At 51.5% G+C, this 70788-nt stretch overlaps 1 long non-coding RNA gene across 1 annotated transcript; it reads left to right on the top strand.

The window, feature by feature from the left end:
• Positions 1 to 13829: 13829 nt before the first annotated feature.
• On the top strand, positions 13830 to 41715 carry LOC133760912 (uncharacterized). The gene is made up of 4 exons (XR_009866019.1): positions 13830 to 14123; positions 14749 to 14825; positions 40459 to 40585; positions 41437 to 41715. It is a non-coding gene; the product is annotated as an uncharacterized LOC133760912 (long non-coding RNA).
• The last annotated feature ends 29073 nt before the right edge of the window (positions 41716 to 70788 follow it).

Below are 70788 nucleotides of genomic sequence, written 5' to 3'. Positions count from 1 at the left end.
CTCTTGTTCTGATCCCAACAATTGGTGCTTCTTTGGTTGTTAATTTATTTAGCTCGAGCTCAGCTAGCTTTTGTCTCACTGCCAAATCCTGCAAGCTCAGAGACTTAGAGCAGCAAACATTTATTTCACATTTATGGCTTTGTGGGTTGGCTCTGGCAGCTCGGCTCTAGCCTGTGGGTCACATTCAAGTGTGATTGTGTCTCTTTCTCTGGGACTCCGCTGATGGAGAAGCTGGTACCTGTAGCATTTGCTTCACATGGCCGGGGGGGGCTGTGCAAACAGAAACTCGCCGTGTCTCTTGCAGCCTCCTTCTGGAATTGATTCTGCTGTTACTTCAGTGTACATTTCGCTGGTGACTGCAAGTCCCAGAGCTGGGCCCACAGCTGGTAGGGACAGGGAAGCAAACCCTACCCGCAGTGAACCCCGGCAGCACTGGAAGGGAAAGGGAATTCTGAGCTGAGGCTACGATCTACCACAAGCAATGCCACCCATCCGAGGAAAGAGCGCGCGGTTGTTCTCTGTGTAAAATGCTCCTTAGGTGCCGAATGAAGCAGGCTAGTGATAAAAATGATCCTTGGCATTTCACCGATGGGTTTGATGACAGCGATTTCCGTGAGCAGCGGTGGCTGGAGCAGGACTGAAGCAGGAAGAGGGATGACAGGGGAGTGGAGGAGAGCAAACAAGGAGTGAGGTCTGCATTTTCCAGCGGCTTACAAAGGGAAGGAGAAAGATGCTGTATGGCTGGGGGGCAGTGTAGGGCCTGAACGTGTGTGTATGTGTGCGCACACGCGTGTGTGTGTGTGTCTGCATGTGTGTGTGTGTGTGTGTGTTTAGTAATGATTCCATGTGTTCACAGGCTGAATGAGAGAAGTTGGCAAAGAAAGGGAAAAAGAAGATAGCAATTATATTATTTGTCAATTTATCGCCCCTTATCTCCAAATGTGCTATGCACCGCTTGCTCTGTGTGGTGGAGTTGAACCCTGTAAACATTTCTTTGACAGTCAGCACCCTGTTCACCTATGTCAGTAGGGGGAACTGAAGAGGGTCTTCTTCCTATTTCCAGCGTGCTCCTCTTAGACTCCTATGGCTGAGCACCAATGAGGCCAGTCCAAGCTGGTGACCAGCCACACGCAGAGTGACCAGCAGCGCCTGGCCCTCCCCGTGGGCAGCTTCTTCCACCTCCCCAGAGCGTGGCTCCCTAATGCACAACCTTACAGGCAAGAGACACCCCCTCAGGATGTGCCCTGCCCCTGAGAGGTTCCTGGGCAGTGTTTGGTGGCCTCAGCAAGTTCTGTGGCCCAGAAATCCACAGGTATGGCTCCTCCCGGTGCCCAGAGGGTGGTTTCGTGGCGAGCTCTGTTGGGGCAACATCTCAGTGTAGCTGTGTGTCAGAGCTGTGCCCTTTCCAGTACAGAGCACAGGGGGTGGGACAGCACCTAGGTTTATTTCTTCCTTGGGTGTTCTATCTCAGTCCTCCTCAACTATTGGGTGTTTGTGTATTTTACATAGTTTCTTTCCTCCCCCCCCTTCCTCCCTCCCTAAGATTTAGTTATTTATTTGAAAGAGTTACTTTATTTGACAGATAGAGTTAGATAGTGAGAGAGAGAGACAGAGAGAAAGGTTTTCCTTCTGTTGGTTCACCCTCCCAAATGGCCGCTATGGCCGGAGTTACACCAATCTGAAGCCAGGAGCCAGGTGCCTCCTCCTGGTCTCCCATGCAGGTGCAGAGGCCCAAGCACTTGGGCTGTTCTCCACTGCCCTCCTGGGCCACAGCAGAGAGCTGGACTGGAAGAGGAACAACCGGGACTAGAACCCGGCACCCATATGGGATGCCGGTGCTGCAGGCGGAGGATTAACCAAGTGAGCCATGGCACCGGCCCCTTGGCTTTGCTTTTCATAGTGGAGGGGGAGGGCAGTCTATTTGCTGAGGGCTTGGGGAGGATGAGGGGCAGGCTTCTCCGACGTGTGCCAGAGTTTCCAGTCTTTTCAGCAGCACTCAAAAGTCCAGGCTTAGGAGCAGGGCAGGAGCTGTAGAACTGACTGGGACCAGGGCTTTCCACGAGTTGCAAGTGAGAGAAAAAGGGAGCATGGACATTGAAGGGACTAGGAGGGAGCCATTCAGGTTACTGACCGGGGGCTTGGTGTGAAAGACTAAGATTGGCTGAAGGGGGAGGGGAGAGAAAGTGAGAGGCCAGGAGGGGTTGGAGCCTGGGAACGCAGGGAGGTCAGGAGATGAAGTGGGAGGAGGGGGCCAGGGTGGGGGCAGTGTGCTGGTAACAGTCCAGTGGTGGCCTTAGGGCTGAAAGGAGGGCAGAGGTGATTGGGAGTGGCTGGACAGCTGGGAGGAGGTCAGGGTCTCAGCTGGATGGGCTCCCGCAATCTGCCTCTGGGTCACCGTGGGAGTGAATGTGCGGAGGCGTGGGGAGAGCGTCCTCAGGGGTCAGGGGCAGGGTCAGGGTCAACGACAGCGGGAAGGAGAGACAGAGGGCAATGACTCATCAGGATGAGGAGGGCTTTAAACCATGCTGAAGAAGTGAGAGGGGGGAACTGCCGTGGGAGGGGAGAAGCGGGGAGACTGCTGCCCCCAAGGCACCCTTCTGGGCTGGAAAACAGAAGTCATGTGGGAGCAAGAGCAGCCTCCCCCTGCAGGGGGCTGGACCTGATGTGGGGTAGCCAGGATGTCCTCACAGGCAACGGCTTTACTTGCTAAGCCGCAGTACCTAAGGCGGAGGTAGGCTGAGGGGAGCTGGTCTCCGTGGGCTGAGGCCGGGATTCTGTCATGGAGAGGAGGAGGACACAGGGGAGGTTCCTGGAGGGTGTTTTAGTAGAATGAGGTTTCCAAGGGCACAGGGGAAAATACTCAGAGGGAAAACTGACAGAAAGGTGGAGAGAGGGCCAGCAATATGGTGCAGCAGGTTAACGCCCTGGCCTGAAGCACTGGCATCCCATATGGGCACCGGTTCGAGACCCGGCTTCTCCACTTCTAATCCAGCTCTCTGCTATGGCCTGGGAAAGCAATAGAATATGGCCCAAGTCCTTGGGCCTCTGCACCCACGTAGGTGACCCGGAAGAAGCTCCTGGCTCCTGGCTTCGGATCAGTGCAGCTCTGGCCATTGTGGCCAATTGGAGAGTGAACCAGTGGATGGAAAACCTCTCTCTCTCTCTCTCTCTCTCCCTCTGTGTGTAACTCTGACTTTCAAATGAATAAATAAATCTTAAAAAAAAAAAGAAAAGAAAGGTGGAGAGAGATCTAGTGAAAGGACTTCAAGTTCAAAGACTGAATTTCATCCATGTATCAGTAGCAGGCCCATAGTAGGTGCTCACTTAATGTATCTGAATGAACAACTGGCTAAAGTCTGTTCCCTGTGGCTGCTCCCTTTGACTCTTTGGGACTTCATTTCTCCCTGCTTAGCGAGAAGGCTGGTGCTTTATCCCCCTGGTTCTGAAATGTCTAGCAACTTCCTCTCCAAAGCCCCAATTCTTTCCGCCTAGTGGAGTGGGACTCTTATTCTTCTATTGCCTTTCACCCAAGGAAGGCAGAGAAAGCTAGGCCTGAACCTCCTCCTGGTTACAACGTGGGAGAAGCTGAAGTTCATGCCAGGCGTGCACGCAATATTGTAGATTAAGATTTATGGCGAGACTGGGAAAGACACGCTGTTCCCAATTCCGATTTGAGGCCGCCAGGCTGTCCTGTGGCGCAGTGGGGTGGCCTGGGGTCTCCTGGAGAAGCCTTGGGGGCAGGCGAGGGATGGCCAGGCTGTGTGCAAGGCGGCCTCCAGCAGGTGGGGGTGTGGAGTTGCAGAAGGCTGGCAATCTTGAACTGAGCTGGAAGCCTGGGACGCTGTGCCACTGTCACTCTCTGATTCAGGTGGCCTTGTCTCTGCCGTAGTCAGAGCCAGCTTGGGAGATGGACTTCGGCTACCCCTCATCCCTCAGCCATCACTCGGGTGCCCTGGCGCCTGTGGCAGGGACAGGAAGCAACAGGAGATGGGTGACCCTTGCCTCTTTCCCCTCTTTGCCCTTGGGCCCCGAGACCTAAGGTCTTCCTGATGGCAAATGCCACCCATGCAGATGCCAGGGCCTTGGGGGCTCTGGGTCCCAGAGCGCCGCGTGGTAGCCGGCGTACATGGGCGCTGGCCGGGCCTCTGAGACCGCCCGTGGTGCCTGCTCCGCCACTTCCTCAAGCTTTGGTTCTGAAATACACGTGAAGGCCCTGGTGGAGTGGAGACTCTAAAAGTGTAAAGGCTTTATTATTAATGATTAATCGGTAGTTAAGAGCGAAAATATGTTCCTTAATCTCTCCCGGAGGAGGGAAGATGAACTCCAGGCGAGTGTGGGTGAAGATTTCCTGTCTGCAGAAGACCCGGCCCCTCTGACTACAGATTTTGTGAAAATGGTGACAGGGGGGTGGGGGGGTAAAAATGCCAGTTTCCCATGGAACCTTCCAGGCAGGCTGTTAGAGCCCAGGAAACAGAGGCCGTACACATAATGGTGCTACGCTACTCTCCTCCCAAGCACATCTCACACGTTACTTAGTGGAAGCCACCCCACTGCCCACTAGCACGGGTGCAATTACGACTCGAACTGGAAGTGGAAGCCCAGGAGCTGAGAGGTGAGCAAGAGCCGAGGGCTGTGCAGACCGGGAGGTGTGACGGCGGGGTTGGAGCCCAGAGTCCAGGTCCTCCCACTACAGCGCGTAACCTCCACGTTTCCTGACTCTTCTTTCCAGGGGCTGTCTTCAGGGTTCCTGTCTCGGACTCTCTTCCCGCTCCATCTGGCCCTGCGCTACATTGCTTGTTTCGCAGAGTTGTGGCAGTCACACTGCTGTTCCTTGGACACTTTATGCACTGTGCCGATCCTTCAACTCACGGACAGGTAGCATTCGTTTTGTCATTTCAGGGATCCCCAGGCTTCCCGGAGTGTTCTGTACTCCACAGGGCCTTTTTGATCCAAGAATACGCCTTCATCTCCCCTGATCTTCCGGGGTTGCAGGCGCCATCTTTGGATGGTTCACTGCTGGGGAGAGGCCTCCACCTGGGGTGCACCCAGCCCCGGGGCGGGAACAGCAGGCAGCAGATGGATCCCTGGCGTTTTAGTCACCTAATCCGCCAGCAAGTATTTAATGAGCACTCGGCGCCAGGCACTGGACCAGGTGTTGGGGATGGAGCAATGCATGACCAGAGACGTCCCCATTCTCATGGGGTTTCAGAAAAGTGGACAGAGAAGGCCTGCCTGCGGAGGTGGCACTGGGCAGAGACCTAAGCAAACCCTTAGAGGGAACTCAGAATTCCTGGGGAAAAGCATTCTAGGCAGACGGAACAGCAAGTGCAATGACTCCAAGCAGAGTCTTGGAACATTTTGAGGAAGTGCAAGAAGGCAAGTGTCCCTGGAGCCGAGGTGGGCGAGGCGGCACTGGTTGGATCATAACCTTCTGAACCATTGTGAGAACTGTGGGGTCTGTTCCAGGTAAGCTGACGCCATCGGAGGTGTGGGGGACGTGGCCCCGGGTAGGCTTCAGCAGGATCCCCATGGGTGCTAGGTTGAGGACAGACTCTGGGGGTGGGGAGTCAGATGGGAGCAGAGGTCAAACCTTGGCCATCCCTGGTTCCCCACCATTCGCAGCACAATGATTTTCAATAGTTGCTAAGTGATGGTGGTGGTGGAGGTGATAGCCATGGAAACACTGGACCCCTTAGTGGTGCTGGACATGAGACCAGCAAGCCCAAATGGCCCCATTATACAAGAAATGAAGCATTTTGATTTTAGCATCAAGGTGGCTCATTTACTACTGATTTTTTTTAAAAAAATATTTATTTATTTATTTATTTTAAAGAGTTATACAGAGAGAGAGAGACAGAGAGACAGAGAGAGGTCTTCCATCTGCTGGTTCACTCCCCAATTGGCTACAATGCCTGGATCGGTGCCGATCTGAAGCCAGGAGCCAGGAGCTTCTTCCAGGTCTCCCATGTGGGTGTGAGAGCCCAAGGACTTGGGCCATCTTCCACTGCTTTCCCAGGCCATAGCAGAGAGCTGGGTCAGAAGTGGAGCAGCCGGGACTCGAACTGGTGCCCAAATGGGATGCTGGCACTGCAGTCAGCAATGCCACAGCACTGGCCCCCTGTTTTTTTTTTTTTTTAATAAGGAAACTCTGACACTTGCCACAATGTGGATGAGCCGATGAGCCTTTTTAAAAACATTTATTTTATTTATTTAAAAGGCAGCGTTAGAGAGAGAGAGAAAGAGAGTGAGAGAGATCTTCCATATGCTTGTTCAATCCTTAAATGGCCACAACAGCCAGAGCTGAGTCTATCTGAAGCCAGGAGCCAGAAGCTTCCTCCAGGTCTCCCACGTGGGTGCAGGGACCCAAGGAATTGGACCATCCTCTGCCGCCTTCCCAGGGAGCAGGATTAGAAGTGGAGCAGCCAGGACTTAAACTGGCACCCAAATTGGATGCTGGTGCCACAGGCAGCAGGTTTATCTGCTGTACCACAGCACTGGCCCCTGATTTTTTTTTTTAAAGATTTATTTACTTGTTTGAAAGTAAGAGTAACACAGAAAGGGAGGTAGAAAGTGGGGGGGGGGGAGGGAGAGAGAGACAGACAGACGGAGAGAGAGAGAGGTCTTCTTTCTGCTGGTTTACTCCTGAAATGGCTGCGACGGCTGGGGCTGGGCCAGGCCAAAGCCAGGAGCCAGGAGCGTCTTCCGGGTCTCTCACACGGGTGCAGGGGCCCAAGCACTTGGACCATCCTCCGCTGCCTTCCCAGGGCACAGCAGGGAGCTGGATCAGAAGTGGAGCAGCTGGGTCTTGAGCCGGCGCTCATAGGGGATGTTGGCATCTCAGGCAGTTTTTGCCTGCTATACCACAACACAGGCTCCGTTTACTCATTGATTCATTTGCTCATTCTTTCAACTCTTTGAGCACACACCATGTACCAAGCACTGCGTGAACTACTAAGATACTAGAATTTTTTGAAAAGATCCCTAAGACATGGACTCTGCCCTAAACAAATTAGTAGCATTTATGAATCAGTTTTGGTGGGCCAGACACTGATTTAAGTGCTTCTTATGTATTGCTATACTTAATCCTTGCAGTTAGCTTGATCGGGTTGGCCCTACTCTACCATTTGAATGATGAGGAAATCGAGGCACACAGAGGTGAGGGCATCTGCTCAGGTTCACCTGAGCCCAGATACTCTAGCTGTAGGTTCTAGATGATTCTGCTCCTTGGACTCAAGGGGGGATGGAGCTAAATGCGTAATTACAATGCAATGTGATGGGCACTCGCAAGAGCTGCTGGGTCGAGACTCAGGGCTGTTCCCAGTTTCCAGTCCTCTGAATGCCACTGTAGTATGTAACTTCTCCCCCCCAAAATGCCGTAAAGTACAACAGAGATTTTTAGGTGATGCTTTCAGAGTCTTAATAAAAGATTAAAGTAATTTACAGGAGCCGGCGCTGTGGCTCACTAGGCTAATCCTCCGCCTGCGGTGCCAGTATCCCGTATGGGTGCTGGGTTCTAGTCCCGGTTGCTCCTCTTCCAGTCCAGCTCTCTGCTGTGGCCCGGGAAGGCAGTGGAGGATGGCCCAAGTGCTTGGGCCCCTGCACCCGCATGGGAGACCAGGAAGAAGCACCTGGCTCCTGGCTTCGGATCAGTGCAGCGCTGGCTGTAGAGGCTATTTGGGGAGTGAAGCAACAGAAGGAAGACCTTTCTCTGTCTCTTTCTCTCTCTCTCTCTGTCTATAACTCCACCTGTCAAATAAATTTTTTTTAAAAAGTGATTTATAAGGCTCCTTTCCGGCCGAGGGCACTGCCTTCCTTGGACGGCTTCACTCGCTCATCGCTTCCAACACCAGCTCAGAGCTCCCTTGTGGGCAGCCCGTTGCTCAGAAAAGAAAAGTAGCCGCTGGACCTGGTAGAGGACAACTGAGGGCGGGCGAGGACTGAGCTCACTCCCCGTCTTGGCCACCCCTGCTCGGCCGGGCCCTCGGAGCTGGCTGCAATCACATTGTGCCTGCGACAGATGACAAATCAGCACAAGTTGAGGGACTGCAGGGTCTCTGGGGGAGCAGTTGGAACCAGAAATCATATCGCAGAACGCCGAGGGTATGTACAACCGGATGCCAGGTGTTAGCACAAAACTGACTCAACCTGCAGTGGACAAGCAAAGGTCCAGAGAGCGGGCCAAGACTGAGCCGGCTTGAAAGAGTTAGGTGAGGGCGGGGGCAATTCCTGTCAGGAGTCTGGGGCGGGGGCAGCCCCTTGGCCTTCTGGGATCATCCCATCGCCAAACACGGAATCCTGGGCTTGAGGGGCTCTGAGCTGCAGCCCCTGTCACACCTCCTCCCAGGTGTTGGATAGCTTCACTCCTCGGTTCTCAGTCTCTCTTTTCTGTCTGTTGCATCAGTTTTATTGAGGTGTAATTGACATGCGATGAACTGCACATAATGTAAAGTTCATAATTTTGCAACTTTCGAGCACACTGCCAAACCATCATCAAACTCAGGAACATAGCCCTCACCCCCTGGGGTTTCCCGCTGCCCCCTTTCTTTCCAAATCGATCCTGCTCTTCTCTGTTCCTCCCCACAAGACTCAGGAACCACGGATGTGGATTTTGTCACTACAGATTCGTTTGCGTTTCCTAACATGAAATCGTACAGTAGGCACTAATTTTTGTCAAGCTTCGTTCACTCAGCGTAATGATTTTGAGATTCATCTATGTTGTTGTACTGATCGTTCACTCCTTTCTATTGCTCAGTAATAGTCCATTGTATGAGTTGTTTCTCCATGTTTTTTTTTTTTTTTTGCTGATGGGCATATGGGTTGTTTCTAGTTTTTGGTGTTGTGGTGCAGCAGGTTAAGCTGTGCTTGGACCCCCACGTTCTATTTTGCAGTGCCAGGGAGGGAGGCCCGCCTCGGCCTCTGTTTCCTAATGCACAGGGGAGGCAGCAGATGATGCTTCAAGTATCGAGTTCCTATCACCCGTAAGGGGGATCCGAATGGAGCTCCTGGCTCCTGGCTTTGGCTTGGCCCAGCCCTGGCTGATGTGGGCATTTGGCAAGTGAACCAGCATATAGGAGATCTCTCTTTGTCTGTCTGTGTGTCTTTCTCTCTCTGCTGCTTTGCCTTTCAAATAATTAAAAAATAAATAAACGTTAAAAACAAATGAAATTTCTACAAGTATTGTCATACGAGGCTTTTTTGGGCTTAGGTTACCTTTCCTTGCGGGTAACTATCTTGGAGTATGGTAGAAACATATTGAACTTTTGGAGAAGGTGCCGTGCTGTTTTTCCAGGTGGTTGTACAAGTCCTGGTCATTCCACACCCTTGCAGTCACTTCTACCGCCAAGCTTTGTGATTTTCAGCCATTTACAGGGGTCTGTTTTTGTATACGGATATCCAATTATTTCAGTGTGATTTATGAAAAATTCTATCTTCACTGAGTTGCCCTCACATTTTTGTCAAAAACCATTTGTCCCTATGCACTTGGATCGTTAATTCTTTTTTAAAAAGAAGATGTGTGACCATGCCATAATCATAGCCTAGTGAACCGTATCAGTGACGCACAAGGATTTGAACCTTCCGAGCCCTGGGTGCGTTCTGGGGATTTGTGGCTGGGTCCAATTCACAACGTGGACCCCGCACTGCCTGAGGGTGGGGATGGAGTCATCCCAGAATACCAGGGGCTGGTCTTCTTCTGGATTGTTCTCTAGATCCTGATGTCACAGAAGGACCGGCTAGACTCTGCTCTCTGACTGACAGATCTGTCCTAGCCACGCTCACTGCCATGTCTGGCTTTTCACTGGGTTCTGTCTAGTCTCCTTCTCTGTCCTAAGCTGAAGCCTTAACAACTTTGGTCAGTCTAGCCGGGTCTGAAATACGAGCCTCTTCCACCAAGCAGGGTGGACCTGGGAGCACACCAGTCAAAGGTCGCATGAGAAGCCACCTTAATTGAAGTGGCCTGGTCTCCTCAGAGAAACATAAAGTATTCAACTCATTGGCTTAAAAATGTTTTATTGAGATGTAATTCACATGCCATAAAATTTACCCTTTAAGGGTACACGTTTCAGTGGCTTTTACTGTATTCAGAAAGTTGCGAAACCATCACCATTATCTAATTCCAGAACATTTTCATCACCTTAAAAAAAAAATAAAAAGTCCCCACACCCATTAGGCAGTCACTGCCCATTTCTCCTACCTCCTGCCCCTGGCGACCACTAATCCACTTTCTGTCTCTATGGATTTGACTCTTCTGGACATTTGAATAAGCGAGCCACACAGCAGCCTCTGGGCCTGGCTTCTCCACATAGCATACTGTTTTCAAGATCCATCTGTGTTGTAGCTGTGGAAACCCTTCACTCCTGTTGATGGCTGAATAATATTCAGTGTGTAGATACACCACATTTGGTTTATCCATTCATCAACTGATGGTCATTTGTGTGGTTTTTTTCAACTTTTTTTTCTACTGTAATGTTTTTATGAGCATTTGTGTATGATTTTTAAAAGATGTATTTATTTCAGAGATAGAGTAACTGAGAGAGACAGAGACAGAGAGTGAGAGATCTTCCATCTGCTGGTTCAATCCTCAAATGCCTCCAACAGCTAGGACTGGGCCAGGCAGAAGACAGGAGCTGGGAACTCCATCTGGGTCTCCCACGTGATCTGCAGGGACTCAAGTGCTTGAGCCATCTTCTGCTGCTCCCCAGGTGCACGAGCAGAGAGGCTGGATTGGAAGTGGAGCAGCTGGGACTTGAACCAGCACTTTGATAAAGTCTGGGGGCGTGCCAAGAGGCAGCTTCCCCCGCTGCGCCACAGCACCCGCCACTGTGTATGAGCTTTTATTTGGACACATTTTCAGTTCTTTTATACACCTAGGAGTGTAACTGATGGGTCATGGTAACTCTATATTGAACTTTCTGATACACCGCCAGACTATTTCCCAAAGTGTCTGCGCTGTTTCCAACCTTACCAGCACTGTGTGTGAGTACCAGTTTTTCCACATTCTCTCCAACACCTCTTAGTTTCTTTTTCTCAGTAGCCTTCCTGGTGGGGGTGAAGCAGTATGTCATTGTGGCATTGATCTGTCTTTCCCTAATGACTCCGGATGTTGAACATCTTTTCATGTAAATATTGCCACTTGCATATTTTCTCTGAAAAAAATGTCTGTTCAAATTCATTGCCCAGTTTTTAATTAGGGTGTCCTACTGTTGTTCAGTTGTAAGAGTTTGCATATTATGGATACTAGTCTCATCAGAGGGGCTGGCGCTGTGGCGCAGCAGGTTGGTGCCCTGGCCTGAAGTGCCGGCATCCCATATGGACGCCAATTCGAGTCCCGGCTGCTCCACTTCTGATCCAGCTCTTTGCTATGACCTGGGAAAGCAGTGGAAGATGGCCCAAGTCCTTGGGTCCCTGCACCTGTGTGGGAGACCCGGAGGAAGCTCCTGGCTCCTGGCTTCGGATCGGCGCAGTTCTGGCTGTTGCGGCCAATTGGGGAGTGAACCATCAGATGGAAGACCTCTCTCTCTCTCTGCCTCTCCTCTCTCTCTCTCTCTGTAACTCTGACTTTCAAATAAATAAATAAATAAATCTTAAAAAAATAGTCTCATCAGAAATATGGTTTACAGGGCCCGGTTCTGTGGCATAGTGGGTAAAGCCGCTTCCTGCAGTGCTGGCATCCCGTATGGGCGCTAGTTTGAGTCCTGGCTGCTCCACTTCCGATCCAGCTCTCTGCTGTGGCCTGGAAAAGCAGCAGAAGATGGCCCAAGTTCTTGGGCCCCTGCACCCATGTGGGAGACCTGGAAGAAGCTCCTGCCTCCTAGTTTCAGTTTGGCACAGCTCTGGCCATTGTGGCCAACAGGGGAGTGAACCAGCAGATGGAAGATTCTCTCTCTGCCTCTCCTTCTCTCTCTGTGTAACTCTTTCAAATAAATAAATAAATCTTTAAAAACAAGAAATCTTAAAAAAAAGGTTTACAAATCTTTCTCATCCCATAGGTTCTTTTCACTTTCTTCATAATGTCTTTTGAAGCACAGAAGTTTTTTATTTTAATGAAGTCCAAATTATATACTTTTTTGTTATAATCATCTGCTTTCTATATTATACACAAAGATCATAAAGCTTTCCTATCAAGCACAATAAATAATAAGCTGCACATCTCAATTCCATGTTATGGCAATTAGAAAGTTTTTTAAAAGATTTTAATTTTTTGTTTTCACTACATTTGAAAGACAGTGATACATATTCAGCCTGTGTGTGTGTGTATGTGTGTGTGTGAGAGAGAGAGAGAGAGAAAGAGAGAGATCTTCCATCTGCTGGTTCACTCTCCAAATGACCACAAAAGCCAGGGCTGAGCCAAGCTGCAGCAGGAGCCTCAGTCTCCATCTGGGTCTCCTATGTGGGTGGCAGGGACCCAGGGACTTGAACCATCATCTGCTGCCTCCAAGGGTGCGCATCAACAGGAAGCTGGATTGGAAGCAGAGGGGCTGGGACTCAAACCGGGCATTCCAATATGGGATGCAGGCATCCCAAGAGGCACCTTAAGCGCTGTGCCAAACGCTTGCCTCCGTGTTGTGAAATTTGAGGGGTGGAATTGATACGGGGGACCAGGAGAAGGTAGGGGAGGCTCTCTGCTTGGATTTTAGAGTTCAAAATAAGGTTGAATATTAGCCACAGCCTCTGAGCACTAAGCACCCAGTTTTCAAGGAGAGCTAGCTCTTTGGGAACTGCTCGAACCTTGAAACGCACAGTGGTTTTGCATGGGGTAAAGCCACAGCTCCTAGTAGGGAGTTCAATCCCTGGATTGCCCTCCAGGACGAGTGAGGAGGGGGAGGCAGTGTCCGAAGGAAGGGATGAGACTGCTGGGGGTGAGCCCGAGGGAGGGGTGCAAGGAGAGTGACTCTGGAGGGAGGAGGAGGAGGAAGCAGGTGGGCCCGGAGGAGCGCTCAGACGGGCGGTGGAGCGCCTGCACGTCAACAGGCAGCTAGGGGCAAACGCTGCTGGCTAGGGGACTCCATGTGAGTGGCAAAGGGCGAGGCTCGCTCAGCCCTGTCTGGGAACTGTCCCCAAGAAGACCAAGAAGACCAGGGCTCAAAGCCTGGGGAGGGGGGGAGCTGAAGGAACTCCCTGCGGGGGCAGCTAAATCTAACCCTGGGCAGCGAGGCAGCAGGTGCTTTGGAGAAGGGGCGTGGTCTCCGCTCTGGGCGTGGTCTCTGCCTCTGTCGGGCACCAGGATTGCAGGCTCGAGTTCCAGCGACGCGCGGCCTTAGGCAACCGCGCTGCCTGGTTTCCTCCTGGGTGATGCCGAGAAAATGTCCCCTTGGCGGGCTGTGGGAGGCTTGGGGAAGAAGCGGCTGAGCAGAGTGCGGGGCGCAGCACAGGAATCCGGCGAGGGTGCGCGCTTCCCTCTCCCCCAGATGGAAATCAGCCAGGGGAACATTCTGTTCCGCTAGCCGGTCCCGCCCTGCTCGGTGTAGACTTCATTTCCTGTGGTCTTCCAGGAGGCCCCATGGCTGTCGCCTTAGCCTCTGGCTGTGCTGCCCCTGTGTCCCAGGGACTGCGAAGGCCCCTGGCTTGTCCTTCTCCCGACTTTCTCGACCTAGGGGACTCCAAGACCTCCCCGGCTGCTGGCCTTCCCAGAGGGGTACTGCTGGTCAGTGTTAGGATGGGGAGGGGAGGGAGGCTTCCTGGAATGTTCCAGAAGTAAGCAAATTGCACCATCTCCTCCAGCTGCCTGGGAGTGCATTCCACGGAGGATTCCTGTAAGCAGCAGCGTCGTGTTCCTCTTTCTAAGTGCCTCATTAAAAGCCCGGAGACAGACTCCCCCTGCTTCCCTCAGCCTGGCGGGAGAGACTGCGCCTACCCGGGAGGGGCCAGGAGGTGCCCTGGGCCAGCCATTACCCCCCACCGGGTGCCCTGACCACGGCGGGCGACACTGGTCTCCAAGGCCCAGTGACTTCCCACAGGCATGTAATTTGGCCCGATTTACCGGGAAGTCGCATAAACACGAGCCACTTGCATTTCTTCCAGTAGCTGCCCTGGGCTCCACGGGGGGCCCCCTCTCTCTTTCCTGCTGGGGAGCAACGGTTTGGTCTGGCTCTGGAATTTTCGATGACTACCACAGCCTCATTCCGGTAATTAAGACTCAGCCTTTTACATTTTTAAAACTTTCATCTCAAACCCGATTCGATGCTCTTCTCTCGTTCCTGCAGCACGCGCTAGAGCTGGGCGCTGGCCGCGTGGCGCGCCGAGCGCGACCCCAGTCTCCCAGGCTTTAGCGTCTCTCTTAGGGCAGAGCGGGGAGGGGCGAAGACGAATAAGAGCCCCCTTTCTATGACTGTAGGGGACAAAGAGGCATCCCCTGCCCCTCCCTGGCTCCGTCTGGCTCTGACGCTGCAGATTCCCTCCATCACTGAGGTCACCTGTTCCCCCCTCTTAATTCGGCAGCCACCTGGGCAAGTCGTTGGCTCCTGGCCTTCAGCCGGCTCTGTGCATCTCCACGTGGAGCCAAGACCGGCTGGACGCCTCTCGCACTAGTTTTGGAGAGCCACGCGGCCCTGGGATGGGAGAGGCCTGCGTCTCTTTCCCAGTCACGCTGCCGCAGGCTCTGTTTCCCATTGCTGGACGCGCTAGGACAGGGCCCTCGTTCTTCACGACCTCCAGGCTGGAAGTGGTACCCTGGCTACTTTCAAGAGCAATGCCAGGCCTTGGATGGCCTCAGAGGGTGTGCGCGAACCACATTGCCTTTCTTTCCTGCAGTGAGGGGACACGAAGCGGGCTGGGCTGTGGTTGCAGGCCCCCAGGACGGCGAGGACCCCTGCCTCCGAGGCGCTGTGGTGAGTCTGGACTCCTCTGTCCTACCTGGGGAGGAGAGCTTTTCCGCTTCCCTTCGGCTCTCGGTCCTGTTTCCATCCTGACTGCTGGGGGGCTGGGTGCCGGTCCATTGGGAGGTGCTGGTGTGGAGGTGACTGGCGCCACCTGCTGGCCGATTGCTGGTAACACGCTGGGGTTGCTTGACTCCTCTGGGCTGCAGTTAGGCGTCCCGCAGTGTACAAGGACTCCCATCTCTTCATTTTCCAACGGTGTTGAGGCTGCTCTTCCTCCTGGAAGGATTCCTAGGTTGTCTCAGAAAGCTGAAATTCTCTTTGACTGTGTTCCTCAGCACTCGGGCCCTCGTTGGCAGTAAGTCCATGTGTATCCGAATGACCCTCTTCATGTGTGTTCGGGTAGCGTTTGTAATGTTTATGGCTTCTTGCCGCATGCCACCCACTTCTGTCCTATTCGTGTCACATATTCGTCTCATTCAGGCCTCACCACCACAACCCCATGAGCCGGGGACCAGTTCTATCCCACTTTACAGATGGGAACACTAAACTGAGACACGCAAGTCCCATAGCTGCCCAAGGCCTGGAGCCAGGAAGTGGTATGAATAGGTGGTCAGAGCTCACAGCCCGTACACTCAGCCGCTGTCCTGTCTTGCCTACTTGGTTTTCTTCTGTGGTCCCTCTGCCCCTCGTCTCTTTCCCTCCCTCCCCTCCAAGGCCCTGAATAAGCTCTTATTTGTAGATCAGGACATAGTGCTTACCATAGTAACTTTTTGTTTGCACTAACACAGTCTGCCCAGCTGGGGCTTGTGCAAGATCTGAGCAAGCCCTGGGGAGACTGTGGTCAAGTTGCAAGTGGGCCAGCCTGGGGTGATGCTGACGTCATTGGCATAGACCCCTTTGCATAGAAGGCCAGGCTTTCTCATCAAATCCTTTCTCAAACATTTTAGTTGAATTTCTCCCGGGGAGGCCCGGAGGCCCACCACACACTCTGGGTGAGTCTACCTGAGCACCTCTGTTCCCCCCAGAGCTGAGCATCTCCACTGTGTGTCTAGCACATCCCCTCCCGTGGTCTCCAGGCCACTGCTCTGAGCACCAATGCTGTTCCCATGTACATGAAATGGGTGAGGAGGCCCGAGGTTAGCCAGCTGCCCGAGCTCACACAGCTTGCACCAGGTCTTCAATGGCCAATCAGTATTAATAAAAAAAATAGGTGTTTCAAAAATTCTTTGCAGCAATGTAAATATATTTTCTAATTCCACTTTTCTATGAACTTTTTGAAGTGCCTTCACGTTGGCTGATGTGGGAACCTGGGACCGGAACTTCTCTCTCCGCCTCCTTGTGTGGCAGGTGCAGCCTTAGCTGCCTCCCCTGAGCCCCAGGCTGCCCCCCCCCCACCTTACGTGCTCTCCATCCGCCAGTGGGCATCTCCCTTCCTTGCCTCCAGCCCCGCCAAGCCCCCGTCTTCGCCCCTCTAGCCTCCTCCCACCGGCTTCACCTGCACTTTCCCCATTTCTCCCAAGGCCTGGAAGCCCCTCTGGGAGTAGGGGGCCCAGGCCACGAAGACCCCTGACGGAAGTCCACGGAGGCGCCGTTCATTGCCTTTACTGGCCCGAGTCATGGTGATGTTATTTATTGTCAGATAAATGTATTTCCAGATAAAACAGAAACGAACAAATAAATGCAGTGACAGAGCTGTAAAAAACCCTGCCGGCTCGCTCACTTGAAGAAAGCCTGCACAACTAATTAACCCGGGCAGGCCTCCGTGCTGTTTGGAAACAAGCTTAGAATTAATATAGCCCTTCTCAGCTGCCGGAGCCTGCCTCTAAATCTTTATTGGGCAGGAGCAAGAGAGACACACACAAAGAGTTATAGAGACAGGGGGAGGCCGGGCTGAACGAGGCTGAGAGACAGAGGGAGATAAATACAGCTTTCCATCTGCCTCCACGCCCGCACGGCTCATCCCAGCTAGACAGAGACACGGGCAGACAGACAGACAGGCAGGCGGGCGGACAGACAGACGGTGTTTCTTCCTAACTGAGAACTAAGAGGAGCCTTTGTCCAGCTCAGGGAACAGTTCACTTCCATACCACTGAGCTCAGCGAACCAGGGAGGCTGCCGGCCTGCGAGGGGCTTGTGAACAGAGGTCATTTAATTTAGTGGCTTTTAATTTATTTTTAGCAGCAAAACGTCTTCTTGAAATGAAATCACACGCAGCAGTGCCCTATCTAAAGCAGACAAAGGCAGAGAGAGCTGCCCCACCCGGAGCTTGTCGCTGCTTGAGGCCCCCACTTCTCTGTAGCCAGGGCAGGCACCCCTGCCTCTGCGGGGACCTTGGGGCCCAGGGGAGCACCCGTGGGCAAGCTGGAGCTGCCTGGCTCTGCATGGCGAGGCTGGGGGACATCCCTGCTCCTTCAGGCTCCGCCTCATTCGGGAGTCGCCTGCAAGGGGGAGCGTGGTAGAGAGGCTGTGCCACTGGCTGAGTGAGGTGGCCTTCTCCAGGGTTCGTCCCCTCTCTTGCCGTGAACTTGAGGCTGGGAACCATTCGTGGAGTGGCACCATGGGGCTTTGTGTGGCCCCCTCTGGGGAGGGGGCTCCCTTGCTTTTAAAGGAGGCTGTGCACTGGGCATTGAAAGCCTGGCTCCGAGGTGGAGTTGGAGATGGATGGAGGTGCCAAGGCCAGCCACCGTGTTTGGAGTCTCCCCGTCTCTGTTTAACCCCAGGTGTCCTTGGCTTGGGCTTGGACAACAAGGGGGCACAGCAAAGAGGAGAAAACACGAATCAAGAAGTAATGCCTTTTTTTTTTTTTGGAAGGAGAAATTATAAATTGCAATTTAATCACATAATCACTTTGACACTCTCAAGCAAGCTAATTTCTTCCCTTGCTTCATTTCATCCACTCGGTGAGATGAATCTTAATGAATAATGTCCTATGAATATTTAATTTTTGATCAATTTGAATTTTCTCTGGCATACCTGCTGGAGATATAAATCAGTTCCCTTTCTACCCTGCCGAGTGGATTTGGATGGCAGCCTGGAGACATCTCTGCCCATGGCCACAGAAGCGGCTGGCCTGAGAGCGCGGGGGTTTAGATTTGCTACCGTCTCAGCATTGCAATTTGAATCTCTCTAGTTGCCATTCGTCGCCTGTGTTTTCTAACAGCTGTCTGCCCTACCAGTGGATGCTGCAAGCCAGTGGTTGTCTGGGTGGGTGAGCTGCATCTGAAAACACTTCCACAGGTGCCCCCTCCTGCTCCACCATTTTTCTTCAGTGACTCGAAGAAGCCTCCCTTGTGACACTAACTTTGTCTTTCCTGGCTCCTAGTGACAAGCGCTGTCTTGTATCTACAGAGGAGCATTGCCGTTCTCAGCTTCTCTTGTGATAATACTTGCCTTTGCTACAAGGCATTATGGCTTGCGAACTGACTTCACGTATATTTCTTCTTTTTATGCCTTATCACATCCCCGTGTCCCATCTCTTCTTCCTGACCGTGAGGTGAGGCAATGGGGCTGCAGAGTTCTTACCCTGGGCCAAGAAGTTTCAGTACTGGAACTCACACTCCACCAACTGCTGAGTTCAAAACCAGGGGAATGGGTCCAATCTGAGCTGTCTACACAGACGGGAGACAGACTGTCCGGGACTGCAGCCTGGAGAACAGGGACACAGCCCCCGTGGACAAGTTGGAAGTGGTCTCAGTGACGATATTGGTACCTGTTGAAAAAATAGCTTCAGTTACTTAAAGGGGCTCCACACATGTGTGGATGTGTTTGTTCTCCACCAGTGAAAGCAGGGGGTTTCAGTGCTTCAGGAAGGCAGGGACCACCTTGAACAAAGAGGTCATTGCTTAGTCTTAAATCTCAAAGCCAGCTTCTTGGTGTTGAGCTCACCAGGTTAGAAGTCCTGGAGCAGGGGACTTTGCAACTGGAGAAAAAAGAACCAGAACTGCGGTCCGTGGATGTGGGTGCTGGCGCCATCCTCGAAAGTTAGGAGCAGCTGGGGAAAGTGTAGGAACCAGACTAGACAGGTGCAGGCAGAGGACAGTGTGGACCAGTGATCGGGTATCCTGTCTCGTTATGAAGTCAGGTAAGGTCCACCCAACACCCAACTACCATTCAGGAAGAGCCGTGGTGGCCGTGTCCAAGGAGAAATTGAGGCCTAGGCTGAGCCATCCAAAGATACTTTTATGCCAGTTTCCAAGATTCACTTCTGCGTCCACCCACGATTCTAGAATCCGGGACTCGAGACAAAGATGACCTGCTAGAGCTTTACTGAATGTGTCGTCCCAGGGCAGCAAGAAAAAGAAAATAAGAAAAGCGAGAACGGGGAGGGGAGGGGGAGAAGTGAGCCTAAGCCTCATAAGAAAGCCGCTTTCATTATTCTGACATACAGGATTTCTTCCAAATTGACCATGAGAAGCCATCGCACTCAAAATTCTGTGTGTGTGTTGGGGGTGGGGGGCTACTTTGAATTTGTCTCCTGCCTTTTCTTCATTCCTGTATTGCAATGGTTGACGTTTGCCCATTGCTTGTTTTTTATTTTTTTTTTCAGGTTTATTTTATTTATTTGAAAGACAGAGTTACAGAAAGAGGTAGAGAGAGAGAGAGAGAGGTCTTCCATCTGATGTTTCACTCCCCAATTGACCGCAATGGCTGGAGCTGCGCCTATCTGAAGCCAGGAGCCAGGAGCTTCTTCTGGGTCTCCCACATGGGTGCAGGGGCCCAAGGACTTGGGCCATCTTCTACTGCTTTCCCAGGCCATAGCAGAGAGCTGGATCGGAAGAGGAGCAGCCAGGACTAGAACTGGTGCCCATATGGGATGCCGGCGCTTCAGGCCAGGGCTTTAACCTGCTGTGCCATGGTGCTGGCTCCTCGCCCATGGCTTGTTAACACTACTGCCCCACGAGGCTGTGTAACCTGGTCCCTCTGGGAAGTTCTGAGAAGGTTAGCAGTACCGTGCCTATGCCGTGGCCCTTTGTGGTAGTCTTAAAATACGATGTGTTCCCAGATGCCTTAATACCAACTTCCCTCAAGAGGCGGAGCCTAATTCCCCTCCACTTGCTTGCAGGCTGGTCTTGGTGACTCGCTCCTAACAGATAGAATAAAGCGAGATCAACCCAGGCGATTTCAGAGATGAGGTCATAAAAGGCACTGTGTCTTCCACCCTGCTCTTACATTACTTGTGCTGGGAGAAGTACCCTTATGTAAGGATACCCAAGTGGCCTACATGGTGAGGATCTCAACTCCGGCCAACAGCCCTGGGAGCGCTCATTGTGGTGGTTCTTGGAGGCCTGGTCAAGCCTTCAAATGACTACAGTTCCTGTCAATGTCCCAGTGGCTGTCCCCTGAGAGACCCTTGGCCGGAACCGCCCTGCAAGCCACTCCCGGATTCTTGACCCAGAGAAACTGTACAGGATCAGTGTCTTTGCTTTAAGCCACAGGTTTGGAACGATCCAATAGAGAGCAGTAGTAATAACGCACCCTTTAGCTGAGTCTGGGAGTGGTGAGAGAAGGCCTCCGTGGGTCTTCGTGGGTCAGAGCTGAGCATCAGAGCTGTCTCCTGCCGTGTCCGGCGTCTGAGGGACAGCCTTCACTCTGCAGAAGGTGGAGACCGAGCTAGGAAATGAGGGGTGGCAGCAGTGACCACGGCCACCAGTTGAGGGCAGAGTTACGTGGTGTGACTCAGGCAGGTCGTGCGCTGGGTCTGGCGCACGGACTCCTCTCCCATCGTCTTGCACTTCCTGCCCAGGTTGAGTCTCCAGAAGCACGAGTGTGCACGTTACAGAGAGGCCGAGAACCCACAGATATTTCGCATATCTGCATAACGGTGTGAGCAGGATTGAGGCCGCTATTTTTGTTAAACAATATATTCCCAATACAGAAAATTAAAATAATATCAGGAAAAAGATAAAACAGTGATCATATAAACCCCCAACAATGCATTATAGAGAGAGAACGGTTACATACTTTGATATTACACCCATCTTCCCTTACCAATAAGCAGAATTGAACTTATTTTTTTCATCTAATATAGTAGACTAGGGTGTTCCTTGAAATTCCTACGGAAAAAGTTTGACCCTAAATGATGGAATATATGTATATTCACATTATCTTTTAATTCCATTTTCATTAACTTTTTGAAGTCTATGTATGTGTGTGTAGGAGTACTTTAAACAGTTCATGAAAATGGAATTAGAATATAAGTTTATTTTGGTTCAAAATTTTTTGGAATACAAGGAGGAATCTTCAAAAAGTTCATGGAAGTATATATTATGAAAAAATTGTGCATCGGTTTCAAAAATTTTTTGCAACAAAATAAAATGATCTTTAATTTCATTTGTCACAAACTTTTGGAAGTATTTTAGTATGTACACATACACACCTAGGACGAGACTGATGTGTATGCGCCCCACTTTTAAGAAGGCACAGTACATGACTAAGTTGGCACAGAATAAGGGGAATTTGTTAATAAGAAACAGGAAGATGTGACTCAAAAAGAATAAGCGAGGTGTAAAGCTAGTCTTGGTCTTGGGGCCCGGCTGGGTTTTAATAGGTAATGTGGGCCATATATATGAAATTAGAATAATAGCCCAGGGATCATGCAATCGGCTCTTCCCATCAGGCTGGGATCCCTGACAGGGAAAACGCTCCATAAATAGAAAAAAATGAATTTACAAATAGAAAGAGTTGATGAAGTCACTTGCTTGTTATCCTTGACTCTTGATGAAATAGAGTAAAAAACAGAAAAAAAGGATTTTCTTAGAGAATTCCTAATATTAAACCTGAACCTCACTCTGAAAATTTGAAGTTTCTTGCATTGATGATATTCCCAGGGCTTGAAAAAACAAAACAGCAAATCCTTCCTGAAAGAACATACTTTAAGCCCTGGGGGGGTCAGGGAATTCTCACAGGTGCAGTTCCAAGGGAAAAGGGTTTCACAGTAAAAAGCCATCAGATGCATGAGGAAGCACATTACCTGGAATAACAACAAAGCCCTTAAAGAGTATAAAGACCCGGATTTACCCAGTACAGAATAGAGAAAAAAATGTGATTTGCTTAAGAAATAAAAGGATATTAAAATTCAAATGGGGTGGTGGTGGCTAGCACTGTCATTTAGCAGGTAAAAGCTGTTGCCTACAATGCCGGCATCCCATATGGGTACCAGTTCGAGTCCCCGCTGCTCCACTTCCAATCCCACTCTCTTCTATGGCCTGGGAAAGCAGCAGAAGATGGCCCAAGTCCATGGGCCCCTGTACCCACGTGGGAGACCTGGAAGAAGCTCCTGGCTCCTGGCTTTGGATTGGCACAACTCCAACCATTGCGGCTATTTGGGGAGTGAACCAGCAGATGGAAGATCTCTCTCTCTGCCTCTCTGTAACTCTGCCTTTCAAATAAATAAATATTTAAAATATTCAAATGAGAGAACAAAAGATTATTAGAATAAATTAGAGGTTAAAAAAAGAAACAAGTTCAACTTCTAGAAAAGAAAAACTAAAATAGCCATTGGGTTAACTCAATAGATATAATAATAAATTAGACGCAGCTGAAGAGGTAATTGGTAATCGGGAAGTTTCTCTGAAGAATGACATAGAATCCACTAGAAAGATAAAGCGATGAAAGCATTAGGAGCTGGAAAGGACAGAAGGAGGACACACAACATATACATCATTGGACTCGCCAAGAATGAAAGAGAAAGAGTGGGAGAGAAACACTAAAAAAGACAATGACTACAAATTTCCAGTCCTGATGGAAAATACCAGTTCTTAGCCTTAACAAGCCCCAGTGAATCCCAAGCGGCATAAAGAAAAAGAAAACTTATATTTTGTGGAAAAGCTGAAAACACTAAAGACAAGGGGTCCTAAAACTAGAAAGGAAAGAGAGATTACCTGCGAAGCAATGAGAATTCCATATAGTGCTCATTTCCCAACGCAGCAATGGAAACCAAAAACTGTGGAATGGGAGCAGTGGGGCGGTAAGTGAACATAGCCATCACACTAGAATTCTTACCCCCATCAGGATGAAACGTAAGGGAAAAATAAAGACAATTAGAAATGTTTTTTTTTTTTAAAAGATTTATTTATATCAGAGAGAGAGAGAGAGAGAGAGAGAGATCTTCCATACTCTGGTTCACTCCCCAGGTGGCCCCAGTGGCTGGGACTGGGCCAGGCTGAAACCAGAAGCCTAGAACTCCATTCGGGTCTCTCATGTGGGTGGCAGGGCCCAAGCATTTGCACCATCTTCTGCTGCTTTCCCAGAAGGCATCAGCAGGGAGCTGGATGGGAAGTGGAGCAGCCAGAACTCAAACCAATGCTCTTAGGGGATACAGGCATCATAGGTGGGGGTTTAACTTGCTGTGCCACATCACTTGCCCTAGCTGCTTATTCCTAATTATGGATAGTCTTAATTTTTTTTTTCGACAGGCAGAGTTAGACAGTGAGAGAGAGAGAGACAGAGAGAAAGGTCTTCCTTTTTCCGTTGATTCACCCCCCAAGTGGCTGTTATGGCCAGTGTGTTGTGGCTGGCGCGCTGTGCCGATCTGAAGCCAGGAGCCGGGTACTTCCTCCTGGTCTCCCATGTAGGTGCAGGGCCCAAGGACTTGGGCCATCCTCCACTGCACTCCCGGGCCACAGCAGAGAGCTGGACTGGAAGAGGAGCAACCGGGACAGAATCCGGTGTCCCGACCGGGACTAGAACCCGGGGTGCTGGCGCCGCAGGCAGAGGATTCGCCTAGTGAGCTGCGGCACCGGCTGATAGTCTTAAAATTTTAAAAATTTATTAGTTGAGAGGAAAGGAATGGTGGAGAGAAAGAGAGAGAAGACTCTGCCAGCTGCTGGTTCATTCCTCAAATGTGTACTATGGCCAGGACTGGGCTGGGTTGAAGCCAGGATCCAGGAACTCAATCTAGGTCTCCCAGTCAGCGGCAGGGACCCAACTACTTGAGCTGTAACCCGCTGCCTCCCAGGGTCTGCATTAGCAGGGAGCTAGAATCGTGGTCCAGAGCTGGGGAATTGAACCTGGGTACTCTGACATGGAATGTGGGTGTCTTGGTAAGTGTATTGACTGCCAGACCAAATGCTCACTCCTGGCTGTTCTTTCCAATATAAAGAGCTAGGATAGGTACTTTCTGTGTGTCTGGTGCAGTAAAAACACACAACTTACAAGCGCTGCTATGATGGCTTATGTGTGCTTCCCGAAACCCTTTGAATGGAAGGGCGAGTATGATGAGTCTACTTTGAGACCTGCTGCCTTTGCCTCCCCAAAGGGAGCACAATCCGTACCTCTGCCAACAGTGTGCTAGAGTCCATTTCTCCACGTCTTTCTGTGCACTTTCCCCAAGACGCACCCCTACCATATACACCAGCATGGGGAGCTAGGCTTCACTGAAGAGGTCGGACTAGGAAGAATAATTTATGAAGTAGGTGATCTAATTAATCCTCTCTTACAGAAGAAGAAATTAAGAATCACTGCGGTGGAGGCAGGGCTCCACTGTGCCCCAGTCTCTTCCCTGTGCTCAGCCTAGTGGTCTTTTTACTCTATCCCACGGCTGGCCCAACTCCACCGAACCTTGGCAAGGGCACGGTGTGCTGCTGCTACAGTGGAAACCTGTCCCAGTGCAGGTGAGCCAGACTGGCGTGCAGGCAGAGTATGTACACAGCAGGCTGCTAGTGGAGGTTGCAGCGTACGGCTGGGGAGAGAGGTTCTCAGCCATTCTGTCCTCGGGGCTAGGGACCACTGCTTTCCTTGGCCCTTGGTCCTGAAGCCCCCCCGATGACAAATTTCTGAGACCGGGGACGGGAGGCCCGGGAGACCCGATGATCAGCCGGGTGTCTGGCACACGGAAGGTACTTGCTAAATATTTACTGGCTCTGGAATACGCTGTGGTTGATTGTTTTGTCACCAGATATGGTGGCAGATCTGTCCCTCTGGCAGGGCTGCCCTTCAGTCTCAGCATGAAGTGAGTCCGGGAGAACGGGTGAGCCGACCTTCCACACACAATCCCTTCTGCTAAAAAGCCCAGGAGCTGTCACAGGCGCTGTGGCGCCCCCACCTCCGGCTCCCTGCTCCGGCAAGGTACATTGATCTCCTTTCCTCCGAGTGGTTAGCAGGGAGATTGGCAGGCGGCAGTGGCAATGGAAGTTTAATGTTCTGGAAATCCAGTCTTTTTCCTTTTTTTTGTCTGAGGTGTTCCCTGGTGAGCCGGGAAAGGTCTTACAGCTTACCAGGCAGACAGCGTGGGGGTGGGGCGCGAGTTTCACCGTGAGATGCTGGAGTTTATCGCTGGGACTCCAAGTCCAGGTTCTACTGTGGCAGGCCGCGGTGGGGAGGGAAAGAAAGACCGTGTTGCCCTGGGCGGCATTGTCCCCTGCTGTGACCCTGAGATTGGACCACCCGCACCACCGCTGGTGCTCACTCTGCACAAGCCACGGCGCATGCCTGTGGCGCACAGCCTCCGCTACAGCAAATGGAGACAATCGGCCGGTCGTGGAGCTCTGAGCTGGTGCCCAGCATCTGGGGTGGGGTGGGGGGGTCCTAGGTCCTGTACTTGTCTAACGGAGGACTGGGTGCCGTGGGGAGAGCTGGCGGGCTGTCCTGACGACCTCGCCCGGTTCTCTAACAGCTATGTGGTGTTGGCGATGCCTCTCTCTTCCTCTGAGCCTCAGCTTTCCTTCTCTGGCTACCCGCGTGCAATTAGTTATTTATGGGTCTGACTAGCACTCTTCCTGCTACATAGAGAGGCAGAAGGCTGAGCGGTACCTCCGACACCAGATCCCCTGGCCTCACACCTGACTCTGACAACTTTCCTGCTGTGGGAACTTGGACAAGTAGCTTAACCTTCCCATACCTTGGTTTCCTCACCTATGAGATGCGATAATAATATATAATTATCTATATCTATATCTTACAGGCTCATTGTGATGATCAAACAAGCTAACAATCATAAAAAGTTTTAAAGCCATGCTAGCTCATAGTATTATACTGATTTTTTAAAAGATTTGCTTTATTTATTTGAAAGAGTGACACAGAGGGGGAGAGAGAGAGAGAGAGAGAGAGAGAGAATCTTCCATCTGCTGGTTCACTTCCCAAATGGCCACAATGACCAGAGCTGGGCCAAGCCAAAGCTGAGAGCCAGAAACTCCATCTGGGTCTTCCACGTGGCTGCAGAGGCCTAAGCATCTGGGCCATCTTCTGCTGTTTTCCCAGGTGCATTAGCAGGGAGCTGGATCAGAAGTGGAGCAGTGGGAACTCAAACCAGTGCTCTTGTGGGTTGCCAGTGTCGCAGGCAGAGACCTAAGCTGCTGGACCCTGGTTTGTTTGTTGAAAATCAGTACGGGAGAGGCTGTGTGGCTTAGTAGTTAAGATGCAGCTTGGGAAGCCCTCACTCCATGCTGGAGTGCCTGGGTTCCCGTCCTGGCTCCTCTCCCAATTCCAGCTTCCCACTGGTCTGCACCTCGTGAGGCAGCAGCTGATGGATCAAGTAGCTGGGTCCCAGCCCACACTGGAAACCTGGATTGAGTTCCCAGCTCCTGGCATTGGCCTGGCTCAGGACTGGTCATTGTGGGCATTTAGGGGAGCTCTGTGTAGCTGCCTTATTCTCTTTTCCAGTCTCCCTGCCTCTCAAACAAATAAAAATTAAAAATAAAATAAGTAGTAAAGCCTCTCCCCCCACCTTCCCCCTGCTTCCCTTCCTCCATGCCCCTATGTTCTTTGCTGGTCTTTAAGATCTAATTTGGGTCTTGGTTTCCTGATTTGTAATCAGTGCTTCTTGGGGTCACACTTCTTGTGTGGAGCCCTGGCTCCTACCTCTGTCTCACCATGTCCTTCCCCTTGGCACTGGAGTCTGTGTCTGGGACACATGCCTTGATGGAGCCACCAGGATGGATGCTTCTAGAACCCAACTGAAGTCTGTAGGATTCTAGTCACTTTGCCCACAAACGTCTGCTGCCTGCAGTCACAGTGCCCTTGCTGCTCCATGCCTTCCTGGTTTCCTTGCTCTCTCACAGCCAGTGCTGCCCAGGTTCCAGAGGGCCCATGATTGAGTGCATCCGAGGGACATCAGGCTCTCTCCGTTGGACTTCATCTCTGGGGGGCCCAAGCAGAGAAAGGGCTTTTCATCCCACATCCCATCCAGATTCTTCCCAGTGCCGAGTCTAGCCCTCTTCTTCAGTTTGGAATTTTTTTTTTTTTTCTGGGGACCTCTTGTGTTTGCAAGGCAGCCCTGTCACTGTTGAACAGATCCAATGAGCCACGATGACAACGACAATAACAGCAGCGATCACTATTGAGTGCTTACTGTAAGTCAGGCTGCTGTACATCTCTTATCTCTCATTTTTACAGCAGCCCTGTCAAACAGGTTTCCCCCTGAATTTTATTTTGGTAAAATACATAAAATTTACTATCGAAACCATTTTTAAGTGTTCCGTTCAGTGATATTAAGTACATTCATATTGTCGTGTAACCATCGCCATCATCTATCTTTAGAGCTCTTTCCATCCTGCGAAGCTGAAACTGCACCCAGTAAACAATAATTCCCCATTTCCTCCCTCGCCTCAGCCTCTGGCAAACAACCACCTTTCTGCTCTGTCTCGACTACTCCGAGTTCCTTATGCAAGTAGAATCATTGCATATTTGCCTTTTTGTGATGGATTTCTTTCACGAAGCATAATGTCCTCAAGGCTCACACATATTGTGGCATATTACAGAATTTCCTTCCTCTTTAAGGCAGAATTATATTCCATTGTTCACATACGCCACATTTTGCTTATGCATTTACCCATCAGTGAACCCTTTGGTTGTTCCTGTGTTTAAGCTGTTGTGAATCATGCTGCCAGGAACATGGGTGTATAAATATCTTTTTGAGATCCTGCTTTCAGGGATAAGCTAGATTCTATTATTTCCAATTTACAGATGCAGAAAATGAAGATTGGAGAAGATTAAGTGATTTTCCTAAGACTGCAGCTAGTAGCTTGGATTTGGATCCAAAGCCAGTTTCGCTTGGATCCAAAGCCAGTGCTCTTCTCTCAGTCCCAAACTGCTGCCAATGGCCGGGAATCTGCTTCCCTGTCCCTTCCATCCACAGGATGATGCAATATACAATGTCTGCCCCCAACCCACATGGTTGCTCTTCATGCATTGAAGACAGCTATCATGTCACTTTAAGGTTGTGTCTTCTTCAGGCCGAACCCTCTCAACTCTGTTAAATCATATCATTGTGTCTGGCCATCTCAACCTCTTGGCATTCCTCTGGACACACTTGTGGGTGAACATCTCCTTGAGCTTCTATATTCTGTAAACCAAACTCAGTGCTTGAGGCACTATGATCCTGTCTTGGCACTGCACCGTCAGGATTTAAGAGCAGCTAGGCCAGTCTAGGTCCACATCCCGGCTCTGCCCGCTTTACCAGCTGTGTGATTGTGGCAGTCACCATTTTTCCAAGGATGGCTACTAACATGTTCTTTTTGTCATGTGACAATTCTTTCTTCTAATGATGGGATCTATCATGTCCCTTCCATCTGAGCCTGGGTAGATCTTTGTGACTGCATGGCCAGTAAAAGATGGTGGACGTGATGCCGTGTGGCTTCTGTGGTTAGGTCAGAGAATGGCACGCACTTCTGTCTTGTTCTTTTTGGAGACTCTTGGAACTCAGTCATCATGCTGTATGGAAGTCCAAACTGACCTAAGTGTAGAGATTCTATGGAGAAGCCATGTGTAGGAAGGTGTTCTGGCTGATAGCCCAACCGAAGTCTATAGCCAATGTCAACCTACACGTGGCTTCTCCATGTCTTTGACATCTCCATGTTGAGGAAGTCTTTGCGATGACTCCAACTTTAGCTGCATTTGTTTCCACCCTAGGAGTCAGCATCCAGCCCCCATGTTACGAGTGACCCCAAGTGGGAATCATCCAGCTGAGCCCAGGCAGTCCTAGAACAAGTTTGCTGCCAGCCGCTAAGTCAGGGAGTGATTCATTATGCAGCAGAAGATCCTAGAACAGCGATTTTAGGCTTTCAGGAAGCTCCCTGAGCCTCAGTCCCCCTAGCTGTGAAATGGGCACCATGAAATCTACCGCAGAGGATTACTGTGAGAACTATAAGACAGTGCATATAAAATACTTGGCGTATGCTCCCCACATCATGAATGTGCAATAAGTGATTGATTATGACTAATGACATGGGTGAAATAGGAAGGGCACTTGGTTGAGATTCTAGAACTAGAAGATGGGACGGTGAACTTGCAGTGGGGCAGCCTCTGTGGGCCATGCTGTGAGCGAGCGTGACAGGTGTCAGGCAGCACCAGTGTGACAAAGATCACCCTAGTCCAGGACTCTTTTCCTTCTTGGCCTGCCTGTAGGTGGGAGTCATCCACACCAGGATTGGAGATGAGGAGGCTGAATCTTGGTCTATACAGGAGCTGGGTGCTGGGAAGGTGTGGGTGGGACACAGAGACCTTTTTGCCTTATGATTGAAGAGAGTTGGGGTGAGGCTACCTGGGTGCCCTCCCCCCGCCCCAGCAAACCCTGACGGTTTGTGTGAGTATCCCAGGAGTTCAAGGTTGCAGCTGACAGCTAACAAAGCTACAAGGTGGAGAGCCAGGGACAATGCCGCACGGTGTTTTCTTACACCCCAGCGCCTCTTCAGAGGGCAATGGTCTCTGAGCCCGAAAGGGATAATCTGCTGATGCAGGTGTCCGAAAAAATTCAAGCAGCCATGAACTCTTCAATCTGAAAAAGTGCAACTCACCACGCTAAGGGAACTCCCCCCTCCCCCCCCCCCCAAAAAAAAAAAACTATACTCACTGCCGCAAATAATTCATATGCTCATTGTAGAAACAGGATATGCTAGAAGAAGCAAAAAGAACAAAAGTCCCCTGCGTTCCTGCAGCCCGGAGGTCACCTCTGTTAGCATTTTGGCCCACATGTACAGCCACCCAGACAGGACCCAAAATAGACGCCCGCTGCCTCGTAAACTGCTTTTTATCGCTTAATGGTACACCCTGGACATGTTTCCATGTTATGGAATATGAATGTGCTGTTCTGAGCTTTTCAAATTGGGGACATGTAGCAGCGTGCCGGGGGTCCTGTGAAGCTGCAGGAAAACCATGGTTCATCACACCAGAGCATCAATTTCACTCAGTGGTAACTCGCTTAAAGTATTATTTTTATATTAGAACAAATCCAGATACAGTATGGAGCAGAGTACAAAATCTGTGTGAATTTTTAGTGGAAGATGTGAGGCTTCAAAGGAATATCAAGCTTGCCTCATTCTTTGATACCATAATTTTTATTTTTGTTTTTAAAGATTTATTTGTTTATTTGTGTGTGTGTGTGTGTGGGGGCACATCTTCCATCCACTGGTTCACTCACTAAATGGATGCAATGGCCAGGGCTGGGCCAGGCTGAAGCATTAGCAGGGAGCTGGACCAGAAGTGGAGTAGCTGGGATGCCAACTGGTGCTCATATGGGATCCTGGAGTTGCAGGTGGCAACTCAACCCACTGCACCACAACGTTGGCCCTGCTGCCATCATTTTCAATGGCAGGTAGCCACTGACTTACAGAGAATGTTGGAGTGGGTTGAACCAGGGGAGTGGGGCAGAGATAAATGACAACTTAGGGGCAACAGGAGCACCCAGAGTCTTCCTTGAGGTGGAGTCCCTCTTCCCATCAGCATTGAGGTGATCTGGAGGGCAATGTGGGCATCTTGAACTCATCACGTGGTCTTCAGAGCCTGGACCTGGGGTGGACCCAGCTTAATCTGGGCCACACCACCCCAGCCTCTTCCTCAGCCCACTGGCATGGAACCCCTGGGGGTGGGGTGACATCAGAGTAGGGAAAGTGTGGCCGCACCTCCCCTGCTTCTCAGAACTAGCCCAGTAACTCCAGATGGGTGGTGCAGAGCGAGAGAATTCTTTCCCAGCTCTGCCATCGAAAAAAGCCATCACAGAGAATTTACTCCCTTCCCTCCGCCTCACTTTTGTCATCTATAAACTGGTGATAAAACAGCATCTCATGGGGTGACCGGGGGCATTAAGTGAGTAAAGCACAGTACTTAGAGTATCTTTTGGGACACAGTAAATGCTCAATATATGTTAATTACCATTATTATATAATCTATGACTGCCTAAGCGTCTCATGGTAAATGGGTCCCCCTCTTGTTTCAACCTGAACTTGCGGCTAATTAAAACTCTTGGGTCTTTTTCACTGGAGTTGTTATCAAGTTTGTATTCTCTGTGCTGTTATTTGTTTTTAATTGCATGGCTTGTTAATGTTCATTGTCTTGATTCTGATCTATTATTGTAGTCCAGGGTCATTACCCAACAACTGAATCTCTTCCAGAGCCCAGTTGGGTTTCAGGTTCTAATGGCATTTATAGCTTTTCTGTTCCCATTTTACAGATGATAAAACCGAGGGAGGGGAACTGCTACCAACCGAATGAATTCCTTGTGCCAGCTAATGGGCTAGGTACATCGCACAGGGCTCCTGAGTGAGTCATCAGAGCAATTTAAAGAGGCAGGATTTGTTATTTCTGTGTTACACATGTGGAAAGTGCCGCTCAGCGTGGTTAAGCAAAGTGCCCTAGGTCGCTGTGCTGGCTTAGCATCATCCCCGTACCTCGCACTACCTCCTGGTTTTGCACTGTTTGTAAACGGAAATGTCACGGCTCTGTTCACGCTGTTGAAGGGGATGTTTTACAGGACAAAGCCAAGGACAGAGACAAATCACTGGAGAGCTCCTTCCAGTGGATCTACGACTCTCACATCAATCCCTGCGTCAATACCCTTTGTATGGGATCGTTCCATCACCGAAATTGGAATCCGATGCTGCTGGAAACCAAGCACTAGAGCCTCTGAAGCAGTCACAAAGAAAACCTTCCTCCACATCTTGGGGGGCAGCCCTTCCCCGGTCCCCTCTCGGCTGAAGTCTGGACGCTTCTAGAATCACACATCCTGAATCAGTCCCAGACAGTGTTCCTTTTCCAGTTGAGTGTGAGAAGCTTTATGGAGCATCCTGGGAGCAGTCAGCATCCAGCCTGTGTTTGCTCTTGCTGCTGATTAAAAACGACAGCTGGAGCACCGGAGCCCAGGCTGTAGGCACAGCACTGTGAGGAGAGGAGAAGAATCGATAACAACGCGGGACCAAAAGCAACGCACCCCCTCCCTTCCTATGATCGTGACCTACAGCTGACAGGAGAGCAGTCAGGTCCAGAGCAGACAAGTGGGTTTTTCCAATGCATGTTTCTCCCAGATGGTCTCTGGCCTCCTTGGGAAGGGAAGAACAGAGGAGTTGGTAGTGGCCTGGTGTGTGCCACCATGCAGCAGCAGTAATTGTACTTTCCACAGGGGATGAGGACATCATGGTGGTTGGAGCGCTGGAATCCCTGCTTAGCCCCCTGATCACCACTGATCTGGGGAGACCTTGAGCCGAATGAGCGAAGGAGGAGTCGGGAAAGGGTGTCACCCATCCTCACCCAGGGAACGAAGTCCCCTTTGCACTGGTGGACCTTAGACTCCCTAGTCCCCATCTCTCTGGCTACACAGGGGCAGGTGTGGTGCAGTGTGGTGTTTGGACCTAGGGCAAGTTTGATCTTCTCCCTCGTCCACACCACCCTCTGCAGGGGCATGGTTAGGGGAGCGATCCTTTGTCTCCTCTTGTCACCTGTTGTTGGGCTGACTTTCACCAGCAATCAGGCATCCTGTGTTTTGTCTGGCAACCCCAAGAGTTCTTGGCAGGGCGGCTCTCACAGATCCGCACAAAGCTTTGCTCCCTCACTTCTTCCAGTCTCGGCTCACCTCACCAGGGCCTTGCCTTTCTCTCTCATTTGCAAGAGCAACCGCAGTGATCATCTCTTATCCTGCTCTGTCTTCTTCACACCCCTTGCCATGATCTGATGCGCCGTCGTTCACCTGTCATTTATTTGTTGAGTTTATGTCTTCCCAGAGCATGCAAGATCCACTAGGGCAGGCTTTTGCGTGTGCATGGTGATGTCTTCCATCTCTGGACTCATTATTGGTGCTGAGTGACCCAATGACCTCCTTTCCACAGCTCACCCATTGCCATGTGGTCCTTCAGCCTCTCTGATCTCCTCCCAGGCTCCTTGCCACTCCATAGCGCCAGCCACACTGGCCTCCTGTTGACCCTCAGCCATGCCCAGCCCAGCCCATCTGTACCACCTGTCACAGGCCTCACCTGATGTTTGTATGGCTCCTGCTTCTCTCCTCTTAGGTCTCGGAGAGAGCTTTGTCAGCCTCTCTATTCAAAGTAGCATCTGACAAAAACCTATCACACACATCACCCTTTTATTTACTTTAAAAGCCTTATTGCTCTTGGAAATTACTTGATTGATGGTATTCTTGCTGTGTGTGTCACCCACACAAGCCAGGCATGTAAGTTCAATGAAGGCATTGGCCATGAATGATGTGTGCATGAACACATGCCAGTGTCTAACGCATGCCTAGCATATAATATAAAATTGAGAAACGAGTTGACTGAGTGAGTGAGGGGGTGATTTCCAGATGAGCCATGAACCTCTGCTTCACAGGAACATGGTTAACTGCAGAGAGGGAAGTGGCCCAGGGTGGAGGAAGCTAGAGCCCAGGAGTCAGCCTGGAATGGGGCAGTCCAGGAGATGAGGGTGCACCTGGCTCCACTGTGACCCAGGGGAGCTGCAAAGGTCTTCTTAGCTTCTGGCTTCTCTCCCTGGTGAAGCTGTCTCCATCTTATTGGAACCATCTCCTTTCTACTAGAACCATCTCCTTCCTACTAGAACCATCTCCTTCCTTCTGGAACCATCTCCTTCCTACTAGAACCATCTCCTTCCTACTAGAACCATCTCCTTCCTTCTGGAACCATCTCCTTCCTACTAGAACCATCTCCTTCCTACTAGAACCATCTCATTCCTACTGGAACCATCTCCTTCCTACTAGAACCATCTCCTTCCTACTAGAACCATCTCCTTCCTTCTGGAACCATCTCCTTCCTACTAGAACCATCTCCTTCCTTCTGGAACCATCTCCTTCCTACTAGAACCATCTCCTTCCTACTAGAACCATCTCCTTCCTACTAGAACCATCTCATTCCTACTGGAACCATCTCCTTCCTACTGGAACCATCTCCTTCCTACTAGAACCATCTCATTCCTACTAGAACCATCTCCTTCCTACTGGAACCATCTCCTTCCTACTGGAACCCGTCCCTTCAGGCCCAGAGCATGAGAGCCCCTCCCCCATGCTCCCGTTCCCCTTCTGTGGCTTGCTGCAAATGGTGACAAGCCCCCCCCCCCAGGGGAATGGTGCCATCCATCGTGCCCTTGGAGCCTGCTGTGGTGCTGTGAATGACTGTGAAGGAGGTGAGCATGCTTCTTGGCCTGTCACACAAGGGAAAAACACAGCTTCTTAGATGTTCAGTTCCTGAACTTTTGGGATTTGTTATTGAAGTTTAGCCTATACAGATTAATACCTGGCTCGAGCCACCATGGCTAATACCTGAGGGGTACTTCAAGAAGTTTGTAGAAAAGTGAAATTTTTGAGACAGATTTCTTTATTTGAAAGGTGTGTGTGTGTATGTGGGAGAGAGAGAGAGAGAGAGAGAGAGAGAGAGAGAGAGAGAGAGATCTTCTACTCACTGTTTCACTTTCAAATGACTGCAACAGCCAGGGCTGGGTCAGGCCAAAACTAGGAGCCCAGAACTCTACCTGGGTCTCCCACTTGGGTGGCAGAGGCCCAAACACTTGGGCCAGCTTCTGTTTTTCCTGGGTGCATTAGCAGGGAGCTGGATTGCAAGCAGAATAGTCAGTTATTGGATGTTGGTGTTACAAACAGTGGCTTAATCTGCCGCACCACAATGCCAGCTCTGAAAAATGGAATTATAGAATTTTTAAAGTTTATATTAGTGCAATAGTTTTGAAATCTGTGCAAGAATCAGTCTTCAAAAAGCCCGTGAAAATGTATACTTTAAACATCTTTTAATTCCAGTTTTTATGAACTGTTTGAATGTCTTCATATACAAAGTCCTCGACAAGTGTTTTGTTGAGTTCCTGGGTGAGGAAGCACGTGGAACAGAATTGTATTAAATAATCAAGGGGAACTCACTGCTCTCCCTATGTGCTTAGATAATACTCAAGTCCTTCCTCACTCCCTGAAGCTGTCAAACCCTCCCTCTGTATTGATCACAGGTTGAACTTGTGAAGTGATGTCCTTCAAGGCACAAGTAGCTTGTGAATGATCCCTTCAGCCAGAAAAAGGCAACTCTAAGGGTCTTCACCCGATGTTACCCTAAGATATCCTGGAGGTAGATGCCATGGCATGATTGGCTACACTTCTGAAAGATACGGAGCTGAATTTCCAGGGACTCTTTTGATGGGAATTCATCTTAACTGGTGCCAGGTCTTCCTGTCTCAACTGTTTGATACTCTGTTTGCTTGCCTTATCTGCACTCTCAGACTGGTGTCTGGCTCCTTTGTGTTGAATGACCCTTGGAATTTATATTGTCTGGGCTTTGTTGCACACTCTTAACTTGATTTCTGTTAAGAGTTTTTTCCAGGATACTTGAAGAATTTCCTCACCTGGAGTCTTTAACTTGAAAATGGGCCCTGATCTTACTTTCCTTGCTACAAGTACATTTCTAAAAATGATTTACCTATTTATTGGGGGTGGGGAGCGAGAGCGCACAAGCACTCATGCTCTGGTTCTGCGATAGCTTGGATTGGGCTGGGTGGAAACCAGGAACCAGAAATGCCATCGAAGTCTCCCATGTGGATGGTAGGAACCCATGTACTAGAGCCATTACCTGCTGCCTCCCAGGGTCTGCATTAGCAGGAACCTGGAGTCAGGAGATGGAGCTGGGACTGAAACACAGCACTGATGTGGATGTCTTAACTGCTAGGCTAAATGCTAGCTCCAGCTATGAGTACACAATGGCATGGACAAAATCCCTCTTTCTGTGGTGCAACCAACAAGGATTGGACTTTTGTTTAAAGAAGAAATTTTACTTTGAAATTAGGAAGCAAACCAAATGTAGGAACAGAGACCTGTGCAAGTTCAGAGAGCCTTGATTTCCCAGTGCGCATGGCTTACAGTCTCCTAGTTCATGGGTGAATCGAATAGTCAAATATTTCACAGATATGGATTGGGCTCCTGTGAAGCACTGCAACTTAGCATGGGAGATTCAGTGAGCAATACTTGGAGGCCCTTTGACCTCAGAGAGATCCCAGTGCATACAGGATACAAGTGGGAAAAATGCCAGCGTGTAAGGTGATACATATGATGAGGGAGGCAGCTCAGGGTGGGGTTTTGTCAGCACAGTTAGGAAAGCCCCACGTCGCTTCCTCTGCTTGCTGCTGTCCGGTACCCTGCTGAGGTCTCTGTTTTAGTTTTGGGCACCATGTTCTTTTCATTTTCTCCTTTGCCAACCTTTGAAGGGAAGAGATTGTAGGAGGAATCATGCTTTTTGGTGCTCATGGCAACCCTGCACACAGGGCTTCTGGGGACAGTCCAACATCTCTGTATGTTCTTTTAAATGCGTATGAGTCAATGAATTCACAACTCTAGGTGACTGAATTTGCATACCTCTACAGGGCTCTGCATATAAACCCACATAAGAAGACCAGATCCCCTTTTCTGGTTTGGAAGATAGGGCCGCTTCTATAAATGAACCACAGATAGGAAGTGCTCCCTAACCTGGGATAGCTGCTGACTCTTCTGGAAGAAGCGATGGCCCGAGCTGAAGCCAGCAGTCCCTGGGGTGGCCCTGGGAGGAGCACCGGTTCCCCTCTGCGGGACTGTTCTCTGGCAGGGGAAGGAAGTGTCCGCATCTACCAGGGACCCCTGCCTTCAGGTCTCCTTCCCCGGCGGTCAGAGAACCTCACCCACAACGTCATTGGGCTCTGCTCCCTTCATCCGATCCTGAGATGACAGAAAGAACTGAGCAGGTTTGGGAGGACGAGAAACAAAGGGTCCCTGGGCGTGGGGCTGGGGGCGGGGGGCTGGGGGTGGAGCCGGCACTGCTGAGAGCACTGGGGCTGCTCTGATCCTTCCCACGGATCGCACGTGGTGCCACCAGGGCCGCGGGCACAGAGGCGGCGAGGCTGCCTTCCGTGTCAGTTCCACTTCTGTCCCTTCTGTCTTGATTCTCACTCTCTGTGGCTTGCTGGAAGGAAGCCCAGGGTAAAGCAGAGGAACTCTGGGTGTCCTCAGGTCGGGCAGGTGGGCATCTCTAGCACAAGGGAGACCCCTTTCTTCCTGAGGTTGGGCTGCTGAACCAGGGTCCTCCGGGAGCCAACTCCATGTGTGAGAAGGGAAATAAGTCGTGCACTTTATACTTCTTAAAGACTAATTTATTTGAGAGGCAGAGTTACAGAAGGGGGGTGGTGGAGAGACAGAGAGATCTTCCATCCTCTGGTCCATGCCACAGATAGCTGCAGTGACTGTGGGTGTCAGGCCAAAGCCAGGAAGAATAAAATTCCTCTAGGTGCAGGGGCTCAAGCACTTTGGCCATCTTGTGCCTTCCCAGATGCATTAGCAGGGAGCTGGATCAGAGGCAGAGTGGCTGGGACTCAAACCAGTGTTGTAGTATGAGATGCGAGTGATACTAGCAGCCTCTCTTAGAGGACCTGCCGGCACCTGTCCGTTCTGCCATTCTTGTTTGTGCAAATGCCCCGCCCTGGCCTGGGGTCTCCTCCCACCCCCACCCCCATCTGCTAAGCTAGTCCTGACGCATAGCCCAGGACAGACGCGTCAGGACAGACAGCGCCTGCTCTCGCTAACTTGCTCTGACTCTCCAGTTGGGGAAATCAATTTCTTGCTCATCCGTGTTCCTGTAGCGCTCTGGCAGCGGCCTCTGTTGTCTAATCAAGTCTGGTTGCAGCTGTTTCTTCCGTGTCTGTCTTTCCTGTTAGACTGCGGACTCTTCCAAGTCAGGGGCCCGGTTTTTTTCCCAGGGTCAACAATGAAGAAGTACTCAAGCGGCATTACGTTCATGGCCAAGCCACGAGGGGTGGGCTGGATCCCAGCCCTGTGTCCAGAGGAAGGAAGGCATGGATTGGGAGGGAGTGTGTGGAGGGAAGTATGGAAGAACATTTTTCTCTGGCTTCTCAAATGCCCAGAGGTAAGGAGAAGAGGAGGTGGCATGGGCAGAATCCAGTCATTCTTAAGACTCAGTAACTTGCCCAGCGACAAGTACCCACAGGAGGAAGAAACTCTTCACGCAGTAAAGAACGCACTGGAGCGAGAAGTCTTGGGTTCAAGTCCGTGTGCTGATCGTGGCCTGCTGCTCCTGTCAACTATTCTGAGCCTTAGTCTTGCTCCGGGAAAAACAGTTGTCTTGTGGTTTTACAGCAAACACAGAGCAACACTGCTTGTGTGTTCAGTCCCGTCTCCTTTCAGTCTGGGCCCTTGGCCTGTCTTGCAATTAGGTGGATGTGTGGCTAGGTTCCGGCCCATGACTGCAAGTGGAATTGACGTACAAACCTCGCAGGAAGTCCTCCACTCCCACTCTCTTTCCTTGACTGTGCACTGGAAGTAAAGGACTAGGAGGCTGTGGGCGAGGCAATGCTGCGTGATGAAAGGAGCCCGGGACCCCGATGTCCACATGCAGAAATTTCCCCTCCTCCCTGCCTGGCTGCCTTGAACTGTGATAAGAACAAGAAGCACTTTCATTATGTTAAGCCACTACAATTTGGGGGTCATTCTTTACAGCAGTTAGCTTACTTTGAAAGGGTTTAAATGGATGAAAGTTCTTCAGAAACTTCAAAGTGCTCTACTAATGTTCCCGGTTATGGCTTTTATTCTGGAAAACCTTTGGTGTGCACTGCTGGGAAATTTTTTTTCCCCCAGGCTTTGTATAAGTCCCTGCATTTTCTCCAGGATGGAGCAGGGATGCGGGGAGGCCCTTGGGCAATAGGCAGTGGTCCCCCTGCACAGAAATATACATGGCTGGTTGCCAGGAGGGGGAGCTCTGATTGGCCATTGCATCAGGCATGGAGATGGAGGAGCAGGTGTATCCTGGAATAGGCACTGGGCGGCAGTACCCAGCATTTGGGGCCATCTGGTGGGCTTGGGGCCAGCAGTCTGGACATTGGCTATTGGTGGGGAGGTTGGACATTCCAGGACTAAAAAAAAAAAAAGAAAAAGAAATGGAGGTGAAGTTGGATCAGCTGTCAACAGGCCCTGGGAGACTGGGAGACCTGGTTGCTCATGGGAGACACCCAGAACCCATTCACTTCACACGTGTCTGTTCCCAGGGTTGGATCTCACATGGGTCTTTTTTTTTGTTTTTTGGACAGGCAGAGTGGATAGTGAGAGAGAGAGACAGAGAGAAAGGTCTTCCTTTTTGCCATTGGTTCACCCTCCAATGGCCGCTGCGGCCGGCACATCTCGCTGATCTGAAGCCAGGAGCCAGGTGCTTCTCCTGGTCTCCCATGCGGGTGCAGGGCCCAAGCACTTGGGCCATCCTCCACTGCCTTCCCGGGCCATAGCAGAGAGCTGGCCTGGAAGGGGGGCAACCGGGACAGAATCCGGCGCCCCAACCGGGGCTAGAACCAGGTGTGCCAGCGCCGCAAGACGGAGGATTAGCCTGTTAAGCCACGGCGCCAGCCATCACATGGGTCTTAACTACGGTCTTCTGACCCAGCTCAGCAGAGGCCTGGTAGAAGACATAGAACTCCCTGCAGGTGTTGACTTGTCCCTCTGAGCCGGGCGGAGAGTGGGTGGGTAGCCCAAGGAAACCTGGGCAATCAGGGACTGCACTCCTGACTCATAGAAAGAAGAAGGAAGAAAAAGAGCTGGGTTCGCTTCATGGCTCACAGGTGATGGGCCAGACCCTTTGTCTGCATTGACTCTGAATCCCTGCAACGACTCTGAGATAGATATTGTTGTTCCCACTCTTAGAAACCGAGCACCAGAGAGGTAGAGCAACTTGCCAAAGATCTCACAACTAATGAGCGTCGGAGCCAGATTCAAATCCCAGCCTCTGTGACTCAAAGGCCCATGTCCCAGACACTGAATCCTGAAGCCTTCCCTACTAAGCAGAGGAACAGTTCTCTTCCAGGTCAGGGTTGACAAAAGCGACCCCTGGCTCCATCCTTGGATTCTTCGTGGTGACAGCTCTGTCCAGGGAGAAGCCTACGTCTCTCCTGATTTGGGGGGAAACTCCTTGCTGCGAGCCTGGGAAACCTTAAGTCAGCAGGCTGAGACACCCGGGAAAGGAAACAGAGAGGGGGCCAGGTTGGGTGTTGGGGAGAAGGAGAGGAGGAGAGGAGAGGAAGAAGCAGCGGCGAAGGTAGCACTTGGAAAGGAAGGGGGAAGTCACGGAGAGAGGAAGCCGCTGCTTCTCCCCAACCCACCCCTTCAGCTCAAAGCTGCTTTTCCTGGGAATGTGTGCTGGAGGTCTCTGGGAGGAAAGTCATCCTTCCTGGTTCAGACAGGCCTGGCTGGGGCTCCAGGGAGGATGCTGCCGCGTGGGTTTCTGGAAGGCCGTGCAGCCAGCTCCCCCGAGAGATGCCTGGCTCGACAATGCGATGTTCGTCTTTTTCCAGCTGTCATTCTGTTAATGTTTGTGTCTAACGCGAAAAGCTTTCAACACATAAAGCATAGCATCCGGCAGCACTTCTCTGACCCTGATTGGGAGGATAAAGTGCATTAAAAAGCAAATTGCTTCTCCAGTTGCAGGTCTCTGGCAAGGGAGGCTCTGGGCTGCATCCGAGAACAGCTGGAGTCCTCCGTGGAGCTTCCCCGCACGCCGGCCTCCCGCCAGCTTCCCCAGCGCCTTGCGGCAAGGCTGAGCTCCAGGGTAGGTAATGAGGGCTCCGGCCAGTGGCTTGTGGAGAAGATGCGCTTTGTGTGTTGTTTTCACACTTGGAGGGAAGTCAAGGAAGGGCGGCAGCTGAGCCTGCTACCCTGGTGTCCAGATGGGGGGAAAACTCTCATTAAACCTCTTGCTATGGAATTCCTCTGTCTTGGAAAATCGGGATTCTACAAGGTGTTTAAAGCTAATCTGTTAGAACCACTTGTTTATTTTACTTTCAAAATAATCCTTTTTCTCCCCCTGCTTAAAATAAGCATTGCCTTTAGTGCTCCCAATCTGAAGGGCTCTGCAGAAGTGAGGTCATTGTCAGTGGGTTAATTATAGCAAGGCTGGAGGGAAAACTCAACCTCCTTTGATAAACAAAGCTTAGCTATGTCGTAGAACAATTTTCTACAGCAAACATCGTGGCACATGTTTTCTTCTATAGCAGACCTCAGCGCATTCCTGGTTACAGGTTAATTGTCCTTAGAATGCTTAAACTGTTCGATAAGATAGCGAAGTTCTTTCCATTCTTTTTTTTTTTTTCATAAGCAAACTTACAAGGAAACTCAACTTTGATGGTGAGAAGCAGAGAAAATATGGATTTAGCCTAAATTTTGTATCGGATGTGTAAATATTTTCTAACCTTCTTCATCTGTCAAAGCAAAATCCCATGCTAACCCAGAGTTCTGCATCTTCAAAGCACTTGCGTCGATAGTTTTTTTGTTTCATGTTTTTTCTTCCTGTTTTTGTATTAGGTGCCATTTACTCAAGGTTGAGTAAAGGGACCTGAGGCTTATTAGATATGGAATATTTATGCAAAATGTATATGAAACTGTGTCTGTTTCCACATCTAGTTGTGCTGTTTCCAGAGCCAGCTCCCCTGTAACACTCTGCGGCAGGTTTGGAGAGAGCTGAAAGCTTGCCTTGGAAGCAGAAGTCCTGAAGAGCTGTCTTCACATGTGGCCTTCTCACTGTGGGGGTTTGGCTGAGCGCAAAGATGGCCGTGTCCCACCTTGGACTACCTGGTGCGGAGACCTGGCTCTGTTTCCAGGTCCAGCTTTCTACTAATGCAGACTCTGGGAGGCAGCAGGTGATGGCTAAAGTAGTTGAGTCCCTGCCACCCATGTGAGAGACCTGGATTGAGTTCTGGGCTCCTGGCTTCAGCTTAACCCAGCCTTTGCGGTTGCAGGCTTTAGAGGGGGGTGGGTGGGTTGAGCCAGTCTCTGTTTATTTCTCTTTCTCTTTCTCTCTCAAAAAATAAATTAAAAAAATTTAAAAAGGTCGTTGAAAAGTTTGGCCCCCTTTAGGTAGCAGCAGAAACATGAATATGAAGGCTTTTGCTGTAAGGAAGCCAACCCTGGGGAACACAGGGGACAGCATCGTAGAATTAGAGGGACACGAGGTGTTTGTGTGTGTTCCTTGTCCAATATGCGGTCTTGTCTGAACTGTATCCACAGTGGCACTCCCTGTGAACGCAGCACCCACCCTGGGGTCAGGCATACAGTAGGTGCTTACTGAATGTTGAATGATTAGATAATGAGTCAGTGAGCAAGCCCGCTGGGAGGAGGCTGAGCTGTCTCCCAAGCTGCCTGCAGAGAACGTGGCTGCTCTCCTGAGCCGTGGCTGGCCAGCGGGGCCCTGTCTGCCTTCCCTGGAGTCAGCCAGTGAGCGATGGGGGGGCATTAGGAGGCAGCTGCTCGCAGAGCATCCCGGCTGGTCGTCCTGGACGTGGACTAGCAGCTGGAGGACCGTCTGGGCCTGCTCGGGTTGTGCACTAGACCAGGAGTCGCCGACTCTCTCTAAAGGGCGGTGTAGCAAATATTTCAGGACCCGTGGGCCACGCAGGTCCTGTCGCAACCACTCAGTCTTGCCATTGAGTGTGAAAACAGACCCAGATAAAGATCCACAACGAAGCGTGGTCATGTTCCGCTGAAACCATACCTATGGAAACGGGCAGGGGGCCGAGTCCACGGGAGTGGTAGAGAGCATGATCTGGAACCAGCAGCCCGGGTCTGAATTCTGTCCCGCCCCTTCCCAGCTGGGTGCCTCTGAGGTGCTGCTGAATTTCTCCGTGGGGCAGAGGTCTCATCTGTAAAGTGCGGGTCATGATGGTGTCTGTCCCCTAGGGCGACAGTGGGAGCTGAGTGAGATAACTCCCGCAAAGTGCTTAGAATGCTTAGAGCGTTTGCACCTGCACGTGAACAGTATGCAGTAGGCGTTAGCTTTTTCAAAAATTTATTTTCATTTGTACGGAAAGAGAGGGAGAGACAGAGGCAGAGAGAGATCTTCCATCTACTGGGTCACTCCCCAAATGGCCAAAACGGCAGGGACTGGGTTGGGCCGGGCTGAAACCAGGAGCCTGGAGTCTCTTCCAGGTCTCCACATGGGTGCGGGGTCCAAGGACTTGGGTCATTCTCTGCTGCTTTCCTGGGCGCATTAGCAGGGAGCTGGATTGGAAGTGGAGCAGACGAGACTCGAACCGGCACCCATATGGGAAACCAGCACCACAGACGGTACTGCTTAACCCACTGTGCCACAGCGCTGGCCCCGGATGTGAGTTCTTATTAACTTTAGTTCCAGTCCTCAGCACAGTGGCTGGCCCATGGAGGATCCCTGATGGGTACTTACGACACAAATCTGAGGGTCAGGCAGGCCGGATGTACCGTGGGGCGTCTCAGCTGCAGAGCCCTGTCACCTGTCACGTAGCCCTGTGACCGTCTCAGACTCTCCTGCTTTTCTGAAGCCTTTGAGGACCTGACGCATTCTTTTTTTTTTTTTTTGACAGGCAGAGTGGATAGTGAGAGAGAGAGAGAGAGAGAGAGAGAGAGAAAGGTCTTCCTTTTTGCTGTTGGTTCACCCTCCAATGGCGGTTGCGGCCGGCTCATCGTGCTGATCCGAAGCCAGGAGCCAGGTGCTTCTCCTGGTCTCCCATGTGGGTGCAGGGCCCAAACACTTGGGCCATCCTCCACTGCCTTCCCGGGCCATAGCAGAGAGCTGGCCTGGAAGAGGGGCAACCGGGATAGAATCCGGCGCCCCCTGACGCATTTTTATTGTGAAGATTTCAAGCTACCTGTAGTCTCATCATCCTCCATAGGACAACTCTTTCTACTTTCACTCTCCCAACCCTGAAAACCATCTTCCCTTCGGGGTGGGGATTAGGAAAACCCCCTGCAGCTTCTGGGTGACTGTGTGCCTGCAGCACATGCAAGTGTGTGTGTGTGTGTGCGCACGCACGTGTGCCTGTGCATATGTGTGCGTGTGTGCACACTCCCTCCTTCTGAAGTGGCCCCAGCACCTCCCTTTCCAAGGTCTGGCACAGCCACAGTGTTGGGGGGAGGGTTGAGGCCTGGGTAACGAGGTGCAGATGCAGAGAACAGAGAGGAACACAGGGTACAGGAAGGGGGGCCTTAGCCTAAGCTGACTTCCGCCTCCTCCTCGCCTCCTCCCTTCGGCTGACTGGGGAGCCGGTGCGTGAAAAGACCCGAAGGAGGAATTTCACACCCTATTTATCTTCTCGGGGTTCACCAGCTTCACACTTGAGTAGCTGTTGCTGCTCTCCTCCCTGCCATTCTCAGTCACTTCCCTCCCCTCTCCTTGGCCACCACGGTGGAGGGAGGAAGGCAAGCACAGGGGGGCGTGGACCGTGCAGGGAATTGGCCATGTGAATGCCCAGGAGTCATAGGGAGGCCCAGCGGAGTTCTTGGAGGTCGCCTGTTGGGGGTGGCCGTGGGGGAGCAACCCACCCCCCAGCGAGGGGTCCGGTGTGCGAGCACCAGGTGCTCCCTCTGCTTCACCACCACGACACAGCTGCCCCAGCCAATGTGACTGCCCACTCACCCCAGAGGGGCTTGGAGAAAGACAGAGCCCAGCCTTTTTGGCATTCTGTGAGCCTAGAGCCTCGCTGCCTTCTCCTCGTGGGAGCTAACTCCCCTCACTCTCACAGGTCACCAGTGTGGCTGCAGGCTGGGAGGGTGCCAGAGAATTTTCCCGAGGTGGTGGTGGTTGCTATAAACGCACTTATTTCGGTTGGGCCAAGCCAGCCGTGGCAACCAACCATGAGTATTTCCATACACAAGTAGGGCTGCTGGCAAACATCTGGAGGGACTTCTTTGCAGGGTCCACTTACCTTTTGCATCATCCATGGCTTGCTCGAATTCCCCTAGTTCCAACCATCCTCTTGTGAACCAACAAGGCCCCGCGGAGCAAGCCCACTAGACAGGCAGTGAGAAGGCCCTGCCACAATGGGAGGGGGACTGACACCTGGGGTGGGGGAGGAGGCACCTTGGCTTCGGTTCTGGGCTACAAGAAGTCAGCGTGACCTGGGCTAGAGGAGCTCTCTCGTCTCTGGCCAATGGCTCCCCTTCATTTCCTCCCTTAGTCTCAGAAGAGCAAGACGCTGGCCAGAAACTGGCCCAGGGGGCTTTGAAGGTAGGGACTGGGAATTGGAATTTTCTTTGAGAAGAAAATGGCTCGCACTTTGCTCCTTGGTGCTCTGCCAGACGGACTATTAGGGCTCAGCTGTTTCTCTCTCCCTCTCCTGCAGGGCCTCTTGGTACAGCATCACCGCAGGCTGCACGGGCGGGGGGCAGGCTGTAAACTCCGAGGTGGCAAAGCCGTGCGCTGGTGTGTATATGTGTGTGTGCACGCAGTGGGGTGCAGCCTTGGTCAGATGCTTAGAGAGAGTTTAGTGGCCCTGAAGGTGTCGAGAAATTGTTTGTCTATGGGAACAGAAACTTGTTCTGGGGAAGGTTGGCCAGGCTGCTTCCTATCCAGGGGTGGGGCTTTGGCTGTGGGTGGTGGCTGGAAAGGGCAGGAGGCACTGGGGACTTGTTAGAGCTGTCTGGTTTACATCCCTGGACCTCGGAAGAGCTTTCATTCGGGGGGCATTTTGGAATCAATGTTGTTCATGTTCATCTTTTCCTAAATATTTATTTTTACCCTTTGTCTCCTTGCTACTGAAACCAAACCAAAACAAAATAGAACAAAACAAAACATAAAAATAAAAAAAAATCAAATAACCTCAAGAGAATAGAGGGCAAGTCACAGACTGGGAGAAATATTTACAGAAGGGATTTCTGATAAGGGACAGTTATCCAAAATAAACAAAGAACTCTTGAAAACTCAACAACGAGAAGATAAGCTGATTAAAAAACAAAGATCCTAACAGACACCTTGCCAAAGAGGATGTATAGATGGAAAATGAGTATGTGAAACATGGTCCACATCAGATGTCTTTTGGGAGTTGCAAATGAAAACAATGAGACATATCACACCCCGTTACAATGGCCAAAATCCAGAACACGGACAACACCAAATGCTGGTGAGGACGTGCAGGACAGGAACTCTAATTGCACACACCCGCACCTACTGTCACCATGACACCCGGCAACTGCACTCCTCGGTATTTACACACATGAGTTGAAAACTTAGGTTCAAGCAAAACCTGCACACAGCTGCTCATGGTAGCCTTATGCATAATTGCCAAATGCCTTCGTTAGGTGGATGGAAAACATGGGGCACATCCAGGCAGTGAAATATTGTCCTGTGATGAAAAGAAACGAGCTCTCAAGTCATGAAAAGACATGGAAGAATCATCAATGAGTGAGCTGAGTGAAAGAAGCCAGTCTGAAGAGGCTACACATTATGTGATTCCATTAAAGGAAAGTCAACGAGACAGCAGAGGGCTCCTGGAGAGCGAAGGGTGAATGGGCAGAGCCCTGAGGGTCTTTGGGGACAGTGAGAAACCTCTATAGGACCCTACAGTGGTGGACATAGGTCAGCTACACGTTGTGAAAACCCATGGGAGGTGCAACACTGAGAGTGAATCCTGGTGCGGAGCCTGCGCTCTGGGGGACAATGATGTGTCCATGTGGGTTTGCTCATTGGAACGGATGCACCACTCTGGTGAGGGATGTTGACAGTGAGGAAGTCTGTGATGGTATTGGGCCAGGAAGTACCTGGGGACTCTGTGCTTTCTGTTGGTTTGTGTTGTGAACCTAAAACTTAGCTAAAAAAAAACACATCTCCTTAGGGAGCCAGTGTGTGGCATGGTGGGTTACCCATATCAGAATGCTGCTTTGAGTCTCATGCCGGTTCCGGTCCCAGCTCTCCACTTCCAATCCAGCTCCTTGCTAACATGCCTGGAAAAGCAGCAGAGGCTGGCCCAAGTGCTGGGGCCCCTGCCCCCATTGTGGGCATTTGGCGACTGAACCATCAAGAGGGAGACACCGTTTTCTTGTTATCTCTCCCTTTCTCTCTGTCGCTCTGCCTTTCCTAAATAACTAACTAAATACATCTACAAACAACCCCAAACCCTCAAGCACTAGTGTTTCAAGGCAGCATGTTTTCTTTAGGCATGGGGTGAGTGGGGTGGGAAATAGGTGCTGTGGGTTCCTGGGTGGAGACCTTGGGGATCCCTGGAAGTTAGAGAAGGGTCTGGTTCCTTGCAGTAGAGGGGGGGAAGTAACACGAGGAGGGGACAACAGGCCCAGGGCAGAGCTAAGTACCCAGAGGCTGTACAGAATAGCAAGGGACCCTCAAAATAACTTCAAAGGATCTCCCACCAGCTGAGTGCTCTGCTCCACACCCTGCAGGCATCATTCATTTCATGCTGCTAACAGCCTTATGGAACAGGCAGGACTGATAGTAAAAATATCCAAAACCGAGCAAACAGAACGGGGGCAGCTGCTGGTGGCAGGGATGCTCATGTGCCAGGTGCCGACTCTGGCTGCTGCGTTGTGAGGAATCTGGGCAGACCTGGAGAGGGAGAGGCCCAGGTAGTAACGGGGGAGCTCAGGGAGGGCGGGGTGGAGCGGCTTGGCCAGGGGTTCGCCTGCACCAGATCCCCTGGGAGGCTTGTTGCAGGGCACATGGCCAGGCCCCACACCCAGAGTTTCTGATCTGGTAGGTCTGGGGTGGAGTCCGTGATGTCCATTTCTAAGCAGTTTCCGGGCGATGTTGTTGATGCTGATCTAGAAACCTCGCTTTGAGAACCACTGCTCTGTGCTCAGTGTTTCAATATTTTAACCACTGGCACAGCCCTAGCTGGCACAGGCCTGAGGGCAGAGCTGCTTCCACTTGCGTTTCACAGCTGGGCAAACAGGCATGGAGAGAGGCGGTCACTGGCTGTAGACCATGGCTGCCTGGCTCTGGTTCCAGTGTGCCGGGCCCTCAGGGCCAGCAAAGGTCTGGCGCAAATTGCTGACCACCCCTGGGGAGCACCAGGTGGTAGTCGGGTTGGAGGCACAGCTGGAAGCACGTGGGAGGCCTTCTGGCTCTTGGTGGGGTTTGTCTCACTGCCCGCTGGCCTGGGGCAGCCCCCCTCCTCCTGCCCCGCTCCTCAGCTCCTCCCTCGCAAGCAGCAGCTGCGAGGTTGCCGGCTTGCCCTTCACCGCGGGGCCGCTGCAGGAGCCTGTTCCAGGACGTGCTGTGATGGCTTCCCGAGAAGGCGCCCAGCACCTGGTCTGCCAAGAAGCCTGCCTGCTCGCTCGCTCCCCAGCTCAGTGCAGCAGCTGCTCCGAGGCAGCAGGAGCTCTGGGCGGCCCGTGGAAGAGCCTGGTAAGAGCCAGGGCACTGTGACAGCTCAGCAGAAAGGCCACGCTCCATCTGCTGGGGTCAGCTGCACAGTGAGCCGAGCGCAGGGGGCCCAGCTCTGACCCGCTGCCTTGCTTTCCATCCACAATGCCCATGCAGGCTCCTCTCCTGGGGCTCCTGGGCCTTAGTCCCCACCCCGAGCTTCTGACCGGAGCTGGAAAACTGGCTGCAGGGATGTGGCAAGGCCAAGGCAGGGAGCAATCCCCAGGGGAGTGTTCTCTGAGCTGCCTAGGCTGGGGCTGGCGGTGCTCTGCTGTGCGGGACCGGGTGAGGACGCTGACAGCAAGGACAGTTTGGGCAAGAGGAGACCTGTTCTTGCCCGCTTCCAGCCATAACCATCCAGGCACAGGACTCCCCAGCGACCAGAGGGTACACTTCCCTAAGGAGCATGGCCTCCTTTGTACGCTCCCCCACTTTTTTTTTTTTAAAAGAATTTCTTATCTATTTGAAAGGCAGAGTGAGAGAGAGAGAGAGGAGAAACAGAGAAAGGGAGAGACAGAGAGACAGGGAGTCTTCCCTCTGCTGATTCACTCCCAGATGGTTGTAATGGTCAGGGCTGAGCCAGGCTGAAGCCAGGAACCAGGAAATTCATCCGGGTCTCCCAAGTGGGTGGCAGGGGCTCAAGCACCTGGGCCATCTGCTGCTGCTTTCCCAGGTGCATTAGCAGGGGGCTGGATGGGAAGTGGAGCAGTTGGGATGTGGGTTTAACTGGCTGCAACACCTGCCCTCCTTTCTACACCTTATCAGGCCCCCAGCAACCCTAGTTCTCAGCCAAGTAGCCCCAGGCCAAATCACGGGTCTGTGCAAACTTCTTCCCAGTGCATGCATTGAATAGTGGACTGTCCCTGGGGGTGTGGACAGAGCCTGGATGGGGAAACTGGGTGTCTCTCTGTGTGTGTGTGTGTGTGTCCCTTGAGGGAGGGAAGTGGCTGGGAGCTAGAATCATCTTTCCCTGTAGCTCCCTGTACCATGCAGAACTCCAAAAAGCCCAGGAATTCTAAATTTAAACCTTCGAGGCTTACGAAGGTATATTTATCAAGGTAGGAGCGTAGAGTCTATTTTATTTAACAGTTTGTTAGCTTGATTTATAGCTGAACTGTTGTGCTTTGGCTCTGGAAGAACGCGAGGCCCAGGGCAGGAGGGGGGGGGGGCAGCAGGCTCTCGGGCCTCCCTGGGCGGCCCTGCTAAGGACAGCACCTTCTGGCTGCAGAGCAAAGTGTCCGCTGCCGATGGAGAGAGCAACCCCGAGGAGAAGTCGTCTGTTTCTGGAATCTTCCACTTTGGGATGAGAATGATGGCAATGAGGGGGCTCATGACTGCCAAGAGCTCTAGGAAGGGCCACTCTTGCTTAGGGTAACTGTGGTCTCGGGAGGAAGGCTCTCCCTGACCTTGGGCTGCCTTTGACCTCAGCGGCCGGTGACAGAGGGAGACCGACATTTGCTCTCTTCTGTCCTGCACTGGTGCCTTCAAGAGCTTTATCTCTTCTCCCTCCTGGCCACTCTCCTGGATTGGACCCCCCACCCACCCCACCACATACACTCCTCGAGGCTGTGCAGTGACTCACAGGAGGGCGTCCCCTCTGTTGGACTTGGCGATGTGGACAGTAGAGCTGCTGCAGGGCTCCTGTGGGAGGGAGATGGGGGGGACAGTCACCCCTGTGGCTTCCCAGTGGCTTTGCTACTTGCACGGAGGGCCAGGGAGGAAGGGAGTAGAGGGGTCCTTTCTAAAGTGATCAGAAAATCTTACCTGAAAGACTTCCTGCATCTCTCTCTCTCATCTGTCTATCCATCGGTCATTCATCTATCTGGTTATCATCTATCCATCCTGTATCTGCTTGACTTTCCCAAACACATATGTTAAATGCAACTGCTGAGGGCTCCTGCATTCCAGGCTGTGTGCCTCGTTGTTGCCCCAGTCCATCTTTATGAGGCCCTGTGGAGTGCTCTCTGCTTCTTGTAAATGGCGAATGGGGAAGCCAAGACTTGCAGAGGTGGGAGACTGCCCAAGGTCGCATGGGTGAGACACAGCAGCACTGAGGCCCAAGACTGAACGTAGTGCTGTTTATGTTGAGGGAGGACATCCGACCCCGGGGTTTTCTACAGCCAGGGAACCCACAGGATGTGCCAGGAGGTAGATGGAGGGGGCTTGACCAGCGGAATTGGCTCACGTGATTAGGGCAGTTAGGAAGATGCAGGATGGGTCGTCTGCTGGCTGGAGACCCTGGGATGCCAGGAGTGTGGCTCGGTCCAAGTCCCAGGACTCAGACCAGAGGAAGCTCAGGGCGCAGCTCTCAGATCAAGGCCGAAAGCCCGAGTGCTAGCAAGGGGGACGTGGGTATAAATCCTGGAGCCCAGTGACCAGCAACTGATGTCCAGGGTGGCCGGGGACCGCGCCCCGATTTGCCCTCCGTAGTGTCTCTTTACTCTAGCTCACCTAGGGTGTTGCCCTCATGGAGACTGGCCCTTCCCACCCAGGGACTGAGCTCATCCGGGAACTTGCGGGCACTCCCAAAATAATGCTTTTCCAGGTTTCCAGGTATTCCTGAATCCAGCCCAGTCAATGTCTAAAATGACCCATCCCGGTAGATCATCCCTCCATGCTTTTCTTTTTGTAAATCAAGAAAGAGAAGTGCTGCCTCCTTGAGCGCTTCTCCCTCCCTGCAGCATTCCCCGGGCTCCTGCCCTGAGGGGAGCAATGGGCACCGGGCACCAGCCCTGGCTGTGCCGCCTGCAGACTCGGCCCATCTGCTCGCCAGAGAGCCTGCCACCGGCGCTGCTGTCAGCGCACCCGGCAGTCAGACGCACAGGCCGCCTTTGACAAAGTGACAGAAGCTGTGAGAACAGCTGTGTGACAGTCCCCGCTGCTTCTTCAAACAAAACAACCAGCAAAAAGGCTGAATGAAATACAGAACATATCCTTGTTTCATGCAGATGAAGGGAGTTTCATTTACAGAACCTTTATTTTGTGTCTTCTTTTCTCTACTCCTTGTTTACCTCCTCAATTATTTCTCTCCCACCTGCATCTCTCTCTCCCTCTCTCTCTTCCTCTCTCCCTCCATTCTTCCTTCCTTCTTTCCATTAGAAAATTTTCTCCTCTTGACATTATTTCACTCTTTCTCTTCATTTCTTTTCTAAAGAAATCTTACTTGTTTGAGAGTCAGAAAGAGAAAGAAAGAGAGTTCCTGTCTCCTGGCTCACTCTCCAAATACCCACAATGTCTGGGACTGGGCCAGAATGGAAGCTGAGAGCCAGCAACTCAGTCCAGGTCTCCCATGTGGGTTGAAGGATCCCAGTGACTTGAGCCATCACCACTGCCTCCCAGGGTCTGCCTTAGCAGGAAGCTAAAACCAGAAGCTAGAGCCAGGAATCGAACCCAGGTACTTGGCTGGGAGATGTGGGCATCTTAACTGCTAATCGAAATGCTGCTCCCCACTATTTCATTTGGTTCCCCATTTTACACATCCTTCATGTCTTAGAACATCAGTTCCTCTCTCTAGCTTTGGGTTCACGCCATCCCAAATGTGTAGTTAATGAATTCCAGAATTAGTTTTATAACATCCCAAGGGGTCTTCAATGAAGCCAAGATGGAGACAGGAAATTCTCAAACAAAATGAAAAATCTCTCCTTGCTGAATTGTCATTTAATTTAGATAAGAGCGCACAGAAGGACAGGGTGTCTGACAGTCCCCTCTGGCCACCTCCGTTGCCTGCAGCTACAGGAAGTGGGAGATTGTTATCATTTCAGACTTCTACTGCGAGACCACACGGTGGTCCCTGTGGTTCCGGCAGCCTTTAGAAGCACACATCTGCCCTGCCAGCTGTTCCGCACGTAGGCGCCTTCCTTACAGGGAGTGCTGGGTATACACAGGTAGGAACAGCACCCCACACATGCACTTTGGTTATTAAATGCAGCTTAGCTAAGCTGAACATCCGAGGTGGATGTTTACACTGGATTCCAGGTTATCTGCTCCCCTAGGTTCCTTTCAACTCGTCTTGGACATTTTCTCTTGTTCCATGGCCTGGGTTAACTTCCACTGTCTCCTTGTCCCCTAACTTCTGTCTCCCTTTTCAATTCCTTCTTTCCTATATTACCCCTGGACAAAGCGATTTCTTTCAAATGCTATCTTCCAGTTGCCTTTTCCAGACTTTTCTCCGTGGCTCCTCATTTGTTGTTCTAGTTGACTTCTCTCTCTCTTTTTTAAAATTTTTAAAAGAGATTGATTTTATTTATTTGAAAGGCAGAGCTACAGAGAGAAAAAGAGAGAGAGAGAGATCTTCTATCTGCTGGTTCACTCTCCAGATGCAACAGCTGGGGCTGGGCTGGGCTGGGCTGAAGCCAGGAGCCAGGAGCTTCATCCAGGTCTCCCACGTGGGTGCAGAGGTCTGAAGACTTGGGCCATCCTCCACTGCTTTCCCAAGTGCATTAGCAGGGAGTGGAGCAGCAGGGACTTGAACCAGCACCCATATGGAATGCTGGCATTCAGGTGGCAGCTTAACCTGCTACATCACAGCGCTGGCCCCTGGCTTCTCTCTTAAGCTTCTAAGACATTTCCTGTCTTCTTCCCCATCTCAGTCCCTATTGACTTCCCTGTCACTCCCTCCAAGATTCCTGTCAGGCCTGGCCTTGCTGGAGCTGCCTAACAACTTCCGGTGCAGGTGGTGGCTTCCGGTCTGCAGCTGGAGGTGGCTAGGCTGCTGCTGGCAGGGAGAACACATTCGGATCCACGGCCAAATGCAGGGTTTCTATTCCATCCTCCTGGAACTGAACCTGCCAACAAGCCAGTCACAGCACGGAGGAGGAGGCGAGGTGCTGGCCACAGGCAGGCGGGGTCTGAGCTCAGGAAGGGCTGAGATACTCATTGGCATTCTGCAGCCTCGCCAGTCAGCAGGTTGAACAGAGGGAGGGGAGGGAGGATGTTAATCCTTCCTCCCAGAGGACACAGTAGAGTGCCCCTCTCCCATGGAAACATGAAGGGTGGGGTAATAAAAGGCCCCCTAACATTTGGCCTTTAGGCTGGGCATGGAAAGCAGCTGTCCCAATTCCCGAGTCTGGGGATCTTGGGTTTCCTACCCTAATACGTTTCTCATCCAGGCAACAGCAGACATGGAGGTCTCCAGCCCCTCTCCTGTCTCTGCCTTGCTGACTCTACCCGTCGTGAACATTTTCCACTTCCATGTCACTTCCCAACAGCTCCTTGGCCACTCCTTGGGCCAGCAGGTGCACAACTCAGTGGCACGGTCCGACCTTGGACTAGGGACCAGGGGAAGAGGCCTGTGGAGGGCAGGGAACGCCAATGTTCCATTTCCCTGGAGCATCCTCTGTGGTGGTGGGCACGTGCTCCTGGTGAGCGTGTCTCTTAACCCTACGGTCCTCACCCATGAGGAGGGGCAGAGAGAGAGGGGATTGGGACATGGGGATCTTGGAACTGTGGAGCCAAGGGCAGAGGCCCTGATTACCCAGGTCCCAGGGTGGCCCTGTGTAAAGTCCCCATGAGTCCCATAGGTTTGGTTCACCCTGTACCCACCACTGGGTTTCGCTGACTTCCTGTTCTTGGAGATGTTCCTATCATGAGCTACCAAGGGCCGAGCCACAACCTCAAGTGGGATTGAAGACCTGGGACCTTCTCCTTCATTTCATCACCTTTCTGATCCCAGCCAAGAATGTGTCGCGATTCCAAAGCACACTCAGCGACGAAGTGCTAAGTCTATTCTGGTTCCTGCATTGATTCACAATGAATAAAAATTAAGTTGGTACTAAACTTTATGGACTCAATTTTTTTTTTTTTAATTCCTCCTCTTTGAGTTTTAACCAGATGGTGCCTATGGGAGCTGAGGGCCATTTTAATCAGCATTATACTACTGTGAGGAGAGGAACTCTGATAATGGCCTCACAGTCTCCAGTTGTGGCCTTCTCTCCACCTGCAGCCCACCTTCCCTGTCTGCACCTCCTCCCCATCCTACCCATTGTTTAGCATTCTGCTCAGGACTCATTGCTATGGACAAAGCCTGTTCTGCCTCTGTAGTCCTAGCTCTCACTGCCTAAAACTCCTTGACGGGTGTCCAGATAGGACTTTCTCACTCTTGCTCCCAATCCCAGGTTGACCTGTGTTCATAATCAACTGCCACGTGTGTGCAGAGGCCCAAGCACTTGGGTCATCCCCTGCTGCTTTCCCAAGTGCATTAGCAGGGAGCTGGATCAGAAGTGGCACAGCTGGACTTGAACTAGCACCCATGTGGGATGTGGTTGAGGGTGTGGTTAACATCTCGGCAGGTTCTTCTTACTAACCAGGTGGCTTGCCTTCTATTTTAAAGGGTTCCAAAGTGTGAACAAAAGGGAGATGTGAGAGAGGGACAGCCCTAACTTGCAGTTACGTACCGGGCTCCTAAGGTAGACAGGGAGACAGAGCCATTGCCTGTGGTGAAGGTTCTGAAACTCCAGAGGCCTCCACTTTCAACCGACATGTGTGGCCCAAAGCACATGCCCACCTTCCTGCCCCAGAGGCTGCTGGGGCCTCTGAGCTAGACCCAGAGCGAGAACAACTTCTCTGGGAGCCTGAATTGCAAAACCAACTCTACTGACGGGAAATAGCACATGAATTTTTTAAAATCAATTTTTTTTTAAAGAAAAGGACATTTCCTAATGAATGTGGAAAAAAATACAAATAGAATTCTGAAAGCACATATACACACACACACACAAATGGCAACTAACAAAAATACTTGTAAATGTCAAACGCAAAATGGACTATTTAATTTGAGCTTGGAGGTGTAACTCATTTATAATTAATCCTGGGCTTATTTTCAGCTCTGGCCTGCTTGCGTGTGACCGTCTTACCTGTCTTCCTGCTCGCTGTTGTTTCTGTAGTTTTGCTCATTAGCTGTTGGTGTTGGCAGTCCTGGGTCAGGCTTCCTCACTCTGGCTGTCCGGCCCACCTTCTACCTGCATGATGGGCTTGTCATGCAGGAGTATTCTCTCATTCTGTTGCTTTAAGCAGGGCTTCGGGGACAGAATGAACATTTGAAATAGTCCCTTAATTCCTTCCATTTGCTTAGAAAGCCAAAGGATAAAGCAAACAAATGTACGGCTTATTTGTATTTCCCAGCTGACTCAAAAGAGACGCCAGGTTGCAGAGCCACCCTGCAAGGCTGGGATAAGAAAGTGAGGGTGGAATCCACACGTTCCTGACCCAGCGTGAGTCTGCAAATGCATTGCCAGGGAGTTTAATCAAGTTTGCAAATCTCCTCAAGGAACAAGGATGCCGCCCACGTCTTCCCCGAGTTAAAATGTAGGGTGAAGAAAAGTCGTAGAATTAATCTTAGCATGTTTCAGGTGATGTTGTCAAACAGAAGATGAGGACATTCTCGAGTCCACGTACAAAGGAAGCCCAAAGGAAACTTCCAGCAGGTGCCCCTGTGGTCCCCGTGTCTTTTGCAAGGATATTCTTAGAACAAGAGAGGGATGCACTGGCAGATAGAACATATGTTCCAGGACAAAACAAAGTTTCTAATAGAAGCACTTTGAAATTTCAAATTCTATATTTGACTCTGAACCTAGCCTGTTGCTTATAGTTCATTTATATTTTGCTCAGGTTTCCTCTTTCTTTTTTTTGGGGGGGGGTGCCTTTGTAATTATTCTGATTGACTGTTGTTTTAACTTCTGTTGTGAGGTTTAGTGTGGAAATAAGTCTCGGATTCTGGTAAGACCTCCCACCCCCGCTAACCTGGCTCCACACTCAGAACCCCAGAGCTGCTGGCCCAGCCCATGTGAAGAGGGGGCTCCTGGCTGCCTCTTGGGAGGAAGACAGGGTGGAAAGCTCGCCTTCAGGTCCCAAAATGCAATGCTCTTCAAAGCTGAACGTGTCCTGGCATCCTCAAAGCAGCACGCACAGGAGAGCCCCAGTCAGAGGCAAGCATTGGCTGCATCTCAGTGTGGGCAGCCTCTTACAGAACCTCTTCTTAGCCGTCCATCACCCGTCAGTAGTTTGCAAAGACCAAGGAATGGGTGTGTCTAGAAGAAGAGAAGCAAAGGGTGCACTACCAGCGAGACAGCAAATAGCAAACATTTTAACAGTTACAGATAACACTTATGGTTAGACACTGATTATTTAAGAATAATAACCAGGCACTGTCCTGTGTTTTACACAGACTACTTTGCTTTTCAGGATAACTCCTGGAGGTAGGTGATCATATCATCTGAAGCAGAGAGTAGCCAAGCAACTGGCCAAGGTCACAGAGCAAGTAAGTGGCAGGGCTTGGAGTCCAACTCTGTTTGATTCTAGGATATGTGATCCTTTCTTCCATGTGCTATAGAATAGAGAAAAACTGACACTCAGAGTCACCACAAGGCCCAGGATTAATTACCGTGCAGCCGGAGCTCAGCATCCGTGGCCAACTGAGAGATGCTGCTGGCTGGCTGGTGCAGCACCTGAGGAGGGCGCTGGAACTCAGGGTCCTGAGGCTGCAGACGGGCAGTGGTGCCTGGGACAGATCTAGGAAGGAACGTAAGCTGACAGCCATGTAGTTTAGTGGACTGAGTTCAAAATCACCCAAGGACAGGGACAACATCTCCATAAAGGGCTCCAGACGACAGTTGATTGAAGAAGAGGAGGCAGGGGCTGGCATTGTGGCGCCGGCATCCCATATGAGCATTTATTGGTTCAAGTCCTGGCACTTTGCTTCTGATCCAGCTCCTGCTAATGTAACTGAGAAAGCAGTGGAAATGGCCCAAGTACTTGTTTCCCTGCCACCCACATGGGAGAGCCTGATGGAGTTCCAGGCTCCTGACTTTGACCTGGCCCAACCCCAGTCATTGCAGTGCTTGGGGGAGTGAACCAGTGCCTGGAAGACCTCTCTGTCTGTCTCTTCCTTTCTCTCCCAATCGTTCTGCCTTTAGAAAAAATAAATAAATCCTAAATAAAAAAAATGAAGAGGAGGCAGACGAGGGGACTTGTCTTGAAGCTATTTTGTGCAGCAATTAATGGTTTTATTTTAAAAAGCACGCTTGTTTGGGGTGGATGGGGACTCATGGATATTGGCAGACTAAAATACCTTCCCTGAGATCTGCCCTGTTTGAGCCATGGTCGGGACTGGATGTGGCTGTAGATAACTCGCTGGTGAGTTCCATTACACCCACGTGTGCGCAGGGTGATGCCATGCTGGCACGCTCAGAAAGAGTAGCCAGGCACTCCCAGAGCCCATGTGGCTGCTGCAAGGCTGGGGCATGGCAAATGTGCCTGAAATCCAGCCTGCCGCGCGCCACGGGAGGAGCTTGGGAATCTGCTCTCTGGGATGGGAGTGTGCTTAGTGATCAAGAGTGGATAAAATTCCATTAGAGGTAAATGTTGTCAGACAGCAGGCTGGAAAGATATATTTTAAGCTGAGAAATTACTTAATAAATTCAGACCAACACTCTGTGACATTTCCCACAAGACTTTAATGCTGTTTACAAATTCCAGAGAACACCCTGAGTCGTTTCTGGCATGGGCTTATGATTTATTTCAAAGGAAAATGGGACAGAGTGTGTGGGTTTGTGTTTAATGTGAAAAGGGATTTGGAGATGAAAAGTCAACTGGCATGAAAGATTGCAGGGCAAATGCAAAGTAGCAGAGCATGTGGGTGGCCTTGGAGCATGTAATAGGGTATTGAGAAAGGAAGGGGCCTCTCACCATTCCAGCACTAATCAAATAGTTCCATTTGCAAGGCCAATAATGCATTAAAGAGGATGGGCTAGATCCAGGGTTTGTGGAGCACTCCAGCCTGAAGACTTTCATAGGAAGAAGAGGCAGAGCGTCTGCTTTTCCCGAGGAGGGAGGCCACTCGCAGTTCACTCCCGCGAAAGCCAGCAGCGAAAGGACACGACCTTCATTTGCAGCAACATGGACTTGAGTGAGACCAAAGGAAGGCATTCCCAAAGAAAACGAGACCTTAGACTAAGAACATGGAGGGAGATCCAGAAGTGTGGATTAGGAGACCTTGTGATTTGATCTCCTTGAGGTGCAGAGACTGTACAGAGGTTGGGGGAAGAGGTCTTGGTCCAGTTGGCAGCTGGAAAGGTCCTGGGGAGCGTGGGTTCAAGTACTGGGTGACGAGGGAGGCGGCAACTTGGGGCCAGACTGGCGGGGAGAGGACAAAGCAAGGCAGGATCTTCCTTCTCCCTTTCTGCCTCCCCCCCTTCCCCTGGAAACTCCTACTCCCATTTATCTTGTTTGCCATGGAATATGTGGTTTGAATGGGAAACGAGGACTGTGACGTCCCCCATCTCTCTTGGGAAAAAAAAATGACATTCCATTTGGTTTTGGAAAACACACAATATTCCACTGATGAAATATTCAATCCCTGCCATCAATCCTCCTGCCTGGGCTGGCCCTGCCCCACTCAGCCCTGAGCCGCAGGCTTTGCCAAAGCCTCAAGCCCAGGACGTTCTCGGCTCTGTTTTATGGACAGTGCCCCAGAGGCTCATGGGGCTTCTGTTCTTGGATTTGCGCTCTATGGGGTAGGGGACCTGGTCTTCTGGGCATCTACAAAGCAACATCTAGGCTTCAAGTCAAACGGCTCCAATCAGCCTGGGGCCTCTTGTGATAGACTGAGGACTGATGAAGTCCTAATCCTTAGAAATTAGCTCCTCTTTGTGCCCCTAAAGGCACTACCTTCAAAAGTTCCGTCCCATTCTGCAAAGCTTAGCACCTGAGAGTGGCCAGTCTCCCTGCTGCTGTGCTGACACTGCTACTCCTCTTGAAGAATTTCTTCCTGACACTGCTACTCCTCTTTGTTGTTTCTTATAGTTTAAGCCTGCCGGCTGGCCCACCTCCCCTTCTCTCTTCCTCCAACTTTTTTTTTTTTTTTAAGATTTTATTTATTTGAGAGGTAGAATTACAGAGAGAGGGAGAAATAGAGAGAGGTCTTCCATCTGCTAGTTCACTCCCCAAATGGCCACAACTGCTGGAACTGGACCAACCAGAAGTCAAGAGCCCCACTCACAATAGTTGGAACCCACCTTAGTGACCCTCAACAGCTGAATAGATAAAGACACTGTGGCATATAAATACACACACACACAAATACTATCCCGCTATGAAAAAAGAGAAATCTTGTCACTTGTGACAACACAGATGAATCTGCTCAGTGCCATAATCTAGATCCATGGTCTCCCTAATTTATTTTTAAATAATCACAGAATCCCAAAATATCAGAGCTGGGGAGGGGGAGCTCGGTAGACTATAGGTTTAGCACCCTTATTTCACAATGGAGAAAACTGGGTTCTAGAAAGGGGAAGAGACTCACAGTCCCATTGCTAGCTGTTTCTCCCAAACTTCAAACTTCCTCTGCTCCTCTCAACCCCTGCTCCCTCGGTCAGGCACCGTGCACCTTGGCTGAGAAGAACTCTGGGAAGTGAGGCGGGGCCTCCTGAGCAGACCCTGGAGCTGCTGCGCTCTCAGATGCCAGCCGAAGCCCCGAGGTGGGCAAGCTGGCAGGCAGCCCTGCAGTTCCAGCTCTCCGGCCACGGCTTCCTGTGTGTTGCTCCGTAGTCTGCTACCGAGATCTTGTTGCCTCAAGAGTGTGGTCAAGAGGGCATTCGCTTCTGGTCTCCTGAGCCTTCTTGGCTTCCTGGCTTGGGCCATCCCAGGACACATCCCGCAGGACATCCCCCAGCATCCGTGCTTTCGTCCCTCCAAGCCCTGACACTCGCTCCCCGCTGCCCACTAGCGTTGCCCCAGACCCTGCTAACCTTGGCCAGAGCTCTGGAGTGATTTGCCTTTGGCATCCAGGGTGCATTCCGCAGGACGCTCATGGAAGGCAAACACCCCCCCCCCCACCACCCATGGAGGGGGCCCGGGAGCTGCTCTTCTCTTCTAGGGGCAGACCCCCTACTGACTCCCCTCAGCCTGACCCCAGGGCCCGAGGGCAGGCTGCTGGCGTTCCTGCTTCTGGAACATCTCATTCCCTGCTGGCTCTGCCTCACCTCAGGCTGGGAGAACGCCCATCACCGCCCTTAGCCCTCAGCTCTTGGCACCAGACTCTCACCGAGGGTGGGCGGGCTGGAAGACACTGCTGAAGCTCTCCTCCCGCCACCCCTTCTGACCCTCGGGAAGGCCACCCAGGCGCCTGGGGCTGGGGCCACGCAGAGTTGGCGAAACAGTGGGAGCCATCAGCTACCGTCCAGGACGAGGAAATCTGAAAGGCAGAAGGAGGAGGAGTCCCCAGGCAAAGAGTTTGTCAGGGACAGAGCCTGAGCGGTCATTCTTGCTCCCCTGGAGGGGAGGGCCCATCACGTCCCTCCGTGAGCTTCGTGGCAGCTCTGTGAGGGCCGCAGGACGAGGCCGCGGAAAGAGCGTCACCCAGCGCCACGAGACCACACTCCCCAGTCCCTGGGCTCTCAGTGCGGCTCCCAGGGGTGCAGCGGGATTGTCGCAGGGGGAGGCGGGACATGGAGGCACTCAGCAGGAAGCAGTTCAATCGGGCTGGCACTGGCTCAGCGGGGACGCATCCAAAGGCTGAGCCTCGGACAAGGAGGGCAGTGCCTTATATCCCTTGTTGCAGCGGGAGCCCCTCTGTCCCCCTTACACAGTAACGTACATGGTGACTGGGTGCGCTAACACTACAGGGCTGTGCATGCGTACATAGATACCGCTAACCCCATGTTTCCCGCCCCTCTCTTCCCGGCAGGCTCTTAACTTTCCCTGTGATCCCGGGGCCTCGGGGCTGGGCACACACCTCACTGGGCTCCAGACCAGCACTGCCAGGACCTTTCTCGGGTCTCCCCACCTTCTGCTGTACTCCAGGGTCTCAGCCACGTCAAGGTCACGCAGAGAAAGTGGGTGCCTGGTTCCCGGTGGCTGCGGTTGCAAAGTCCTTACGGTAGTGAACAGGAAGGGAAGTTGCCTGCGAGGTTGCTGGGGATGAAGCAGGAGAGGGAGGCTGGGAGGGGAAGGACCCGAGGCTCCTGATGCTGTCTTGTTTTCCTCCTGTTCCCATCGGCATTCTAAAACGAAACGTTCTGCTGATTATGACCTCTCTAATGAACGGGTTGAGCTAGTGGCTCCAGGCAAAAACAAACAAACCAAAACAACAACAACAACCAAAAAACAAGTCACAGGAGCGGAGGGACACTTAATCTGCACGCTGTCCAACTGAGGCAGGGCCTGGCCGAGTGGCTGCAAGAGGCCGCTGGAACTGGGTTAACTGATGCGACCTACATGCTGGTGGCTTCCCCCAGGCCTGTTCAGACAGCCCCCCCGGGAGGCTCAAGGTGTCGTGTAAAAGTTCCAGCCAGGACCAAGCTAAAGCCAGAGCTGCTCTCCTACCACGCAAGGCTAATCCCCGGAGGGAGCCAGCCTGGCTGTCGTCCAGCGGCCGGCCACCTCCTCTCTCCCCGCATCCTCCACTGCCAGTGTGTTGTTCCAGGAGGAAGGGAGCAGCCCACGGGATCCCGCTAACAGGGGGCATGGAGGGCGCAGGGCACCGCCATCGCTTCCCTCCTGGGAGCCGCGCCTGGGGCCTGGGCTCTTCCTGCACTACCAGCTTCATCAATGATTCAGGCCCTGCTACCTGAGAGCACTAAAGCCTGCTCTCTTTCCTGCGCCCAGGAGCACAGACAGCCCTCGGAGGCTGGGATTTAACACCCAGTAAAGCTTTCAGGTTCGAGAATAAAAAGGCAGCACTGTAAACAGCACACAAATCCCACAGCCAACCAGCATCAGCTGCTAGCCTGGCGGGGCTAAGGGGAGAGGAGGGCGAGGCAGAGAGAGAGGGAGATGGAGAGGAAATGCTGCCCTCAGCAGGTTGCCAGGTCTCTAGGAGTTTAGGACCAGCTGATTTGATTCCTCCTTAGGAAGGTCAGCCACCCTCCACCCCGCAGGGCTGGTGGCCCCCAGCCCAGGCCATTGCCAGGACCCTTGGTGCCTAGTCCACCGCCCAGAGTTCGAGGGGGAAAGCAAAGGCAGTTCCTCCAGGTGCAGACAGACATCCTCCTGCCCGGCAAGAGGCTGAGTTAGTCTGAGTTGCGTCACTCCGCGTCCCTGCTCGTTGGAGCGATCGCTGCACTCCAGTCCTTGCAGAGCTGCCTCCAGTACTCCAGCCCGGTTTTGGGCAGTCCGTGTGGAGTACGTTTCTGTAAGCGGTGATGCTGCTCTTGCTCTAGGGATGTGGCATAACGGTAATAGCAAACGCTTACTGAATGCACACTCTGGGCCAAGTTCTTTTCTGAGGGCTCTACTGTGTTACCCCAGCCTATCTTCCAAACGGCCCTCTGAGGTGAATAAGAACATTCGTGTTTTCATTTTGCTGGGGAGGAAATGGAGGCGCCCTTTGCTGTGTGTGTGTGTGAGAGAGAGAGAGAGAGAGAGAGAGAGAGAAAGAGAGAGAGAGAGGAGAGTTAGAGTTCTCCTCTCCTACACTCAGCTCTCACAGGGAAGGAGGTGACAGAGTGGAGAGTGGGTGTGTCCATGGGCTCTGCTAGGTGAGGTCTGATTGGTCCTCACGGTAGCAGGGTGAGGTGGTCACTGTTCTACCCATTTTCCAAACGGTTCAGCGAGGTTGAGGAACATGCTGACTCATTTCAAGTCACACAGGTGCCACGGATGGACATGGAATTTGCAGGTCCATGGCATCTCAATCTGGGGGTTGAGTGCACAGTGTTTTATCCAGCTGACCTGGCTGTGAGCTTGGGTTTGACCCCCTGCCCTTCTGTTTCATTATCTGAAAAATGGCAAGTAGAAAGACCTACCTCTAAAGTTGTGGTGAGAATTTAAGGAGATGAGTGTGAAGTGCTTGGGACAGGTGCCCTGCCGCACTGTAAGCCCTCACTAAGAAGAACTGGTTTATAGTGTCATGGCAATGCAATACAACCAATGTTTAATGAGCACCTGTGAAGTGATACAGGGTCACACTGTTTGGGGTACTTCGCTCTTTTGTATTCCTCTTCTTCACTCTCCAGAGTGCCCTGAAAATCACAGAATAGCTGCTCCATAAATGCTTTTTGATTAATTTCTGCAAAAGAGCTTGGGGGTGGGTCCCAAAAGAACGCCTCTGCCTGTCATTGTGAATGCCTCCATCCATCAGTCTTTATCTTTTATTTCTTTTCCTTTCTGCTGCACCTGAGTTTGGCAGAACCAGTATCTCTGATGGGAGAAAAGCTTGGTGCTGGGAGCCAGGTGACCTGGTCTGCTTCAAGTTCCACAGCTTGGACCTGCTCAGTCGCTTCCATCTTTGGGTCTCAGGGACTGGAATTATTACCATCTCGGGTTCTCTTGAGCATCAATGCAGGAGAGATCTTGCAAGGCTCTCCAACTCATAGAACTGGGATCGCAGCTCTACACGCCTTGGGTGCTATTTCCAACTGTTTTTGCCTGAGGAGTAGATTCAATGGGCATAAGAAGCCTTCAACCCATCTGTCTACTCCTAACCATGGCTGTACCTACACAGGCCACACTCAGCCTGCCTCCTTTCCTTTGGTAGCCACTTCTCAAACCAAAGGAGGTTTCTGGGAATGTGTGTGTGTGTGTGTACACAAAGTGTGGACTCACATGAAGTAGCTTCTTTGGGGTAAAGTCTTGTTTCTGAGCTGGCTGTTGGAGCTATTAGCTGCAACTATTAGAAGGGAAGCAGGTATCAGTTTGCAAATGTTCCAAGTGTCTCGTTTAAACTCTGTAGAAATGGTTAAGTTTGATTAAGCTGCTGGGCTGCCTTCCAGGGACCCTGGTGTGTGTGTGTGTGTGTGTGTGTGTGTTGGTAGTAGGAGGAGACAAACCATATGTTTCATCTGAGAAAATAGAGAGATGCAGCTTGGCTCAGGCCTGGAGGTCTGGTGGAAAAATCAGGTCAGAAATGGCTATGCCAGTGTCTCCTCTACCCCAGATGCATGTCTACAGGGAGAGGAATTGTGAGACCCCATGGGTGTCACCTCTTACCTGGGGAGCCAGAGTTGGAACCACATGAGCAGAAATAGGCATGCGTGCACTCAGCCTCAGAAATTCAGAATCTATTGTGAGGCTCCCTCATGTCCCCTTCGGTCCGCATGGGGGTCACTGATTTTTGGTTGTGTTTGGGGTACTCCCTACAGAGAAATATCTGCTCGCACTGTATGAATTGGTTGCTGCCAAACCCTTGCCTGCAAAGGAAACAGATGTACTTGGCTGAGCAGGAGGAAGGCTGTGGAAGAAGAAAGGCTGGGCAGGTGCAGCCCAGGGGCAGCCGGGCCTGCTCATCTCCTCTGTCTGCGCTCGCACTTTCTTCTGAGCCTGCATATCCTGAGGAGCGCACTGAAAGACAGCGCTTCCAGCAGCCACCTCGCACCTGCCTAAAACCTGGCAACGAGAAGGTTGGTTGTGGAAGTCTACGTGGGGCGGGTGGGGGGAGGGCTCTACTTGGGATCCTGATGTTCTCTTGCAAGTGCCTGCCATACAACTTGTTCCAGCAGGAAGGGCTGGCGTGTGTGCCTTCCTCTCCCTCCACAGGGACCCAGAGGCTGCAGAGGAAGCAGGAGGGAGGAGAGCAAGAGCTGGGAGATCTGTGAGCTGGCAGAGGAGCCTGGGCGAGGACAGCGGGGCACCAGCCTCGGGGGCGCCTTCTGAGCCCATACAGAGGGACAGAGGCAGCTCTGGCAGTGGGCTCCGGCACCCCCTTCCCAGGAAAGCCTTCCAGAAGCCCCCAGCCCCAGCCCACACTCTCACCTGTTCCTGTTCCCCAGTGTCAGTTCTTACCAGGTTGCATGGAGATTACTTGTTTGGCCCTTTGTCTCCCCATCTGAGACCAAGTGATGCTCAGGGGACTGTGTCTAGTTCGTTTTGTGCCTTTGTGCCCGGCAGGTGACAGGGAGGCAGCAAATGTTGGTGAGTCAGTCGGACTGAAAGTACCCAGCACATAGTAGGCCCAGCATCCATGCTATCTTCACATAGTAGGCCCAGCATCCATGCTCCCTTCTTTCCTTCTGAATACTCATGATTGACATCTACACTGAGAACAGAGATTGCTCACCTGGAAGATGTGAAGCCTCCCAGCCTGCATCCGCACCTACCAGTCCCATCTTTCTTTCCTCGTACCTGCCTCGGTCACAGGCTGTCTTCAGGACTACAGGCTTTTATGGGAGCCATACTTTAATGCCAGGCCCAATGAGCTCAGCTCACCTACAGTCTGTGTATTAAATCCCCAAGTTGAGAAGGAGAGATGTGTTGGGGGATCGTCCACTTTGGGACATTGGCAACGCTGCTGTTGACCCCGTTAGGAGGCGTTGCTGACAGCTTCCACAGAGCCCCACTCCTCCTCCCTTCCCCTTAAAAACCCCAGCTCAGAGGGAGCAACCACAGGGCTAAGAAATTATTTCTGCTTCCTGCCAAGGGAAGAGAATAGGAGCAGGAGCCTCTTCCTTGGGGGGAAATTATTTAATCACTTTCCTCTTGAATCAACGCAACTAATGAACACCTTCACCTCTTCCCCCTTTCCTCTCTGCCTTTCCCTCTCCTATCAGCTTTTTTTTTTTTTTTTTTTGGTAGGCAGAGTTAGACAGTGAGAGAGGAAGACAGAGAGAAAGGTCTTCCTTCCGTTGGTTCACCCCCCAAATGGCTGCTACGGCCGGTGCGCTATGCCGATCTGAAGCCAGGAGCCAGGTGCTTCCTCCTGGTCTCCCATGCGGGTGCAGGGCCCAAGCACTTGGGCCATCCCGGCACTGCCTTCCCGGGCCACAGCAGAGAGCTGGCCTGGAAGATGAGCAACTGGGACTAGAACCCGGCGCCCCAAATGGGACTAGAACCCGGAGTGCCGGCGCCACAGGCAGAGGATTAGCCTAGTGAGCCATGGCACCTGCCTCCCATCAGCTTTTACTGTTCACATTCCTTCTTGCTTTTGCTCTGTGGCATCTAGAACTTGGCCTAGGGAAGGCAGGGCCACATTGTGACACAGTTCTTCCCTTCACCTCTCTCCCCTATCCCCACCCTGCCTCTCTTTCCCTCCTGGTCACAGTCAGGCTGCTTGGCACAATACCAGCTTCTGGGGACTGCAAATGGCAGAACTTGCTAGGGTCACAATCAAGGAAAGGCCCTCAAGCTGCTTCCGAGAGGCAGACACCAGAACAAGGCGCTGGGGGTGATAGGGGGAGGAGGGGAGCAGGGCAGTCGTTTGTCATGGCTCGATGGAGATTTATTTCTAGAATCCCAGGGCTATCAGAAGGCTTCAGAGAGACTGGCCAAGGGAACAGGAACTCTAGCAATTGCTAGAAAAAACAATCTGATGGCTGACGGCTCTTATTTCCAAGGTGTGGTGGCGTTGTGTGCCCTAGCATCTCTGGGGCCCTGGATTGTCTGCTTCAGGAACTGGGCTGCCCACTTGACAGCCTGGAAAGTGTCAGGTGTGGACAGTTGCTGGCCAGGGGCCAAAGTGAGTTCTTCTGCCTGCCTCCTCCTTTCCCATACTCCCTGGACAGCCTGCTTCTGTTTCCGAGAACTGGATCAGCAAACCTGGATAATATTTATGAAGTGCTTCGCACTTTCCTGGGCACTCTGGGGGGATGTCGAAGAGTAAGACGTGCCCCTGTCCCTCAAAGTGTTTGTAACCTAATTGAGGAAAGGAAATTACCACCATGATTCAAGTGGAGAAAACGTGAGTGCTTGGTGTTGAAGGTCCATGCACAGGAGCTGCAGCAGAGAGAGCTCAGCTGAGCTGGGAGTATATTGATCTCTTGTTCCTGACATTTGGGGGAAAAAAAGAGCTGGGAATTTGGCCTAGTGATGAGATACCTGTTAATATGCTTGTGTCCATATGTGGGAGTCCCTGGGTCTGGTAGCCAACTCCGGCTCCTAACTTCAGGTCCCTGCTAATACAGTTCCTGAGAGGCAGTGGTGATGGCTCAAATAGTTGGGTTTCTGCTACCCATGTGAGAGACCTGGATTGGGTTATTAGCTTCTGGTGTAGACCCCAGCTTGGCCTCCGCTGTTGTGGATATTTGGGGAATGAATAAGTGAATGGGAGCTGTGTTTCCCTCTCCCAAAAAATTTAGGGTATTTAAGTTTCATATAAAAACAACTTCATTTGCTGTTTTGATTCTTACGCCAATATTTCTGTTGCGGGTAGTTATTATTTCACCATTTGAACATGGTGCCAGATTGAGAAAATTTAAGCAATAAATTGACTTGGACATCCGTGTTATGACTTGGGGTTCCTTGTCCCTTTCATTCTAATGTGTCAAGGACTTAAGAAGAGATAAGACTCAAGGTTAGTAGGGTTTAGATTCGGGACAAGTAAAGGGAATGGGATGTCAGGTAGGAGAAACAGCACGAGTAGGGGGCCTGCTTGTTGGATGAGGAATAAAAGCATGAGCACAGTCAGGGATGCCCCCGTCCTGGACACGGGGTGCCAGACCAACCAGGTACACGGATGTGCTGCAGAACAGTGAGAAGAAGGTGAATGAGGGAGGCATGGCTGCATGCGGGGACCCCTGGGACACAGGCAGAGGAGTGTGGGTTGGTGTGATGGCGTGGGGAGAGCACTGAAGTCTGGAGCAAGGCAGTGTGCCTACCCACATGTATTTCAGGCCTGGGAAATGGCCTACCCCCAGCCACAGAGCATGCACTGAAAGTCGGAAGATGGCAGCTCTGAGCCCAGTTCTAGTTCCCTGGGCAAATCTGATAACCTCTCCAATCATCAGCTCACCCATCCCTGTGGAGCTCAGCTGAGACTCACTGCCTCGATCTTCCGAGCAGCTCAGGCCCCCTCCCAACCCTCTTCATGGCACCCTCCACTTCTGTGTGGCACCTGTCACAGTCCCAGTTGTCTAAGACCTGCCTCCGCTATGGGTCTGTGAGCTCCACCAGGGGCCGTACCGGTCATGATCTGTGTTGAATCCCTAGCACCATGTGGAAGACTGGGAAGAGTTCTCAAGATCTACTTAATGACAGAGAGTGTTTTCTCCTGGGTATAAGAGCATTAACTTGCAGAGCGGGGGAGGGGGGGGAGGGATCAGAGGTTGTCTCATGAATGAGGTGGTCGATTTGTGAATCAGCAAGTGAATGAGAGAGATGACAATTAGTGGGCCTAGAATAAAGATCATTCAGAGTTCAGATGCTGGGACAAGCTCAATGTCAGTCATCCGGGGTGACGTGAGGACACAGAGGGTAGAGAATGTCAAGATAGTTGGAAGAATGACAGGACTCAGTGCCCATATACAGAGTGGAGGAGAGGAATAAAACCTGAGGGTTTGCAGCCAGAAACACTAAGAGCATGGACGCATCTCCAAGAGCAATGGTGAGGCTTGCCAGCAAAGCTCTCCTTTTTCCTATTCTACTGGCCTCTGATTCTCCCTCTACTCTGTGTCTTTCTGCCCTGGGTCATCTCTGCCCTGTCCATCTCTGGGCCCCGGTCTCTCTGCTCTGTCATTGCCTCTTCATCACCTTCTGATTTGTTTTTCTTGGCCCCTTTCTTATGTTCTTTTATTCCTTGGCCTTCCCTGCCTCTGGTGCTGCCCTGCACCTTTGTCCTGGCCTCACTCTTCCTCTGCCCTTAGATGTGTGTGGCCCCCTTTCTCTGTCTCCATTACCACTCCCCCTCGCGCTTTCCTCCTTTGAGTGTTTGTCTTTCTCAGCCTCTCTGTCTAAGCAGCCCGGTCTTTCTTGCTTCCTGGATGCTCACTGAGACCTGTCATGTGGATCAATAGCAACGCGGAGTCTTTTTTGCTTCTTCTCTCAGCCCTTCCAGCCCTGCCACCTGCTGACTCAGTATCCCCCAGTTCTCTGCCCACAAATCCAGAGACTGAGCAGAGACCCCCTGATCATGAAACCAGTCCTGATCTGTGACTCAGACCTTCAGGCTCAGTTGTGGTGCACCTTTCTCTTCAGTCCATTTCTCAAGTCAAGCAAGCCTGAAGCTTCCCCTCACCTGAGATTCAACTCCTCACTCCAACCCAGAATCCTTATCTGTTGGTCCAGCCCCTGGCTCTCCCCTCCTTCTAACCTGATAATGAGGCAAATATCTCACCTTTGTGTCTTAGTTTAATGCCCTGAACGTTTGTCTTCCCGTCGTCAGGCCTGTCTAGAAAACTGTCAGGGGATTGGACCTGGCTGGTGTAGCAACACTTCAGTCTGGCTGAGTGTTACACAAAAGCACGCTCTTCATAAACACTTTTTGATGCTAATGTTCATGATGTTGCTGATGAAGAGGATAAGTGAGATAAATCCTGGCAATGTTTCTGGAACAGTGCCTGGCACAAAATAGGTATTCAATAACCATTAGTAGACTATTACTCTGAATGATAATGTTAATTGCTTTTCAAGGCTCCCTTTTTTTGATTGCAAACAATGGAAACTGACTCATAGGAGCATAAGGAAGAAGAAAGCACTATGGAGATGAGCCAGGATCCAAGGGCAGCATGTAAAGGGGGCCTTCATCACGGCCGGGAGCCAGGAACTAGAGTTGTCAGGGGCAGGTGGCCTCGTCTCTGCTTCTCTGTGCACCTGCTTCGCTCTTCCCTTTCTTGGCAGATGGTCTCTGTTCTTCTCAGTGTGCATGGCGGTGTGGGGCAGACAGGTGTGTGATACTTTCCTCACCCATCATAAGGGTCATGGCTGACATTCCTCTAACAAGAGACAGGTAAGCAAGAGAAAAGTGTAACGCATTTATTTAGTCAGTTTTACATGACATGGGGACTCAGAAGAGATGACCCAAAGACCCAGGGGAAAGTGTTTTCACGCTTGAGTTGATGGAGAACGGAAGTGTGGTTGGACAGAAGGGTCTGATGTCATGGTGATAGATTAAGGAGGGAAATCCAGCAGGGTCCTCTGTGCAATTCCTCCTGGCTCCTCGGCACAGCAGGGCTTCCTCCAGGTATGGGGCTGGACCCCTCGGGGTGAGGGTCTTCGAGGCAGAGGGAGAAGTGGGAGTGAGCTTTCTGGGGGTTCCTGGCTTGCTTAGGGAGAGAGGGGATCTGGTTTCTATGACTGCCCTGGGAAGACACATTCTGCTTTCCATGACTTGCTTTACGGGAGGAAAAGGAGTGGGAGACAGGCGTGCAGGATAAGGTCGGAGAGAGACTTGTCTCCCAAGCTGCCCCTGGGGCCCTCCAATGTCCTTTAGTTCAGAGCACCCAGTGGGCCAAAACGTCATACTTTCTGGTGTCGGTTTCTGGTCCCGAGCAGCAGGATAAGTGACCGCTACCCTGGCATCGATCGTGTTTCTAAACTCCCGAGGTACCACGCCATGTTCTAGTCCTTCAAGTTCATATTTACAGAAAGAGACATGCGACTGGCACAGCTGAGTTTAATCACCCATGTTGGTCCATCAGCTGTGGACCGGGTGCAGGATCCCACGCCACAAACACAGGCACGGGAGTAGTGACAAGGGATTCTCAAAGGGTGTGGTGAGGGGAAGAGAGGAACCTTAATATAAAGTCCCTACTACACCAAATGACATAGAAAGAATGAAGTCTGGCAGATTTGAGACACCTGCGCCAGTCAACCCAAACTCTGTCTTCCAATCACCATGGACTTGTGCATCCCAGCTGGGGGTCACTCCATAAAGTCTGGTTCCTCAAATCAATACTGAGGGGCCAGTGCTGTGGTGCAGCGGGTTAAAGCCCTGGCCTGCAGTGCTGGTATCTCATATGGGTGCTGGTTCAAGTTCCAGGGGCTTTACTTCT

Source organism: Lepus europaeus, chromosome 5, assembly GCF_033115175.1.
Source record: "Lepus europaeus isolate LE1 chromosome 5, mLepTim1.pri, whole genome shotgun sequence".
In the NCBI taxonomy this organism is placed as follows: Eukaryota; Metazoa; Chordata; class Mammalia; order Lagomorpha; family Leporidae; genus Lepus; species Lepus europaeus.
The sequence above is the reverse complement of the archived record's forward strand: the minus strand, read 5'-3'. Positions and strand labels throughout refer to the sequence as shown.